Genomic DNA, 72089 nt, shown 5'->3' with positions numbered 1-72089 from the left:
ATTATTCACAGTACCTTATTATATTTCTCCTCACTAAAAGTCGGAGAACGTTTGATCAGTAGATCTTTTTTCTTCAAGTTAAACCCTAAGTTTCAGCCGCACACATGCAATGCAAAACACGATAAAATTGCAATGTATTCTTGGTAGTCGGCTATCCAGAGATTCCTTGGTTTGTAGTAGCAACGTGCATTGAACTAACAATCCTACCATTCCAAGTAGATCTGTATTCGGACGTGGCCGGGGTAGCAGCACACGGGCGGTCTTTAATGCTAATGCTAATTACATAAGTTATTCTTAAGTTTCTTACAAGACGCCGGTTATCGCGAACCAGCTCTCGCATGTTCGATTCTTGATGTCAATAGGATCACAATACTAACCATGCAATTTATTTGTGCACTTTAAAGTTGGATGTAAAGTCTGACATGATCGGTCCTGTTCCGCATTTCATCAGTTATCATTCGAACAGCGCCGTGCAACAACCTTTAAATCATCGGCATGTGTTTTCTCTCAATAGCAGTTCAGATCTGCCCAGGCGGTCTCCAGTTAATTGCGACGTTTTTGTTTGATTTCCGAGACATAATCAAATAAAAATTAAAATAAAATGATTTTTTATGATTATCTCAATTTTTTTAACGTCATCTGCGAGCTTGATACCTCGTTGTGGAATAGTACAAAGTGTGTGTTTGTGTGTACACCTGATACTCTTGTCGTAATCGAGGATCGTGGGATAGTAATAATAAAAACAAAATGACTACTTCTGCGTACTTTTGCCTCAAGCTTCTCGTTATTGATTTCAATAGATCATAACGTGCTATGTCTACCTTTTCTACTTTTCCTTCGAGCAAGTCATGAAATTGAAAGCACCCATTCAGGAAGACGTAAAATGATGTTAAATAGAAACCCTCGAAACGGAACGTAAACGAAACACTTCCAGGAATAATTTTCTCACTGCTATGTGAGTTGGACATGATTTTCTTATTGCTGCCGAGGCAGAATCTTTGTATGAGTCTTTCTTCGAGATCATAAACACAGCCAACACAGTATCAAAAGATCATTTAATCGGTTCTCCAGTATGTGTGTATGTTTTTTTCCTGAGCAGGACCCCAAATCAAACAAGCCTAATGATATAAAAATAACAATAAAATAAATCAAATAAAACACACATTTTCGGTATCATTTAACCGTGATTTGCTGTGGTCTCGAAAAAAGCGCGGGCAAGGAAAAACCATACCACCTTTTAAGATGCTCATCATGGGAGTAGCCTGTGTGTACCACCTAAATAAATTTATTTATTTCCTCATGATTCTCTGTGATGGCTAGCATTTTATCATCCATAATTGAAAACATAGTCGGAATCGGCTCCGTACGTCTTCCGGCTGCGTTGGGAACAAGTGACTGATATTCCGTCGTTAAATTCATGCTCGCTTCTGATAGAGCGGAGATCCACGCTTTTATTGCGTCAAGGGCTCGCTAGAGGAGCTTCATTTTTCAGTAACTGAAAGATGCGTTCTCTCACGGCTGTCGTTTCCCCCGATGCTGAGTGTGTAATGCTTTTTTTGGATAATTATCGAGCTTCTTTTGGATGGTAACACTCGTTGTATGACGTAAAATGTAGATTATAAAGATTATTTTATTATTAGTTCAGCGAATCAGTCTCTCAGATTCGGTGAAAATGCGACGGACTGTGAACAGAAGTAATGATATTTTTTGTTATATGTTCAAGATCGTTTTATTTCCAAGATATATTTTTGTTTCCGTTCAAACAACATATTAACAAATAACATTCTCACTATTAAATATCATTTTCATGATGTGTGACCCTTTGCAGGACAATCAATTAGGTAATAGATTTGCACATCTATACGGACTATCTTTATTATGAAATTTGTCTACACCAAAAATGAACCATGAGTTTACAAAAACATGTCAAACTTATTTGCTAATACAGTAGTTCCACATTTGTTTTTCAAAAGAACTGATCGCCACATAAACATATATCATTAGATTTGTTCTACATATGTGCAAATGATATTTTAAATATTGTAGAATATCGACCAGTATTTTCGGTGTGCTATTTGTAACTTTCTTCAGTATATCTGTTCTAAGTTAGTTGGAAGAAAAGCGCGGTGCTGTTTCTTTTGTACTAGTTCAGGTAAATCATTTACTGTTCTATTACAGGACAGGTAGTAACTTGGGATGTTAAAAAGCCAGGAGAATATATTTATTTTTATATATTACTAAATTTTCAGCTACGTCTGGTTTCCATGGGTTAGACATTTGTTTTATAATTTTTATGTTATTCAACGTAAGTTTATGATCTTCAACAATTGTCACTTTGGACTTGAATGTCAATCCCTTTCCCAATTATTTAGAAGTTTTCAAAATTTCTGCTAAGTGTTCTTTGAAATGCATGTCGCAATGTGAACACAAAAGTTTGTATATTCTGGATTTTCTCAAATTATCAGGTGTACAACTTTGCTTTCGCCGTTTTCCGATAGGTGGCTGTACCGGCTGAGGCTGGCCAAAATACATACATGATAATGCCTTTAAAGTGAGTGTGTACAGTGGCTAACGAATTGTCATCGCCATTTCAGTGACAGTTGTTCTTGTTTTCGTATTATTCACGCTCGAAAATGTCTGTTTATGTTCCCAGTTCTCGCCATTTGCGGGAATTTTTACTTTGCTGTTACAATTCGAAAAAAATGCAGCTAAAGCGCATCGAATGCTCTCAGAAACTTGCGTGTTTCTTCTGGAAGAATGATTCGGGTTCACAGTGTGTACTCGACGAAACGGGTGATGATCAATGACAGCAGGCAGTGATCCACGACGAAATGTACTGTGATCAGCGACTGGTTCCATATCAAAACTGGGTATTTATCTCGGCAGCCATGCCGAATAACGAAGAAGGGAATTCCCAAGCTGTAACTCTGGCATGTGGCTTATCGCACGGCTTAAAGTTGATGGTCTTATAATCTTCAGCGATTGGAGTAGAACTGTCAGCATCTGAGTTAGAATCTCCTGATTCGCTTACTACGGGCGTGCGTTATGACTCCGCCCGATTTATCCGAGTTCAGCAGCTGGGAACGAGAATGGTTTCGGACAAAGTCTTCAGCCAGAAACAAAAAGGCCGCTGGGGCCTACCCAGTAGACATTAGCTAATTGATCACGTGTTTGCTGAACCCTAACCAAACCCACTTTCCAGGATTTTATTTAATTATTTTACCTTTTGCTAAATTTTATAATGTGTTTCGTGCTTTCCGTGGTTTTTAAGCATGGTTTTGACACTGTTCAATCTAAATATAAATATACATTATTTTTCCCAATTAGTGCTGAGCACAGCCAACCTCATACCGACTCGGAAATTGTTCATATTTTTGGTTGTTTTAGACCATAAGGGTTGACGTTTATGACTGTCAATCATTGGTAGCCCTGCCGATAGCAACAATTACAGTGAATAGGAATTTGCGCGAAAAGGAGTTCCAACCGTTGCATTGAGCACTGTAAAGTGCATATCTGCTACACTTACGGCAGTGAGTGACCCTTCCGTCTCATATGTAAACAAGGACGTTGAAGGCTATTACTCACACTGGTGATGGTGTTGTCATGGTAGGAGATGGTGAATTAGCAGAGGGGAAGGGAATCTGAGCAGGTCGCGTTTAGCAATCCTTTATGGCGGAGACCATTACCAATGAATGTGACCACTGGTTACATCGTAAGGAGTTTTTACATCGAATCGTAACCGGTAACGAAAGTGGGTTCGATACGGTAATCCTAAACGCAGAAAATCATAGGGAAAGCTTGGGCATGCAACTTCGTCGAAGGCAAAACCGAATATTCACGGCTCCAAGGTTATGAATTGTATTTGGTGGGATTAGCTCGGTTTGATTTACTACGAGTTCTTAAAACCGGGTGAAACCGTCACAGGAGATCGCTACCGAACACAACTGATGCGCCTTAGTCGCGTGCTAAAAGAAAAGCGGCCACAATATCAAGAGCGACATGACAAAGTCATCCTCCAACACGACAATGCTCGGCCTCAAGTCGCAAAAGTGGTCAAAAAATACCTGGAAACGCTGAAATGGGAAGTCTAGCCCCACCCGCCGTATTCCCGAGATGTCGCCCCTTCTGACTTCCACCTATTCCGTTCGATGGCACACGGCCTGGCAGATCAACGTTTTCAATCCTTAGAAGAGTTGGAAAAATTTGATTGCTTCATTGATAGCGTCAAAAGAGGACTCCTTTTTTCGAGCCGGGATCCGAAAATTGCCGGAAAGATGGGAGAAAGTAGCGACGGACAATACTTTGAATAATAAATCTGTAAGCACTTTTTCGCAATAAAGCTTTTAATTTTGGAAAAAAAACGGCGGAAGCAAAGTTGTACACCTGATATCTGTCTGATCTTTCGTAGATCCTAGTAAAGTTTTAAATAATAGTTCTTACTGCTGAATACTAAATCCAGACCAAACCTTCTTAGTTTGATGGCACCATATAAGAATCGAATTCTACTGATAATCTTTTTTAAATTTTTTGGTGGTTGGGTTAAAGCAGTAGTTGATTGTTTCTTAAACAGTCTTACTTTTTTTTTATCGAAGATGAATTTTTGCTCTTTTAATGCAGCGTTAGCATTCCATAAATCATATGGTGAAAAGCAGCCAGGAGAATGATTAAAATCTTAAGGTATAATTCTCTCCGTATTGGTTGGTTTCCTGTGGATTTCAGAAATTAGTTTCGCCGAGGGAGGCCTCATGATGAGATTGTAGATTTTTAGCTGAAGCGTGAATAACATTTTCCACTATGATATTTCGAATTTTGTGGCGAATAAAGTGGTTTTGCGTGTCATCGTATTTTTAGAGATATACGTACTTAGTGGTGTCCAGATTTCATCACGAACAAGCCTTATTGATGTAATTTGCTTCGATGACTTCACTGTTCCACATTTGCAGTAATATGTAATATTTTGAATCACTTACATTAAAATGGTTTCGTTTTCACCTGTGTATATTTTAAATATAAGTTCAAAGAATATCATAGTCAGAGCCTTAGTCATCTTTGTGATATGAATGAATTTAGGCAAAAAACTTTAGGAATATCGTTAATAGAGGAAAATTTGTCTTATTCCCGCATCCTGAACTAAGTAGCGTTTATTGTTAGAAGTACTCTTGAAAGTATTATAGGAAGGGAAGAGGAAAAAGATTAACAGGTGTTGAAATTAATTTGTAGTGTTTTACGAAAAGTGGTGTCAGCCAACTATTCACAGTCAAACATACAAAAGTAAATATTCCAGTGGAAGCTTGTTATGCAGTATCTCCCTTACCGAAGTTTGTGTTTGAAAAATCGTTACGCAACATAGAGAAAAATACCGCGTGAAGTCATCTTAATTAGAGAAACTAAAAATTATTTTAAAAAAATCAGCAGGGAAAACAATAGAATGCTTGTGGTCAATAGTATATTTGACAATTGAAGCAGTGCATTTAGTAATCTCAACTGGGCGTTTTTCGAACCATTAGTCTTGACCATCATTATTCGTTATTGGTCTATACGAAAATTCTGTCATCATTTTATTTCAGCTTCATCTATTTTTTTCTATTAACAGTCAAGTCGATCAGATGTATTTTGTGCTCTTCACGATAGTGAAATAATTTTTGAGAGTACACAAGTTATTTTGAGATTCCAAGACTTCATTGGTTTTCTAATACTTTTGCGTTACATCAGGCCGGTAAATATCCTTAAAATCATTAAATGTGAGTACGATTTGCAATCTAAGATAATAGTTCTCTGATTCACAGACGAATATTTTGTAAAGCATAAATTGTGGGGACGGTCGAAGAACTAAGTATTTGTATGCCGAATTTATTTTCTAAGCTACTAAATAATTTTGCACGCGAAACAACAATCAATGTTCGACAAAAAATAGTTGCGTTGCCAAAATGTCTAGTTCGGTTTACATGAATATTTGATCAAATTGTCTCAGTAAGCGGAAAGGTTCGAAATTCCCCACAATTTTTCAAAACGACAAAATTGAATGTCTATTCTACATGGAATGAGAAATCCCCCTTACAAAGAAAAAGTCGTTCTATTCATCGTGAAAACATTTTTTTTCTTCAGTATAATATTCATCTAGAACGATACAGTTGACCCATTGGTCATCCAACATTTTGATGCCCTTGATGGAGAAAATCAAGAAAACTGTTTTGTATGGAATTTGAAATTTACCACTCAATACATGCTAGATCTTCGATGATTGTTTGGTGCGTATCGAGTTGTAGAATAGTTGCCCGCTGGAGAGCAAAATATTAATACTAGATTTTTAATAAAATCGTTCGGCGCACAACAAGCTGTTTTGTGAGGAAATTTCACTGAACCAACTTGACCCCTTTTACATATTTTTATTTTTCGGTTTATAAACTAACGGTACCCCCATTCATCTACACAGTTAAAAAATTTCGCAGAATTCGGTAATTTTTTACCGAATTTTCAACAGCTGAACGTTCGGTAATTAAATTGATTACCGATCGTTCGGTAATTGCTGAACTGTCAAACAACTACCGTGAACTGTAAACCATATCAATCTAACTGATTGTTCGGTAATTTTTTGTTTCTTTGTTTTCCTTTGGTTAAAATTCTTGATTTTCGGATTTTAAAAAAACAACACAAATTCACAAAAACGAATGACGAAAATTCCAACCTGTTGTGGCGATGGTTTTATTCCACGAAAAAAAGGGTCAAATGTTCCGGCTGACCGGAATTATGAGCGCCTTCCAAAACACTGCACAATCCGTCTAGTCCACCAGAAATTACCCTCGAACGATTTGTGTAGGCAGCAAGTGGACAATTGATCCAATTTTTTTCTGCCTATAAGTGAACAAAATGTCTTTAGTGGTTCAAATGTTTTAAAAATTTTAGCACCTGTATCTCAATCCATTCGATGAACTCTTCAAGATTTTTTTCGTTTGGTTAATAAAAAGACACTGAAAATTTTAATAACTGTTTGACACTTAGTTTCACGATAATCAGTTTTCACAGAAGTTCGGTAATTGGAAGATAATTTTACCATACGGACGGTATGATTTTTACCGTACTCGGCGACTATTCAGATTTACCGTATGAATTGTATATCTATTAACATAATTCTGTAATGAAAACTTGCGAAAAACTGATCGTCCGGTAAAAATTTGCATAATTGTTGTAAAATGAAGTTCATGTACCGAAATATCGGTAATTTCTATTGATTACCGAAAGTTTTCGTCAAAAAAATTACCGAACAACGGAATCGAATCTTAGTGAGTAAGCTCAAGAAGAAAATTTGCTTCGAGTTTCCGCATCGTTATAACCGGTCCGAAGCAAAGATGTTGTATCATTTTTCTCATAATTCGTTGATTGAAAGTCGAATAATCGCAAAATAACATGGCGACTCTATTGATGAGATGATTATTGGTATAGTAGCCCTATATTGTGTTTAGTGCCGTTAAGTAAAATTATGGAAGCATTAATGGAAAAAGGGAATAAAGCGGGCAGGTTGTTTAATGATTCGTGGTTTTCTTAAAATTACAGAAATGTGAACTCACGATTAATGCAATTATTGCTGTCACAATACGCTGAAGTCGATTCAACAGAATTGACCAGGCTCTTCTGATGCCGACTTCTACATAGGTCATTTGATTATTCTGATGTGCTTGAAATAATTTTCATCCAAAAATAATTTTTGGTCGTGTGAACAAGTGTAGAAGGTGTTCATGTACCTAGAATAGAAAGTGCGGATACTACAGGAACAAATACAGAGTGCTGGGATAGGTACAGAAAGTACAGGAACTAGTACATAAAATTCAGAAATAAGTAAAGGAACAAAAATAGAAAGTACTGGAACAAGCACACAAAGTACAAGAACAAATGCAGAACAGGTGCAAAAAGTACAGCAATCAGTACAGGAAAGAGAAAAGCAAGTGAAAACACAGAAACAAGTAAAAAAAGTTTTAAGTTTAAGGTGACCATGGAAGCGAGCCACAAATGGCAACCAAGAAACCACCTACCCTTCCACTCCACCTTCCGATATTTTGCCCTGCTCTTGATGTAAACAAATCATGGAACACTTTTTTTCTACGCGTAGGGGTAAATATGTTGCGTAGAATTGCTACTGCAATTTGGTTACATAATCACTCATCGTATTGATATATGTTTACGATAAACTATCAACTCTAAAGAATGATTTGTGCAAAAGTTTTTCGGACCTTCATTAGAAGGTTTCTTCTTAGAATGTTATTATTTTTCACTCACCTCAAGATTTCAACTGCTGTTTATAGTTCTGTGACATAAGTAAGCTTTATGAAACACTTTTGAATTGTTCTTCACCAGTAAACTTATCCTCTGATCTAAACATTTTATTATGAAACCATTGAATAACTCACAGTTCTGGTTTTGAAAATTTTCCAAAAATCCACGATAATAAGTTTGCCGGCCTGCTTTAGTATTGGTAATACCACCCTTTTATATTAGCAGTGATGCCATACATACTTAGAGAAAAAAACCTTGCAATTCACTAAAAATGGCATTATTTTCAATTAGTCGCACATTGATATAGTTAAAATTACGGATCAAAATTACTTTCGTATGTCACAGTCTAAAATTTCAAAATTTAAAAAAAAATACTATAACATTTCCCTTATTTCCATTTCAAACATTGCATCCCCTCCAAGTTATCCGCAACGCTGTTGTCTTATTTACCGTCGCTATGGAATGCAAAAAATAAACAAACAGTTCAAGTATTGCAATTTTTTCAAAATGTCTCGTCGAAGAGAAAGAGCAGCGCTCATCCGAGAAAATCAATAGAAAAATAGACGGAATACGTTGATAGAGTGTGTTTTGGGTAGTGAGTATGTGCGGGATGCATCAGTTCAAACAGTGGAAGAACTGTCTACGGGCACCTTAAAAGTTACTGTTATCGGGGCAACCATTTTAACTGACAAATTCAAAGGTGAAAATGTTTTTATTTCACGCGTTCTAATGATACTCACTATATAAATATATTTGAATTTGAAATGAGTTCAAATTAATTAATTTGGCAAATCCTAAAACGTGTTATTTTGCTTGTAGTTTAACCTTTATTTCTCCAATTTCCGGTGAGTTGTTCGTCAGAATCAAAATCAATGCTCGAACCAGGTGAAACCACTAGTTGATTCGGTTTAAAAACTTATGTGTAAACACTGAAATAGGAAGTTCGTCCCACCCGCTATGTTCATCGGACATTGCTCCATCCGATTGTTATTTATTCTCCATGGCTTGTCAGAGCAACACTCCGGAATCTACGAAATGACCTTAAATTGGATCGTAATGCTAGATATTCTCACAATTAATCACGAAACTTCCTAAATAAACGCTACGAATTAATTTCATCACGTTTTATTATGTTCGAAACAAAGGACAACTCACGAATAACTACATACACCCAAAGAAAATTCGAGGATTTTGGTTATTTTATATAAAACTGTCAACAGCCGACCGTTTGATAACCGATTTGGCAGTTGAAATGACTACAGAGTGCTCGATAATGAGTAATGGCAAATTGATGTTTCATTTCGAATTAAATCTGCGAGTTTAAAAGTGTTCGGTTTATTCAAACAATAAATAACGTATGAAAAGGAAAGTTTAAGGAAACTGAATTGTTAATCGGCTTTCCAATCTCAATCAAAGTTTGTAGTCGTGTATCTGCAAATGTTTAATGCTATCGATTTAGACAAGTGCTCTGAGCATATTTTTCTTTTTTTCTATATCTAATGATCGCTAAATATTTTCCGTTTTGCACCCTAGTAATTTCACCGATTACCAATGTTTAACTTTCGCGCCACCAGCCACCCCGACGCCGGTCATTGACAGCGTTATGACGTACACAAAACACCCCTTTTCAACAATATCATCATGCTATCTCCGGGCGGTGAGCAGAAATCTCAACGCACAAAAGATAACATAAATTTATTATTAGAAAATTATTATGCTGCACGTGGCATTAATCATCGATCTAGTGTTATGCGTTGTCAACGCCCTCGCCGTTTGCTACTGTTGCCCATTTCGGCCGGTCGTTTGGACTCGGGACAATGGGCGCGTCGCTAAACTGCAGGGCACAGTGAAATAATATTATGTTAAACTAAATGCTTACATATGCTTGTGTCACAGTCACGTGATTATCATATTAGAAATAAATAAAATGCTTTCGATGCTGGTGCGCCCCTCGCATAGTTCGCTTCTCCTTGATAGCAATAGTTCAATATTTGTTTAATGTTATGATCATTCATATTGTCACAAGATCCGTTGCTATGAGATATCAACTAAAATTTGCGTAGTTCAAGCGAAAAAAAATAGAACATTTCAACAAATAAACGACACTGTTTTAACCTGCCGTACTAAAGAATACGTGGAATAGGAACATTGAAACAAGATTTTATCGTGTAATCCTTCGCGGCTCTGATTCTGGTCTCCTAAATGACACCAAACGAAATCCGGGCGCGTGTCGTCTATCACAATCATGTTCAATATTTATGGGATAAAAACTAAACAAAGTAAATCCCAACATCGATATCACTTGGCATAAATCCAGTGTGATCCATATTGTGACATGCGATCGATTGTAAGCAGATCGCCATTTTCGGTCCTTCCGAACACAAAACCTATTTTCAGCGCGGTGGAAGAGTTTTAATCCTGAAGGGTGCACGTGGCCCACCAGTCGGGTGTTAAATTGTCACATTGTCTTTTCTCTTATTCAGAGATTAATATCCATTTTACCGTCATAGCATGATGTGAGCTGACGGTACGGCTCGGGAAATTTACGGCTCAACGATAAAAATATTCATCTGCAATGGTGGGTGAAATTTTCTTATCTCGCAAAATTTACATCTTACTGACGGTAAAATTCAAATCCCTGGAAATATTTTAAATTCCGCAGTCGTCGCTGAAGGTATGAACCTTTACCTCAGGAGGAAGGGGGGCGCTATTTACATATTTAAGATCGTTGTGTCGTTTCCCGTGGGGAAGTAGAATTGTATCTCAATGCTGCTAGGAATGTGAAACCAGCATTTTGACACAACACATTAAACATCATAAATGTCACCTTTATAAAATATGCAAGCATTGCGCAGTAAGGACAATCTTCTTTCCACCAACCCTGGACTGGTAATGGACAGCTTTCTTGTAAGAACAGACACAAGACAAAAAAAAGGAAATAAGATATAATTTCTTTTAATTTTACCTTCCTTTTTGCGAAAAAATTTCGTAAACCGTAAAATGAAAAGCTCTCTTTCCGGCCGGGATAGATTTCCATCTTTATTTAGGCAGCGAAACGTTATTTTTCGCTTCCCCATTATTGCGCCGGGCATGAAATGTCCCCCCGAATATAATCTAATTTGATGCATATAATCTTTTTGTCTGTTATGAATTTCAATAAGTTTCCTTTCTTTGATATAAAATTTAAACGTGTTGCAAATACTTAAACTGGAACGTAAACGTCCGTTTTCCATTGCGGAACGGCGTTGGTGGCGGCAGTGAAGCAAGAAGATATGAGATCCGTTCGTAGAATTTACAACACCGTGGGAGGAGGACAAGCAGATAATGAGAATTCGCAACGTGGAGCCAGTCGGATTGCTCTAGTGGAAAATATAGGAAAAGCAAAAGAAGTAAATCGATAAGGGATGGAAATCTATTTGATTAATTTATTTTCCTGATGTGAAAATTAAATTTAGAATTTATGTGTAGCAGTTTTGTAAACTGATATTAATTCCTTGCTCACCCTAGGTTTTGGCTCCGTGTGACGAAATAATGTCACAGGATAATGGCGTTTTGGGTGCCTTCCACCCAGTGGGTGATCGGACAAAATGGGAGAAGTACTGCACCACCCACCGACGTGGAGGATTTCCGCTGTGTTGTGGTGCTCCTATTTTTTTTATTCCATTCCTTATTTGTGTGGGGAAGCTGGATGAAGGAATGGTCTGGTTTGCCTGTTACAAAGTGATAAAATCCTATTAATGGCCGCCAGTGATAGCAATGCGTCTTCGGTATATCAATATATTGAATATAATTGAAATTTCATTACGAATCTTCTTCACAGCAGGGCTGCTGCGCTCCGCATAAATAAAAATGAGCGTACTTGCATTGATTTTAAATTATGTCAATCATTATTGGAAATGAAATTACTTTTTTTTTTATTCAAGTGCGCGATTCAGGATATTTGTGCTTGTTGGATTAATGTTTGCAATTCAAATCAAAAGATAAAATCTGTTATTTTATATGCTTGAAAATATAATACGATTTTCGTGAATTTGATGTGGAAGTTTTGGTTTGATTAGTGACTGTTGTTGATAAATTACACATTATCGTTTTAGTTTATATTCGTTCTCGATTCATTAATGCATTCCAGTTTAAATTGATGTGATAGTATCAGAAAGCGGTCCCAACAACTAAGAAATCGCAAAGCTAGACATTTAATCATAAGAGAGTATAATGGTTGATAAGAATAGCACTGCTTGTATTTCTTATTTTGATATTTGTTTTCAATTGAATCAATTTTTTTGTTTCACAATAAAAACAAATTAATACTATTTTCGTTTGTTTATCGCAGGTTTTTATTTATGAGTGTAATGTGCAAAGTGCGATACAATAAACCAATGAAAAATTAAGATTGGAGGAGGAGACATGTCCGCGAAATTGACGTAGGACTGCATTCGAGATGTGTATAGATATTAACTGATGTTATACCATTTGACCGCTTAAGATTTTGTAGTGCTGAAAAGGACCATTCGGTTTCGGAAGGTTGCGTTTGTATTCTAAGAGTTAGAGCGGCAGTTTGAAACAGTTTTCTAAATAAATTCTCTACTTTACTATTGGGGTCCTGAAAAGGACCGTTAGTGGCTTTGGAGTCTTGGAAATTACTAATTGGATACGAATGATTACGTTTGTACTCCAATAAGTAGGGCATTTGTCATTTGTAAGTTAGAACCTTGACATAAATATCATCGTAACACAAGTCGTACAATTGCTGACATATTTCAATGTTTCATACTTTTCAGTATTTAAGTGAAAAAACTCTACGATATTAATCACTTTTCGAACATTTTTCTAGAACGCGAAGCAGCCAAATGCTAGCTTTATTTTTGCTCGTTTGGTGCGATTTTCGCACTGCAAAAAAGGAACAAATCTAATTAATCTATACTAGATTTGCACTAAACTGATGATTTGTACCTCCGATTTGCAAAGAAGTTATCTTAATAGTTCTTCAGATAACATTTAGAGCCATTAGAGCGGCTGACTTTGTATAATATTCCCCATCGTTGTCCACTTTTCTTTTTCCTCTTGTTTTAAGCGAATCGCAATCGCTCTTGTTTTTAACGAAACTCAATATTTAGATTCAAACAAATCTCAACTCAAAGAAAACTAAATTCGTTTTGTATTTGTGATTGTACTTGTGAAATGCTACAAAAATTGGACATAGTATTTTCAAACCAAGATGCCAATATTTGCAAAGGATGAATTACTGAATTAGTCGTTATTCTAGCGTTAATTATCAAAAAAAGTGAAATTCCAATTCTATTCCAAAAACTAAAAGTAGAAAAAGTGGCAAAATCACAATCGACTTTTTTCAATTTAATCGAAACTTGGCACACAATCTTTAGAATGGTCAAATCATTTGTTTTGCACGGGTAGAGAGACTGATTAAACATAGGACTAATTTTTAACAAGGGCGTATATATTTTTTGTATTATTATTTATATTCTTCAAATCGTGACAACTCGAAAACTGTAAATTGTACAAAAATAATGTTTGAAGTAGAATTTGTAGGAAATCGATTGAGCAGTCTTAAAAACGATATATTCTGTGAACAAAAGTGAACAAACTCTTTTTAGGTGCGGAAAAACGGAAAAACAAAAATTGTAATTCACAGCTCTTATTCGCTTATTCTTAGCTCTTATTATTATTATCACGTAAAGAATAAAAACTTCCCTTTTTTAGAAATGAATTTAGACAAAATAGTTGATTCATTGCATTGACATATTCTAAACAGTTGTTATAAAATCATTTTTAAGCACCCAATAAAGGTCAACAGATTTCACGCGCGTCTTCAATCTGTTTTATTTCCACTTTATTATTTTAATTATTTATTAAAATTATTAATTGGTTATACTGGTTGATCTGGGCAGCCGGCTATCGAGAAAAATTTTAATTTATTTTTTGAAATATTAATATCAACTGTTTTTTACTATGTATTCAATATACCGATATATGTTATCTTTGTTATTTACTTTGTAATATCAATAGATTTGCGCAATAGTTGATTTTTATCATTTAATTTATAATCCTAAAAGACAATCAATAACATGGAAGAAGAAAACATTCCAAATAAAACATTTCTCCGAAGTTAGACGGAAATTGATAGGTTGATGTAATGATAAGTAAAGTAATAGTAGGTAATAGTAAAATAGAGTAATCAGAAGTGAAACATTGAAAATATCTGATAACTGAAAGGAAAAAGAAACTCCTGCAATTGTCGCCTTTTACGACATGGAAGCAGGAACCCAGTGGATCTATTCTTGGTTTATTTTTTTCCGCCGGATTCCACACGGCATCCAACGGAAAAACAAAAATTGAGAAAAAAACTCTCTATAATTTATTTTTTAAACCTTAACTTAAAGCCCACATTTTGGTGCAAATGTGGTTTGTAAGAATTAAAAATTGACGAAGTTACAGCTGAATAATTTTAAAACAGTTTAGAATAAAGTAATTAAGACACCAGAATATAATTCTACCGATTTTATTTCTCGCAACCGTTCTCGAGATATTAAGTCGTGAAACCCAAAAAGCAAGTCAAATGTAGCTTTGGAAGAAAGCAAATTTTATTTAATATTAAAAAATTCTTTACTATTTCGTCATTGTCAGGCGCACCGTAAAATCAATACCCATACGTTACCAAAATATCCAAATGAGTAAATTGTGTTTTGAGCCTCTTTCTTGTACGCAGTGTACTAAAGTATTGTCCAGTCGGACCTTTTCAAACTTCCTATGATCTAGAAAAAGATCATGTTAGTCAATTTCGATGAATAGGATCGCACTTAATTTTTTACTCATGCATGCTGCTCAGAACTACTTTTGAAGCAACGGTAAGCCAACACTTCGTCCGCTTGAAATGTTTTATAGAGAATCAAACAAAAACAAAATAGCTAAGCTATTGCGGCTCAAGAATTTATTTCACACTTTTTAAAACACAGAATTGAAAACCAGAAAACAGTACGAGGTCTGTTCAAAAAGTTCCCGGAATTTTTCAATTGCGCGCGTCTGGAGAGTCCGGTGGTCAAATTTTTTTTTATTGTGTTGGTACATATGTCCCTAATGTATGGTGAAATTTTCAGCTGTATTCATTGTTTACATTCTGTCTTGTAGCGGCTGGTGTAGACGTGTTTTTTTGAGCTCGGCGATTTTTGTTAGTTTAAACAATGGAAGAATTGAAGAGTCAAAGAATTTGTATTAAATTTTGCGTGAAAAATGAAATAAAGTGTAACCAAGTGTGCGAAATGTTACAGAGAGCCTACGGTGAGTCTGCTATGAAAAAAACAAGTGTTTACGAGTGGTATAAGCGTTTCCATGATGGCCGCGAAGACGTTGAAGACGACGAACGCTCCGGTCGACCCAGCACGTCATTAAAATGAAAATGTAGGAAAAGTGGAAAAAATGATTATGGATGATCGCCGAATCACTATTAGAGAAGTTGCTGATGAAGTTGGCATATCAGTTGGATCATGCCATCATATTTTTTCAAATGTTTTGGGCATGAAACGAGTGGCAGCAAAATTCGTTCCAAAACTTCGTGATTTTTTGCTAAAAACAAGACTTTAACCATGCCACAACCTCTTTATTCACCAGATATCGCTCCGTGTGATTTTTTCCTGTTCCCAAAGTTGAAGAGACCCATGAAAGGACAGCGTTTTTCATCGATTGAAGAGATAAAGGCAGAATCGCTGAGAGTGCTACAGAGCATTACAAAAAGTGACTATCAGGGGTGTTTAGAAGACTGGAAAAAACGCTGGCATAAGTGTATTATATCTAGGGGGGATTACTTTGAAGTGGACCACATAGATGTAGACGAATAAATAAATATTTTTTTAGAAAAATGAGAATTCCGGGTACTTTTTGAACAGACCTCGTATTTATGTCAAATGGAGTACTAGAACAGGGAAAATTTTACTAGTCTTTGTGAATTTAAATGTATAACATTGTTTCTGAGCGGGAGTTTTTTGTTGTTAAGGACCATGGAAGAATTTTGCGAAACAAAAAGGCGAACTGAATAGGTCGAGCCATCACTAAGAAGTTCGATTTTAGAGTTTGTGAACAATATTCCCGGCGCTTCTGGAACCGGAAGCTGGGGACTGGTATAGCCGAAGTCGATTCGTTTAGCCGTCAACTGACAAGAGCTAACGACTGGAATTGATTTGAGCTCTGTTTTGAAATATATTTTCGGGTTTTGCATCACCGTTCTGAATAACTGCATGAAATTTTCAACACTCTTCATTCTGTAATTCCGGAACGGGAAGTCGGATCCAAATGAAATTTAGGAGTTGAACCTTTCATTGGAAGTTTGTTAAAATCGATCACGCCATCTCTGACAAAAGTGATGAAGTCATTTGAAATTGGAATTTTTAAACTAATCATCCTGCAATTCCGGATCCAAATAACATTCAGGAACTTTGTATTAGACAATTATACCTTTCATTTGAATCTAAGTTCTGAAAACATGGTTAGAGCCTCTATAGTAGAAATAGAAACCTGTTTTAATCCACCTATTGATGTAATAATACTGTAATATTCTTAAAAATAATTTTCTTTGATTCCTGAAAGGGTAACCGTAGACGGTTTGTTTGACCTGATAATGATTACCAATTGGAGTAGTTTTGAGGCCGATTTAGAATTTTTTTTTGCGTTTTCTATTTCGCCCCTTTGAGTGATGGTATACAATTTTTTATCACACTTTACTCTATAATTCCGGAACCGGATGTCGCATCCGGATAAAGTTCAGAAGTTCCGTATGAGACCACAGGACCTTTCATTTGAACCTGATTAGTTCCGGAACTGGAAATCGAATAAAAATGAAATCCAGGAATTTTTAATGGGACCGTAAGGCCTCTCATTTTTTTATTCAATAATGTAATATAATTTTAGGGACATTGCTTAAGCTCTAAGATGCCAAGGGGATATTCTAATCTTAATTAACTTAAAACTAGAATAGTATCATTAGACTATGTCATCTCGGGTTCTCGTAAATCCAGCTTTCAGCTGTCGAAGGCCTCTCATTTGAATCTGTTTTTGTGAAAATCGGATCAGTTTTCTCCGAGAAAAGTTAGTACATATATTTTCATGTTTTTATTCATTTTATCCCATAATTCCGGATCCGGAAGTCACATCCAAACCAAATTTAGAAATTTTGAATGTGACCACAAGACCTTTCCTTTGCATTAAAGTTTTTGAATATCGGTCCAGCGATCTCCGAGAAGAGTTTGTTCACTTATTTTCGCACGGTGTTGCACAGTTTAGCGGAAGTCGGATCCAAATAATATTAAGGAATTTAAAAGGGACCACAAGACCTTTCATTCAAAATTAAGTTTGTGAACATCGTTCTATTAATCGCTGACAAAAGTTAGTGCTACTGTACCCAATGCGCTTCAGAGGAAAGGCGGTTTCCAGAACGTTGTATAAGTTTTGTAACAATCCCATTTCATGTGAACATTGCTTCAGAATGGTTCTCTCAAAACACAAATTTGTTGCCATGAAACATTAAGTTTGATTTAGAGAAAAATTAATTACTCTCGCCATTAAGTATGTAAATTATTTCGTTTTCAATTACCGAGGCAATATCGCGATGAAATCAATGTTGACACAACTTGCCTCAGCACAGTTATAGGAAAAACCTGTTTTAACACCTAGTGGTGTAATGATGCCTTTCTCCTATTTCTCATATTCTCATATATGTAAATGTATGGAATTTCACAAAATAATTTTGGTTGAATCTTGAAAAAAAAGGTTTGTTCATCAACTAGTATAACCTACAGATTGAAACAGTTCTCAGGTTGGTAAGACCATATCTGAGAAAACGAAGTGAGTTCCACTATTACAGGTACTTTCGAAACCGGAATCCGGGAGCCGGCATAATCGAAGTCGGTTCGAGAAAATGACTGGGATCCATTTTTGAGTCGTTAGTTACAACCTCCGGTCGTAAATCGAGAACTGGGAATCAGAAAAGCCGTCATTAATTTGTTTTGCCGTCTACTGACAATGACAATGGAATAGTTTTGAGGCAAGCGCTAAGTGACGGTATAATTATTTTAATAATCTTCACCCTTTAACAACGGATGAAAATGTCAATTTTTTTTCCTCTGGTGCTTTTGAGCATTACTTCTAGTTGCTTTTACTATGGCTACTATGTAGCATTGAAAATTTTCGCGTTACGCATCGCATCGCTTCGCGTCGCTTGTCGCTCCCACTCTGGCTTCACCCTAAAACTTTTGACATAAAAGCTTTTTTTTCGATTTCGAACTGGAAGTCGGATTTGAATAAAATTCAGGAACCTGGTATGGAGCTGCAAGACCTTTCATTTGAATCTAAGGTTATGAAAATCGGTTCAGCCATCTCCGAGAAAAGTGAGTGAAAAAAAGTTACATACATACATACATACACACATACAGACATGCCACGGTTCAAACGTCGATTTTCGCCAAATTCTTCTAAGGCACTTATTTCTTCGAATTTAAAACAAAAAACAGGTACGCCTTCCAATTCATCTTCTAACGAAAACAATTTATTGACAGGTACATCGACCTCGTCATCATCTTATTCTAATGTCAGTTATGCTAGTATAACAGGTAGAAATCTACCACTTCTTCTAATGGCAGTCTACCTACAAATATTCCTTCAATGCCATTCGCTTCTTTAAATGAAGTTGATTTAGGCGATATAACTGAAAATAAAATGATCTACCTACAAGATCAACTTTTTCAAATAATCATCCGAATGGATTCGACTTCATCACTTCTTGAAGCATTTCAAATCGGATGGCAATTTGCAAATAATATTATAATAAATTTAACAGTGATGTTAAATAACTATTTGAATATTTTAAATTGGAATGCTCGATCTTTAAATTCGAGTGAAGATGAATCTTATAATTTTCTCAAAGTTCACAAAATTCATATTGCCATTGTGACAGAAACTTTTCTTAAACTAAATGTCAAATTGAAAAGTAATCAACATTATGTGGTTCATCGATATGACAGGTTTACTGGAATGGGTGATGGAGTTACCATTTTTGTCCAACGGCAAATTAAACATCGAATTTTACCTTCTTTCAATACTAAAGTTATTGAAAGCTTGGGAATCGAAGTTGAAACCATCCATGGAATTTATTTCATCGCTGGAGCATATTTGCCATTCCAATGCACCGGCGAACAATTAAATTTCTTTAAAGGCGATTTGCAAAAACTCACAAGATATCGACCGAAATTTTTCGTAATAGGGGACTTAAATGTTAAGCATGTCCAGTGGAATTGTAGGCAAAATAACAGTAATGGTAAAATACTTCATAATCAACTCTCAGCTGGTTACTTCACAGTTCTTGATCCCAGTAATCATACTTGTTTCTCTTCCGTGAAAAACCCGTCTACAATTGATCTGGTTCTAACAGATCAAAGTCACATTTGTAGTGAACCGATGACACATGCTGACTTTGACTCAGATCATCTTCCTGTAACATTCAGACTTTCCAACGAAGCTTTAATTAATCCAATTAGTTCTATATTTAACTATCATAGAGCTATTAGGAAACTTAAAAACATGAAGGCTCCTGGTAATGATGGAATTTTTAATATTCTTATTAAACATCTTCCCGGCGTTGCCTTGAGACTCCTGGTTAAAATTTTCAACAAGTGTTTTTCATTAGCTTACTTCCCAAAAAGATGGAAAAACGCTTAAGTAATTCCTATCCTGAAACCTGATAAAAATCCAGCAGAAACATCAAGTTATCGACCAATTAGCTTACTTTCTTCTATCAGTAAACTTTTTGAAAAAATTATCTTGTTGAGAATGATATCTCATATAAATGAGAAGCAGCTCCAGGTAGCCATAAATTTTTTCAAGAGCCTAGAGCCTGTCCTGCTCCGATTGATTGCGATTTTTTCGCCGTCAATATCACAAGCTACAAATTTATCGATTACATTGAAAAACATAAAAAGCATTTGTTCTCAACGAACTTTGCAAATTCCTATTCCTGCCGGTATGTTTCCTAGTAGAGCAAAGCGAACATGTCTGACAACAAAGATTCAATCAAACCATTTGACTTTACGTAATCCGTGATTGATTGATTGGTTTATTAAAACTTCAGACTGTACATTGTACGTATCAGGTACCACCTCGCTCTACATCATGGCAGACTAAATTACGATAGTAATACTGGACAAAGGCTACCTCCAATCAAGGCGGTATCAATCAATGATTCCGTGCCGGCGAACGTTTCCTGGGGTAGATTTTTCATCAACTTTCGATGCTATTGCTATTCCACCCAAACGCCATCAGTGACTGATTCATCAATGTGCATCGAATGGATTTAATTTCAACATCCCTGTCTTTGACTTTTTTTCGGTCGGCTTCCTTCAAAATTCATGGTACGAGACAAGCAATAAGTCGTACCAAATGCCACTATCAAGCCATTGTTGGCTTGCTACCAATCCTATGAGTCGGTGCAAAACACAGGGCTACAGGGCTGATCAGGAGTGACCAGCAGGATGTCGAATTAAAAATTAAAAAATCACGTTTTATAATGCCACCGTCAACAAACTGAGCGATGCTCCGAATCACCATCGGCACCGCATGCGATCGTTTTTCATATCCTGCTGTTCACTATTGTGTCAAATTAAAACTAATTTGTTGATTAATTTATAAAACAAATCCTTCCCTGCCAGTAACAACAGGGGAAACGAGAAAAATGTCACAGTTTATTGAAAAAATGTAAATCACGTCAAGTCGAGAAGTGGTAGCAACGCTCTGATATTGGACGGGTCCTGTTCGGGGTACTCCGGGAGCAGTCAGTACTAAGCGGTTCAACAAGTTTGTCCGCAACATGCACACACGATGGGCAACAGATTGGAACGAGTGTCGAAAATCAAAAAGTCATTTTTTTTCTCTGCCACAATGGTGCTCAATCTGAACCGAGCAGTGCATCAAGCTTCAATATCCGCCATCATCGTGTGAAAAGCTAACGGTCAGTTTCTACATGATGTTTCGGGGCAGCCGCTTAATTCCAACTTCTGCGTCGGAGTAATTTATTCAATGAAATTTATTTACTCATAGATTGATTAACAAGTCTCGAGAAGTTCTTTGTTTATTTACACTAAATATGTACCGGAGCGTGCAAGCAGCATCTTGTGGGGCAATAATGAGGGCGCCACGGGAATCGATCTTGAAACGTATCATGAGATATAAGGAGTGCGATATACTGCCATAGTATTTATAGATAATGTACTTGAGGATTGTGGTTCACAAACCGTTGGATTTTTTTAATGAAAACTTACAGTACGTTCAGATGAAACCGAAATTTAATCGATCGGAGCTCACATTCTTTTTCAAAATGTCTTGAAATTCGGATGCGCATCAGGGCAGAAGAGAACGGAACAATGTTCGAAGAGGAAAAACAAACCTCATTCGAGTTTTGGAATTATATTTCAAAAAACCTATTAAAAATAGATATACATCACCATAAATCGTATGTTCGACGGTATAACTATTGTTTTGAATCGTTCTAGCTATGGCTCGTTAAATTCATTCTCACATTCGGAGCAAGATTTTTAGATCGACTGTAATTATTAAACATTTTGAGAAATTTTATTATGTAAACAAAAATCAGCTAACTTACTCGGTTGGTTGGTGTTGCTGTTTCGGACGGTTCGTTCTGGACTACTAACGGCTAATTTCGGGAATAAAAGTAAGTTAGTCAACTAGCAGCGTCGATGAAAATACAATGAGAAAGTTGAAATTATAATTCAAAATTATCCTAGCAATTGATCATAAATCTCACTGTTAGTTCACTACCAATAACAGTTGCTCATAAAGTCAGACAAGCCGAGAGAAGAGAACAGCCAGGTTCAAATTTCCGATGCTATTTATTTTCTTTCGCAGTAGGCACAGTTGTTTTGTTATCACTGTACAACAATGTAATAAGGAAATAAACATGATTTCGGCTCGAGTGTAAACAAATCATAGTTGCTCTTTTGGGAATTTCGAGCATACATCGAGAACACCGTTAGTGGGGAAAACGAAACAGACAAACCACACACTGCAGGCCGCTCATTGCTTGATTTATGACCGTACTGATCGGTGTTATAGTTCATAAAGCTTTCATAAGCATGTCATTTTTCTCTCGTTGGTGTTTTCTGCTTCTGGTTTTATTCCGTCGTGGATGATTTTCTCTCCATCCAATGTTAAAACCACAACGTATGCACAGACTACCATCGTCGTCATCATCGAAGCTTCCCTTCGTTTCGGTGATCCGCGTTTAACAGTTTGCTGTAACACGAGTCGATCGAACAGACAAACGTTAATAATGTCAATTACCGTGGAAAATTAATTTATTATTTATTTGTTTCATAAACACGAACGCGTGTCTACAATTACACCGGAAAAAAATGTTGGATAAAAAACACTCTCACGGGGACGCGACCAACAAGGCAATATACACCCTCGGCCGTCGGTTCTGCATGGAGTGGTGGAAAAAAAAGTATGGAATTCATGCAACTTTTCCACACGAAACAAACGGAAATCGACGAACGATGATGAGTGGTTAAAAAGTGTTCCGTTGCAGCTCGTTACCGAGGCCCTTGAGCTCCCTTCTTTTGACGTTGATGATAGTGAATAAATATTTGAGTTTATGAAATTACCCTCGATTGCCGATGATTGTTGGCGTTCGTTCGTTCGTTCGCTCGTTGTTCCTTGATTTAATTTCTGCGGTTTTGTTATTCAAAAAGTTGGAAAATCATACTAGCATGCATTATTGACGTAGGGTGAAGAATCAAATTAGGACCGGTGAAGTTGTTTACTAGTATCCGAACGAGTTGGCAGGTGATTTGCATGTGGATGGAAATGTCAAAGAAAGGGGAAACTTTTGCATCAAATATGCATTGCATGATCAATTTGTGGCTTTGTGGTTAATTATTAGTTGATGCTTATTTTTTCGAAACAGTGAATTGATTTGAAGTATTTCATTTATTATCGAATTTTAGCTTTTTATTAACAGTCTCAAAACGAAAGCAAAATCTTTTCTCGCTGCTTTCTAAATGATTTCAATTTATTTAACTTTTTGACATAATTCATGTTGAACTGCTATTGTGACTTAGCGGTTCAACATAAACCGCTGAGCAGACACGTTAAGGTTCTACTCTACTTGCACTCAAGTTTTTAATATCCACTTGATTACGCTGGTACTCTAGTACATTCACAGTTCAAGTTTTCTTCACAGAATAGAATTTTCGCATTCAATCGTGATAATACGATAAATAATCGTTTGTTTTTGTTTTTACTGTAGAAGTTTTGATCCTGTGGTGTCCTGAATTTACTTTAGTTAATTAAACAACTTTGAAATTTTTAATCTAAACCATTGCATAATTTAGAAAATTCGCATGAAAAATTCGAATAATTTTTAATAGTCGCTTAAAAAGAAACCGCATGAAAAGAGACTTGTAATTCATTCTACGCTTTTCCCAAATTTTCATATTCCTAAGTTGAGAAACATCCTCCAAGTGGAAGTCATTATATATGACTTTAAAGTCTCTTAAAAGATCAATTTTAGATTAGAACAACCTTAATATACCTGACGAAGTGAAACGATTGAATATTATACCAATAATAGATTTCGATAAATATTCGTCGAGAAACACATATTCCCAAGTAGCAAATATAACTCATTGAACTTCCTAGATGTTTTGCAATTGATTTAGAAATGTTATTTATGTTAGATATGTTCAGAAAGGTTTTTAAATATTTTAAAATTGGTTGTGCAACTTATCACTGTTAAGTTTCACAATACTACCGAAAAAATCATTGTAGAACAACTTTAAGTACATCTAAAATAATTGTGCAGTAAATCACCAATTTGTTTATGTTTCACTAAAGCTCTGCAAAAAAAAATCATATCGTCATGTCAAACGGGAGTAACTATAACAATTGTGCAACTTATCAAAAACTTTCCAAACGGCTGTCATAATTGTACCGGACACAATATACGTCGAAATTGCTATAAATCTCTTGTGGAAAAAAAATTAGTGAAATGATTGATGCTCTTCGCAAGGCAAAAATGATAAGCCGAATTGATAACCTTGCTGTTAAAAATATGTTTCTGCTGAGTTCGCATAGTTTTGGCTGCCTCATGAAATTTTAGCTCAGTGTGTGCAGTTTTCTTTAGCTTTAGAAAAAACAATGATATAAAATTCAAAACTTGCAAAAAAGTTGTGTAAGATTTATCTGTTTGAATTGAACGCAAAACTTGCAGACATGACATTATTATCGTAGAAGTTGCAGGAATACAGCATTACATACGCAATGAAAATAAAAATCAATCAGATAAATTGTATTCGGTTTTCTTCTCGCGAAAAAAATAAGCAGACCTAACATCACTTTTCAAAGATATTGAACGAAAAGGTAATGTCATCATAGTCCCATAGTTATATATTACCGCTTGTGCAACTTGTTTTTGCAACTCCAGCACACGGACTTACCAAAATAATACGCCTACAGTGCGTATCACAAAAGTCGGATCCGCTAAGATGAATGATATACTGTATTGTTGTTTAATTCAACTAGAAGATTGAAACTGATAAAAAAAGAAAACGTGGAGCATTTCTTTTCGAAATATTAACATGTTAATGTTTCCTGTTATTATAATATATGTCATTACGTTGGGTGAACTATTTTCTATTCAACTCACTGTTACCATCGATGCCATATTGGAAAATATTCAAGCAAAATTCGAGACTTTTCAGGTTTAATTACACATTAGTTTGATCAAAATCGTCTGAAAATTTTTTTGAATGTTTGAATACACGTATTTTAAACACCACTCCGATGATTCTAATTAAAAATAATAGACTGTTATTTTCACAGTAATTGGTGCACAATCATTGAAAACGCCGTAATTCAAAGGCGCATCCCCCTTTCTCCGTTTATCCACCATCTCGATGTCAACTAATTAGATCTTTATCGTTTTTAGTCATTCGTTCTCATACCCCCTTTTTCACCCCGTTTTCCACAAAATTACTTCTCTGTACTTCTTTCATTCTCTTAAGAAACATCATCGCCCACGGGAAAACTGCTCCAGTCGATGGCCAACATGCGGGCCACCCGCTGGGTCTCTGTGACCTGGCGGTGTTTCCCGCGGACCTATTGAAACGTATAATCGTCATCTGGAAGACACTAGTGTCATATTTAATCCACCGACCATTGCCGATCGCCAGCTGCAGACTGAATCTGCCAGAATCGATCATTGCGACCGGAATTCGCCACTACCCTAATGATAATACCCTAGTTTCAAGTTAATTATTAATTAAAATAAGAAAATGCCCTTGGCATCTTAGAGCTTAAGCAGTGTGCCTTCAAATATGTTACTATTGAATAAAAAAAATTCAAAGGCGCTTGAAAATTTCGGCCGTACGAATACATGTTTCACCATAAAAATGCATTTCGTTGTCGATTTTTCAATTACAAAAACACAAAAGATCAATTCTACAATATGTAGCATTATCATTTTTCATGTGCAGATTATTTTACAAGATTCATGTTTGTGTTAAGAGCAGTTGTATTGAAAATCAAATGTGAAACTTATTCATTAGACATTGAGTTTGCATGTTTTTGTAAACGTCATTCCATTTCTTGTTTACATTACGTAGTAGTTCTCACGAGTTTCACAATTGTTTTTTCACTGATTTTATTACTGCCTTGGTGATAAGATCGAGGCATGAGTTTTTGTATCAGTTGCACAATCGTTGTGAATAAATGTTCGTAATAACGGATGAACTTGAAGATATGTTGCACAACACAGAAAAATTGCGCTTTTTCCATAACACAACAGTTATCAGAATAGTAATATAAACTAACTTGATAAATTCCACAATCGGTAGAAAAATACAGGACAGCAACTTAACATGCTACTTGGGTTGTTAGAAAACATCATAGGGTTTTCAAATTTGTTATTTATTTGATTTAGTTATGGTCATTCAGAAACCATTTGCTTTCGCAATACTGCTCGAGAATAAGATATCGCAGACAATTTCAAATTAACCAGCTAGCCTCCGGCAAACCAAAATTAATATTGCGAACGTTATGAATTTTAAGACTCTAGCGCAACCCGCCTGGGTTCGATTCCCAACCTCGCACATAGAGTCAGAAAGTTTTTGTCGCTCGAAGAGGTGAATAACCTTAAGGTTAAGACCTCTATAATCGGAACAAACAACAAACAAGACTCTAGCGCTATAAATTTTCACAGGAACTTTTTCCTCGCACACTAATATTAATATAAATGCAGCTTTGTAGCAAGAAAGAATTAATGTCAAATGCTCGAAATATGTAAATTAAAAAATGTCGATTTAACATTCGATAATGAGTAAAATCTTTGAACATCCGAGGGTCCATTAATATCTGTAGCGTTAATTAGAAATTCAACTGGTTTTCAAGTACTGGGCTTATTTGTATGTGTATTGCGAGAAATGGACTGTGCAAATAATTTTCTTTCAGGAGACTACTCAAGTATAAAATGCGCAATAGCTAATTGGTAATTAATATAGTCAAGCGAACCCGGTGTGCCTCAGACGGGGCATAGCATTCACACACACAAAAGTACAAAAGTGACTATCCAGCGAGCAAATGGATGTAATTTCTTATTTTGTCATCCCACACTAGCAGAGATGGCATTTCACCAGAGTTATACACGCTAGAGTCAGATTTTTGCCACACCGAGGATGCAAAAAACGAAGCACCGCACAAAGAGGAAAGCGCACGTCTTCTCAGTATCGAATAGAAAGCATTTGAGTGTGTGCTTGTGGTTAAAGCAGCTGGCGCGAGTGAAACACATTCTCTTCGCATGAATCGCTCACACGCGCTCTCGTCTAAATACACCCAAGTGACCACTGGCGCGTGATGGTGAGCGAACACTTCTGTGAACTTCAATTAATAGAGAGTAGATCTGGCCTTGCTATGAAAAATTTGCAAGGAAAACCGAAAATTTTACGATAAATCGTTTTATTTTGCTGATTTTGCGTGTCCACGCTTCATCTACGAAAACCATACAGCAAAAGTATCTGTGAAAGTATCTTCATCCACCTCAGAGAATTTATTAGCTAATGCTCTAGCACTTTGGTGCGATTCAGTGGAAGAGGTAAAAGGAAATAAACAAACGCACTCATGATGCGTGCACACTTTATACAACAGTGGTGTATAAATGTGAAAGAGAAGAGCTCTCGTTGAAGTTGTCAGTGCGAGGGGAGAAATTTTGCTTGCTCTTCGTCACACAGAGGAGATAGACATCTCTGCACACTAGACAAGCTACCTGTTTCAAGTGAGCTGGAAATTGTGAAAGAGCATATATTTATAGATTCCGTTTTGAGGAAAGGTTCATACAACCGATCGGAGCAGACGAGATGTGCAGCTACGTTCAAAACCGTCCGCGGTACTAGAGAAATCTGGGATAACATTATTATGACATGCTGCGATTGGTTCGTGAAAACATAAGTCGATTCAAACCAATTTTTCAATTGTATGCTATTGAAACACTGAATAGACGTTGCTATACATGCTTTTTTTATAAGAGCAGTACATGTCTAAGTTAAACGTTTCCAAATCGATTGATTGTTAAATTCCATCAACAAACGACTGAGTTATTATCTTTGGAAAATAAGACAGAAAAAAGTTACGCGCCTAGTTTTGAATTTTTGCCTTTCTCATATAGAAAGGCTATGCAATTGCTGTGAAAACCGACTTTACCGGACCGGAAGGCCGAATGTTAAATGCCATTCGACCCCGGTTTCCGCTTCCGAAAGCACCGATAATAGTAAAGAAAATCTCCAAAAACGGAACTCCCGTCGATTTCTCATCAACGGTTAAGCCGATTTTCACGATTCATGATACAAATTGAAGCTGCAATTTTATCCTGATCCGACTTCCGGTTCCGAAATTATAGGGCGATGAGTGTCAAAACATTTAAATTCAAAATGACGATGCAAAACTGGTACGCAACGGTACGTGCGGCTTTGCTCCATTCACAGCGTGCTTTGTTCAAATTCGTATGGTGTGCAGGGTTGTCAAATTAAAATTAATATTTTTCAGGTGAAAAAGGCATTTTAAAGGCATTTTAAAGCCATTAAATTTGTTTATTAGTTACTCACTAAACGAACCGAAGGGTTCGCTATACTGGTTCCAGAAGAACCAGAAGTAGTGGTCAAAAAGTTTAAAACGAGACTTACTCAATTTTCTCAGAGATGATTTGATCGATTTCCACAAACAGGCACAAATAAAAGTTCCTGCAGTCTCATAAGTTGCTGTTTATTTTATCCGGGTTCGATTTCCGGTTCCAGAACTATAGGGTAAAGTGTGTTTAATCATTTAGTGCGACGATGCAAAATAAATAAAAATTCTTATCAACTTGACATTACTGTTTACAATTTGAAAAGGTTATGTTAGTTTATACCCAAAGAAAGTTCCTTATTTTATTCAAGATTGAAAAAAAAAATCGTCACAAAATCTGCTGGTGATATTTTTGAAAATATAAGTAGAAAGGCATAATTATACCACTAGGTGGATTAAAACAGGTTTTAATTGACATCCGGTGCCCCATATAGTGAAGAGTAAGGCATTTTAAAACCAAAGTCGGTTTGAATTGACCTATGCTTTCACGACTCAATCACAGCATTTCATAATGATGTCATTTCAATTTTTTTTACCAGAGCAGTTTGGATTTCGTCATGAACATTCAACTACTTATCAACTTGTAAGAGTTACGAACATGATAAAAGCAAATAAATCTTCTGGGTTATCCACTAGAGTTGCTCTTCTAGACATAGAAAAAGCATTCGACAGTGGTTTAATAGCAAAAATGTCTGTTTCCAGTTTCCTATTTATTTGATCAAAATGATTCAAAATTATTTAATTGATCGTACTCTTCAGGTTAGGTATCAGAATTGTAAATCTGAATTGCTACCCGTACGAGCCGGTGTTCCGCAGAGTTCGAGCGTGGCTCCAATCTTGTATAATATTCTCACTTCTGATCTTCCAAATCTACCCGTTGGTTGTCAGAAATCGCTATTCTGTGACGACACAAGTCTGTTAGCCACAGGTAGGAATCTAAGAGTGATCTGCAGTCGCCTACAAAGAAGTTTAAATATTTTCAGTGATTATCTGTCAAAATGGAAAATTAAACCAAATGCAGCAAAAACGCAGATAATTATCTTTCCTCATAAGCCAAGAGCTTCTTTTCTTAAACCAAACAATAATCAAATTCTCAAATTGAATGGCTTGGAATTGACATGGTCTGATCAAGCTAAATACTTAGGTTTAACGTATGACAAAAAACTCACTTTTAAATATCACATTTAAGGAATCCAGGCAAAGTGTAATAAATATATTAAATGTTTATATCCTCTTATAAACAGAAATTCTAAGCTCTGTCTAAAAAACAAATTGTTAATTTATAAACAAATTTTCAGACCAGCCATGCTTTATGCAGTATCAATTTGGTCGAGATGGAAGAAAACGCTTTAAAGGATTCAGAATAAAATTTATTACAAATGAGTTACACAGACTCACAAATATAGAACCATTAGATGTAATGTCACATAATATTATAAGCAAATTGCGACAAAAATCGATGCAATCTCCAATTGAATCGATTCGCTCTCTGTATTAATTAGTAAGTTGGTATATAAGTTCCTTTTCCCCATTACACAATACAAGTAGGTTCAGAATTTTCCCTACACAAAAATCTCAGAATTGCGGAAGCAAATGATGTCCTCATGGTAATAACCAAATCATATATATAATAGGGCTGAAAAGTCACCACTTGTGGCTGAAAACCCAATTTAAATCTTAATAATTTAATTTTAACTCATATTCCAATAAATAGTTATTAAAAAAAATGATGTCATCATTTTGATTTCTCCAACACGGTCGACGGTTTTGATCGTTGCTTCACTCCTCGCATTTTATTCAGTAGCAGTTCTGCTTGGGTCAGTATAGGGATGGTTTGCGTCAAGCTAGGGAACAAAAATAACAACCTTTCCATTCGGAAAAGTCAAAAACTATAATTTACTAAATTTCGCACACAGCTTTTTTTTACCCATTGCCATATAAATAGAGCTGGAATGAAAAGAGTAAAAAGAAACGAATGAACGCCATATTGCTTGCTGTGGATATCGTTATTATTTATGTTGAGCGGATTTATTATGAATTTTATAGTACTTGAATGGCAATAACTTCTGGTTCCGGAGATATGATGGTTTAATTGACGTAACCGATAAAACGCGTTGTTTTTTTTCGATAGTCTCTTTTAATCTTCGGGTATTTTTGGTCTTGCTTTTTTTCACATCGATTGATAATCACAGTGAGATTGTCATAATTTTTTTTTTGTGTGTGAAAGCACCTTTCTGTACATCATAAAATAACGCCATAGCCGATAAAATTTTATAAAATTTTGAAATGATTTCTGCCCAAGTATCAATTGATACTTACAGATATCGATACTTTATAGCCTTTTGAAACCTTGAACATACTTAACATTTCGGTATCCCGGTACCCTAGGTATTGATACTTTACCTTCCGAGTACCTTCTCTAAACTGAGCCGAGTGTTGCCAAAAAAAAGTATCTTCATCGGTTGCTACATACAGTAGAAATGATGTTAGTTGTTATGTGCAACGTGTTAAATTGATCACCACTAAATTGACCATATCCGAGGAGCACCCAATTACTCAGAAACACATTAGCAGTTTCGAAACAAGACAAACTGAGATAGGTACGTCGAGTATCACTGGGGATGGACATAAGCGAATACTGGTTCGAGTCACCGCACATCCATCGCGTCACTGCTCTCAATGCGTTAGATACATATAAATGGCAGCGAACATCCATGCATACATTTTCCGTTTAGTACAAACAAAAACTCAACGTAAGCAAATGCAAGAGCGCTCGAAAATGCATTCTTCATTGCGACTTCCTGCAATTATGAACGAATATATAATGCGATTCTCACAGACTTGCATATAAATAAAATATAAATCGATCGATTAACATGGTTATTATTATTTACACCATTTAAATTTCCGAAGTATTCTGTTGCTCTTTGCCAGTTTGTGTATTCAATGCCGTTGTTTACCCGTTCATGGTTGCAACAGCTCTCTGAACGGGTGTCACAGTTCGAATGGAATTCCGCTGTACCTTCGGCCGTGCCCATGATGCCGGGGGAACCTCTTGGAATCTGCTGGACACAACTGGAAAATAAAATTAATAATAATAAGCTATTAAATCAATTTTCGTTTCATTATATTGATATGCAAATCGATCCACTGGGCGATATTTGCGCTGACCGGATTCGAGTCATTCATACCGTATGGGATCGGCGGAATTTTTGTCGTATATTTTTATTTATTTTCAATGTGTTCATTCGCAATGATTACTTACTGTGGATACTACAGTTTGGAAACAACAATCAATGAACGAACCTTTTCCATTGTGCATTATGTTGGGGTTTTGAAACCGGATTGAATTGAACATAACTTATTTGAGTTTCAAGCAGGTTTACTATTATGAATGGGAATAATAGCTGCATAATATTTCATCAAGCAGAAAAATACAATTATACTGTTGGATATTAGATTGAGACCTTGCATGGTACGACATTTCAAGTATCATGAATTGTGTTCAATGTCTTCACAGTACGAGGAGTACATAAAAACTACCGGTTTTCTAGATATGCTTCTGAAGCAAGTCTCGTTTTCGGATCATGATCAAACAAAATATAGAATTTTAGAGTACATTTTTAGTTACATTCCGGGAGTCCAAGGTCTATTCCACTCTCGTGATATCTTTCTGGTTCTTTACTTAATATCACCTTGGTATTTTGACATTTGTGCTACATGTCCAGTCCACTGTTACATGCTAGTCAACATATCGTTCCAGCAGGATATCGTCCGCCGAACTAGAAATGTTCAGAGAATTATTGAGGATTACTCTACTGGACGAATCTTTCTGTTTGGTAGTTAATCGGCTAATATGGCTAATATTCACTACTCGGTTTCAACAGACTTTTCGGCCAAACCGTTGCATAGCTAGTGATACGATTGTATTGACATTAAGTATCCTTGGCCTCGAACATACGACAACTAATTTGCAAGATGAGCGCTCTACGTATTAAACTATGGAGGTACACGTCGGTATTTGGCCAATGAGTGTTGTTTGCAGAAACCGCTCACGCGTATTGAACTCTAATACGAAAGCTATACATAGTTCAGTGAGTTTGTTATCTGTCTTACAAAATATAATTTTACTCAAATATATCCCTTGGTCACACAGAATGACAGCTAGTCATGTACTGAAACCGATATCAAGCTGCCAAACTCGAGTTGGATGTCATAGCAAACTGGATCAGGGTTATTCAGCCAAATGGGTTATTTTACCCAAAACAATTTCTTTGGTTGGGTTTCGGTATTTCGACGAAAGGGTAATTCCAACCGGGCAAATTCTTACCATTAGAACTCGGTGCTATTCGTTTGAACTGAACTTTGTCAAGGAAACTAGTGTTGGGCAAACCAGACAAAACTAATAAACTCAGACAGATGTGATTTCGATAGGGTATCTATTCTTCTCGAAGTAGCCGACGCTTCCAGCGATGGATCGCCAGCGCATTCGTGATCGTTAACCGTCTTAGCCTGGTTCATCTATCTGGAATACTTTTAATAAAGATCTCTAGTCTTTCACCTTGGCGGCTTTGCACCGAAGAGGTTTACTTGTTCTCGTAATGAAATCAAAATTTCGATGTAAATAATGCAGTTTCGCCACAACGGGTGGTTGTCAGGATTGTGGGTCATCGACCAATTCAGTCACACTGAAACCTCAATGTGTCTGGATTCGTTTCACTTGCAGACCGCTCAACCGATTTTCTTCAGCTTAGAATCAAATTAAAGAACTTATACACTAAAACCTCAATTTACGCGAATTTCAATTACGCGTCTATTTTAACGCGTTTTACTTGAAATAATGCGATTTTTTCTATTCAATTTACGCTATGATCGCTATGATTTTATTCAATTTACGCTATGATCGCGAACAAGTTTTTGCATGATGAAGGAAATTTTTATATATACGTATGCAAAACAATCCAACATGCTTCAGTGAATTGAATTATATAAAATGTACATTACGGAATTTTTCGGTTTCGTAGAATCTATTGAAGATCGAAGGCATCCAAGAATTCTTTGGAAAAAAAGAAATCAATATATGAACGCGTGATTGGTAACTTTTGCACAACTTTTCAGTGCGGTATGCTATCGTGGTACTATATGCAGCAAATTGACATGGTATTGACGGATCAGGGTCATTTCGCCGAAAGCCATTTCGCCGAAAGCCGTTTCGCCGAAAGCCATTTCGCCGAAAGTCATTTCGCCGAATGACATTTCGCCGAATGACTTTTCGCCGAATGACTTTTCGCCGAATGACTTTTCGCCGAATGACATTTCGCCGAAAGGGTCATTTCACCGAATCCTGCAATCGTCTTGAAATCGTAATTAGAATTGATTTAAATTAAAGACAAACGAAAGATGATAGCGTTAACGACCGTTTTGTTTACTTACCATTGTACTTCTTGAATAATGATTGATTGTTGTACTCTTGAATAAAGATTGATTCATGAACCTCAGAAAGTAGTTCCCAAGAAAACTTGTTGACTATTAGCTAGTAAGCATCAAAGCAATTGCATAGGTGTATCTACCAGGCCAATGTAGGTGGTATTTTCCGTTTATTAAGTGAAAATGAAAAAATACTAATGCGACTACGCCACATCGTTTTAGTTCATGTGCTGCCCGACCTCGCTACCGCTCGTTCGGACCTAACTAAAGCAAAGAAACCTAGCTTTGAGTAGACCGGGCAAACGAGGCGGTTACAGATTTGTATGCCATCTTGGCTTCGGTTATGTGGCTGCGCCACATCAGTTATACAGGAGACAAAACATGCAGGAGATATTACCCTTACGGCGAGATGACCCTTTCGGCAAAACGACTTTCGGCGAAACGACTTTCGGCGAAATGACTTATTCGGCGAAACGATTTTCGGCGAAATGGCATTCGGCGAAACGACTTTCGGCGATATGACCCGCTCCCGTATTGACTGTGGTAATATCTGTGGAAGTTCTTTTCCATCCAAAACCTCCTTGGAATCTATGCTATGAGGTCTATCAACGAAACCGATTACATTAGTGAGTTTCTTTCTGTGCTTCTAACTCGTTATATCATATTCAATTAATTGGATCATTGTGATGAGCTATGAAGTAGTTCTTGTTCATCCAACAACTACTTGGAGTACAGGCCTTAAGATCTACAGTGTACTCAAGTGAACTATCAAGATCCTTGCAAATAGTTCATGTTTGTGATACTACAAGCAAATCATTTGCTAATCGTGAATATTCTAGGTCATCAAAAAACTACCTGGAGCTCAGGTCTGAAGATCTACCAGCATAACCGCAATAAAGAACTTATTGATCAGGGACTATACTCGTGATTTCACTTACTACGTCAATGAACTTTTTGTACTCGGCCCATACTCGTGATACCACATGCAATTAAGAAGCCTATTATGAATGAACTATACCATCCAAAACCTATCTGCAGTTCAAAAACTTAATCTTCACACTCCATACTCGTGATTCACTGAATTCCTTGGATGACTGAAAATATTCCTGAAACAGATCAGAATAGACAAGCAAGCAATATGTAGCTTAGGGTGGGACAAGGTTGTATGGGAAAAAGATGAAAAGGTTCACTTTCTCGCTCCACCAAACTTTTCGTTTTCCTTTTGGGTCCCAAAAGAACAGCTCGATCGAAGAAACTATATTTTTGCGCCCGAGGTTCAAAATTTGTATGGGATTTAGTATGAAGAAATTCACTTTTAACCAAAAAAATCAGCTGGAGATCAATCTATGAACTCCTAAATTCAGTGCGTGTGATATTTTCGTAAGAATTTTAACGAGGAAAGAAGCTTTAGAAGACAGCAAAACAATCCGACATTTGTAGAAAAAGTTATCAAAGGAAAACCGAGTCATGGTCCGAACAATGACTCACTTCTTAATATATCTAGCACCACTGCTGCTAGTGGTCGTAATATGATTTGACTTTCTTTTATTATGCTATAACGATTGATCTGAGTTGTTTGATGTCTTCACGATAGTTACTCAGCAGAGTATGAAGATTATTTTTAAGTGACAAACTATGCTCCAAACCTTACTGAAAAGACACCAAAAGTCATGTAAATTGTGTTTTTGTTTGCATAAAATAGTACCATCTATATCTTCTAAACTATAAGAGATAGAAAGTTTATTTATTCGGCAAAGTTATTGGATTTGAGTTTATCTATAATATTGTAGAAGATTCCAAAAACCTATTTCTTCAAATTAAAAAGTTAGACTTTTTTGTGTCTTTATAGTGAGTTTTGGAACATGGCTTGTCACTTAAAAATAATTTTAAACCTCGGCTAAGCTGATATCAATATTTTGTCCCATCCTAATGTAGCTCTAACATTATGAGCAGCATTGGAAAACTATACAAAAGCTGCGAATTGTTTGTATAGAACAAACAGCAAACAAAAAATAGATACTGCCGTTGTAGTTCTTGCTGTGGCACAGTATCTAAGGATAATATTCTAAGTAATTCTTGGTTCTTGGAATATCTCTTACGAATTTCCGTGGTCTCGGAATATACTCAGATGGTCCTAGATGCTTTTGCGTATGAACGTAGTTAGATTTTTTGTGTTATTTAAACTAAAATCGAATGGACTTGAAAAAACCTTCTTTTTACGCGAAAAATTCGAAATAACGCGTTGTTTCAACATACTTAATTTGTGCACCCCCGACTTTGCGTGTAAATCGAGGGTCCAGTGTAGTCCCATAGCCTGCTATTGAATTTCATCTGGATCCAACTCCCGGTTTCTGAGTTACGGAGTAAAATGAGCAGAGTTAACTCGATTTTCTCAGAGACCGCTAATCCATGTTTTACAAGCTTAGATTCAAATGAAAAGTGTGACAATTCCATATACCGAAATTCATTTGGATACGACTTCCGGTTGCGGAATTGCAAAGCGTTTTTCTATACAAATAATCTAACTACCTCCATTAGCAAAAGCATCTAAAACCATCCGAGTATATACTGCGACTATGGACATCCGTAAGAGATGTGCCAAGATCCAAGAACTAGTTGGAATATTGATCTTAGAGACAATACTGTGCCACAACAAAATCTACAACGGCTTTTGTCTATTTTTATTTACTGTTCATATTTTTAGAGCTACACGTTGTTTACTTATCCATACTTATAGCTGTTCCAGGTATGTTATCAGTCATCCAAGAACTTCAGTGTAAATAGGTCCTAAGATCTGCACGAGCAATCCGCAGCTTATGTACAATTTTTCTAAGCGGTTCATTCCAGATCAACCCTCCAATATGTGCCCATTATCAGATTCAGACTTGACTGCATTGATAAGTCCTTTTTTATTCACATTACCAAGTTTTTTTTTCTATGAGAGCGATTAACTCTTTTGATTTTGAATGTTCCAACGTGTTAAGCTTCACACTATTATTAAAAAACTAAAAAAGCTACGTTTCTCAACATACTCACACATCCTTAAATTCCCCCGCAAAGTATTCTAAAAAATGTAGTTAAAACTCCAATGTACGTTTTACTTTAACTACTGATTTTTTACTACTTTCTACTGCATAACGCTATTATTCTAATCTTCACTGAAAGAATCACTCGATGTCCAAGAACTACTAATTAATCTTTTTAACAGATACGCAAATAAGTTAAAAATGTTTTCTTCAGTTCAAATATACCAAAGAGTAAAACAATGATGATAATGGTATTATTATACTGTACCAGTTTTTCGGCTCTGTTGCGTCATCATAATTAAGTCGAAATTTCAAACATCCTCACCCGGTATTAATTTCATTGAAACCCTCTGGCCTTCCAGTCGAGGTGACACCGACACGGATTTTGCCTCCACCGACGCATTCAGGAACTCAGGATGTGAAACTGTCGTACGGTGCCGTGACTGCAGGAAAGATAGTGTCCGGTGTAATCGATGCCGTGTGAAAAACGGATATAATTTTGTAAACTAGCATATAAATTCTTCTCGTCCACCACCCACATGTCGTTGGTGCAATGCCACAGTCACTCATAGTGGAAAGGAAGCAGACAAGGCAAATGAATGAGGTTCCCCATTTCCTCGCTTCGTTTTAACCTGCGATTGACAAATAATACCAGCACCGAAGACCTGCTCTCTGAAACTTGAAAATTTGTGGAAGAATGAAAACGGTATCATATTTTGCTTTATAATGTTGTGCGAAAAATTATACGCTTATGGGAACGACACTGGGGCCTCTAGTAATGAGCTGTGGCTCGCAACAAAAACTCGTCACAACAAGCAACGTGCTTCGTTGCGCACCATCACAGTCGCGGTTCGTCGGTCAAAGAGATATATGTTTGTTATGATTTCATATACCATTGCCGCGCTCTTTATGATTGTAATTATGGGCTGAATTAATGAGCATATAAACTTGTCCTTTCGCCTTTGTTTTGTAAATTTTGAGACAGTTTGCATGCAACCTGAACCGTTGTTAGTGGCAGGTCTAATTTCAATGATAAAGTCGGCACGGCATTGTTTCGGTTATGAAACGGAACGGAAGCGACTACATCGAGGTGGGTTTTGCATGCACTAGATTATCTTTAGAACGAGCTGTTCGAATGATTATTAATCTAACGAACCGAGACCTAGAGTTTTGAAATATCATGCTAATTTCTATTCACACTATTGGTATGGTATAGGAATTCATTTGTTTCCTTTTTCCTATATGGTATAATTTCTTCAATGTATATCTTTTGATTACCCAGATCTGAAATTAGGTTGGCTATAGGATCCGAAGTGTTGTTAACTCAACAATCATTGTCACTAGAGGCCTTATATATTGCTGCGCTACAAATGTCTCGGGGGTGGAACACTTGTTACGCGAACTTAATTTACGTTGTTTTAAAATAATACGATTGAATTTACGCATAATGTAGGGAAATGCTTCAGTGAATTGAATATTATGAATGGAATACAAATGCAAAAGTATCCGTAGTATTTCATTACTGCACGGAACCACCAGCGATCCCATTTCAACCAGAATATTAGTTGATTTTCTGAATTCGATTGGTTAAAATTTGGTACAACTAATCGAATGTTGTTTCAACTAAACTGTCATTTTTGTTTTTCGATTAGCAGAAACGATGGTTGAAACAAGTAATTTAACTGTTTGAAAATAAAATGCTGTCAATTAGTGAGGACACATACCTTTCAATTTCAACAAAATATTTTAGTTAAGATGACTGGTGTTGTTATTGAAACATAATTCTGTTAGTTGAAAAATAAATAGGTTTTATTTGTTTTATATATTGCAAATAGTTGAATCAACTCGAAAAATGTTATTGATTTGCGAAAATAATCAAAATATACTTACTGATATACGTCATGATCTATTCGAAAAAAGTTCGGTATGTTGAGATTCATGAAATAAATATCGTTGTTAAAATTTAAACAGTATTTTATATTGATATGTGATATCATATTAGTCAATTTATATGAGCTTGGGTGCATCAACCGAAGGGAATTGGAATTTTGCGACGGCAATTCAAACGCGCCATTCAATCGCAGCGCGTTCTTTGTGTTTGAAACCCTTCGCTCCTGTTACTTTTATAAATTAAATTCATGTCAAAAAGCGTTTTATTGCTAATGCATGAACATCATCATCGGTATCAAACAGCTGGAAGTAAAACAGTCTGCTGGAAGTAAATCAATGATCGAATTTGAAGCATAAAATTTTTGCGCATACCTGAAAGATTACGAGATTATCATTCATTAACATTTTCTAATTTGACACAAAATCTTTTTCATCTTAAACAAGGTTAACTTTATCACAACACCGCTGTTAGATAAACACTTGTTATGGAATCATAAATTTCTCAAATCAAATGAACACAATTTCACTAAACGCTTTAACCATCGATGTTGTTTTCATTGACATTTTGAAGCGACGCGAACAGATTTCAACTAAGAAAGTTGTTGATTTTGAATTCCGATTATTGTTTTGCTTTCAACTGTCTCCGGCATTTGACGGCATTCAAAACAACATGTTTTTCAACTACTTGAATATATGCAAATCAAAAACCATATTGGTTAAATCAAAAAGAAATTAGTTAAATCAACTATCGTAAAAATCAAAAACTGCGATATCGCAATTTTATGTTCGAAGGGTTCTCCGTGTAGTTTTTCATTTCGCGTTGTTTACAGCAATGCGAATGGGAGAAGTCTACTCGTAAAATCATTCCTTAGAGATATTTCACAGTTATCTTATTTACAAAGTCTTATTATATTTCTCCTTACTAAAAATCCGGCTAGACTAAACTACGTCGATTATTCGGGGAATGTTTGATCAATGGATCTATTTATTCCCGGATTAAACGCTGTGTTTACGGGGCTACCACGTTTGGCATAAAGTCGTTTGGCATAATGCCGTTTGGCATAACGCCGTTTGGCATAATGGTTATTTGGCATAATGGTTATTTGGCATAATGGTCATTTGGCATAATGGTCATTTGGCATAACAGTCATTTGGCATAACAGATGAACATGCTGCTTAATAGAAATTGTTTTAATTTAGTGCAATTTTGAAAGGTCTAATGCGGCTACGCCGCATCGTTTTTAATGACCTGGTGTCCGACCTCGCTGCCGCTCGTTCGGACTTAACTGAGGGATAGCTCCTAGCTTTGGGTAATCCGGGCAAACGCCCGCAACTAGACAGAGGTGATTTCTGCGGGGGCGCTGCCCCCCCGCAGTGGCCGGCGCTTCCGACGGCGGGTCGCCGGCGCACTCGCGGCCTTCGGCCGTCTCGACCTGAATCATCTATGACGAACAGAATATTGTGCTGGCACTAAGTGAGTTGCTTATATAAAAAGTTTTCTCATATTTCGTTCGAGTGTTCCTTGCACAACATCAATCGATCGAAACACATACGAAAATTTTCATTAGATTAAAATATTGCAAATCCCATTATTATTATGCCAAATGGCATTATGCCAAATGACCATTATGCCAAAAGACCATTATGCCAAATAACTGTTATGCCAAATAACCATTATGCCAAACAGCGTTATGCCAAACGGTATTATGCCAAATGACCTTATGCCAAACGGGCCGCCCCCGTGTTTACGACACGCGCGTGAGACTTATTACCGTGCAGATATTTCTTGCGACCCTGCTTAACTAGAACGTATGTAAATAGAGCCTAGACTGCGATGAGGATTTATTTGGTATGTTATTATTTTCTTTACGGAGTAGATATCGACAATACTTCGTATTGCGTTAGGTGTCGTTGTTCGATTGATGGTGATCGAGTGATATCTTGCCAGAATTCGGTTGTCTTTTGAAAAAAAAAAAACAGGGCACAATGAATTAATTGTAAGAATTAATAGCGAATTCCACGACAGCCGGCTGTTGAGAGGTTTACAGTTTTACATTTACAAGCACCTACCCAGAGCAAAAGACTCATGATAATATTTTCGAAAATTTCTAACAAACAACTCCTTTCTGTGATGCATGTGGAAATGCAGAGGATTCCTCGGTACCTAGTAGTAATATGCATTGAACTAATAATTCTTCCTTCCCCAGTAGATCTGCATTCGGATTTGCCGGCGTCGGTATTGATGAGCAATCAGGAATCAATGCTTCGAGTCATGACCTGGAAGGGTTGTTAGTGTCAGTAGGATCGTAGTGCTAGCCATGCAATGATTCTGTACGCTATAAATAGGCTGTGAAGTCTGTTGAAACAGAAAGGCCAAATTCCAGAAAAGGAATGTAATGCCAAGAATTTTTTAAGGGATCAATGCAGTTTACACAATGTGAAACTAAGTGCTATTCCCAACCAAATTGTTGAAAAACATTTTGCAAGCTTAATTGATTCTGATCAATCACGGAGTAGCAACACGCGGGCGGTCTCTAATGCTAATGCTAAATAACCTTTGTGCTAAAGAACGTTTGAATCTTCGAATCTTTAGGAAACAAAAACAGCCAAGATGCAGTATGAAACAAGTAGCATCGATTTCAGCTTGATGGGAATTCAAACTGTATAATTCGAGTATTTATCGTGAAATTAATAAAAAGTATTAATCTTTTTCAGGGCCACAATATTATTCGATGCGAGAAGGGCGTGTTTCGAAGTAGTCCGGGATATGAATTAAAGTCGAAAAGTCTAGTAAGAAAGCTTGCCAGACCATGGCAAGCTATTTGTAGCTGCGGTAAGATTTCGCAACTCTTCATCACAACTGCTTCGATGTACCGCAAAAAATATATTATGTTTGTGAATCTAATAGTAAACTGATTTTAAATTTAAAAATATTGTGCTTCGAATTAAAAGTTTTTTTCTTTTGAATTAGCGCCTATTTTCATTTTCCTTCGATTCAAATGTATTTGACATTTACCTCAAAGCAAGAGTCAATTTGTCTCTACTAGCAAAGAAATAAGTAAAATGAATGTTAAGTTTTAATATTTTGCGCTTCGAATTCAAAAGTAAATTTTATTTGAATATGTTAATTTCACTTCGAAATAAATACATTTGTTTTTTTATTCATAGCAAATGGATTGTGTTTCTTCAATCAGGATTCCGTGTGTATAGATTTCTTTGCTAGATTTTATAGAATATTGAATCGAATTGTTGACGGATTATTATAAAAATATAACTAAGTCGAATATTCAGTCAAACCTTCGATTGAAAAACAATATTATATAGAATTTATCATACAAATCTACACACTCGGAAGCCTGAAACTACAATCTATTCAGTTTTTGACTGATTATTAAAAATTTATTTTGGAGGAAGGATATAAAATATTACATATTATTTTAATAAAATAACACTTATAACTTAGGTTAACTTCGGGGTAAACTGGAATTTTCAGGGATTACTCTTTGGCTGGTATCCAGTATGGCATTTGACTCGATATATTTTCAAGTACGAAATCGCAGAGAGATCAAAACTGCTAGAAATTTCAATGAAATACGATCATTTAGGTAGTTTACTTATATTTTTATAGTACCTGTCAGTATATTTGAGTCAGTTGAGTTCAAGAGCTTATATATTTAGTTCTAATAAATCATATTACTCTGTATACGAATTAGAATAAAACAAATTCTTAGCTATTTCACAATAACTTTGAATAAATATCAAAACATATTTGATACGAATATATCCAATGTACTGAAACAGAAATTCGTAGAAAAATGTGTTTTTTATTTGAATCAATGAAATTTTCAAATTTGAATCTAAGTCTCAATATATTTGATTCTATCATGCATTACTGCACCCAATTTAATTCAAGGATTTATTTGAATTTCATTCAAATTTTAATTCAAAACTAATTTTATTTATTTCAAACAAATGTTTGAAGTTGGCTTAAAGACTAAATATATTGTCATCTACTATATGGAATGAAAAGTCCCGGGTCTCTCACGGAAATGAAGTGAATAGTTTCGAATCATGTATATTTTTGTTGAATAACAGATGATACTTTGTTGCTTAAATAACAGCTGCTCGAGTAAGACGAGTTTTAGTTTTCATCAAGCTACGGAAAAAGACGCAACAGCGAATTCATGCAACGGTAAAATTGAAAAATTTGCAATATGAGTTGGTCCACCATCCCCTGTATTGTCCAGACCTGGCCCCCAGTGACTAACATCTATTTCCAAACCTGAAAAGGTTTTCCAGGGAAAGAAATTTTCGTCGAACGTTGAGATCATTGTAGAAACGGAAGCCTATTTTGAAAGCCTAAACAAATCTTTTTTTTCAAAGGGCATCAGAATGTTGGAGGTCCGATGGGTCAAGTGTATCGCTCTAGAAGGGGAAAACTACAGAAAAATAAAAAAATTTACGTTAAAAAATCGATTTTTTTTTCTGTTAGACCCTCTCATTCCATGTAGGGATGCCGCATTTTTCGAATAACTCGTTTATTCAATAATCGAGTATGATTTTAAAACTATTCGATTAAATTTTGATCGAATCACTGGATTATCAATCGATTACTCGATTAATTATTCGATGGCAGTTATTGAATTCTTAAATTATTCGATTATTAGTTTCAAACTAATCGGCTCAAAAATTATTCGATTATCTAGATTATTAAGCGATCGATATTACGACATCCCCAATTCCATGTAGTAGTATGATCTATTTCTTTGCGTGTAACAGAATTATCAATGAAAGGTAAATATCCAACTTTTTTGAAATATTTACACTGAAAACTGGATGCGACATTCCGAAAAAGTTTTGAAGTGTATAAATTTTTTGTTTATCGACCATGTTTATTCTAGCCAAGATTTTGTTATGGAATATTGATTCATTGTTTAGTAAGCTACTATACGCGGTTTTTGTTTATTCTGTAATAAAGTATCAAAAATATCTTTAAAGTTCTCCGTCGAACATTCTTCAACCGACATGTGCAAAAATCCTACAAATATCAATTTTATGAGTTGTAGGCAGCCAATAAAAACAGAGGTTGAGATTCCTTACTTAACGCAATTCGTTTTACTTACAAGACCAGTGCTGAGAGTGCCATTTTATAGTCAGTATTACAAAACGCAGTTGTATTCGGAACGAATTTGCAAACAGATATTTATTTAGTGATTGCTCCTAGGAGATATTGCCATCCAAGTGCAAAATCAAGCAGCAACTAACTGAATGAGTAATTAGAGTAATAATAACTAGATGCATTCCATTTCCTTTTCTCGTCGCATTGTCACAATTTTTCAGTGCATGCATTGCACAGTGACACAGGTAGGATAGGCAGCATCATAACTAAGTTAATCGAAGTTGAAGTGTCCGAAGGCAAAAACGGCGTTTGAAGCGCGTCTCGCGCGCTGCATTGCGTTTACCTACATGGTCGTCGGTGACGATTCGTATGGATATTCGCCTCCAGCTGCCAGCCTGTTGTGGCCTGCTGGCGATCACGTGCGAGCTATAAGCGGTAAAATAGCTGTTGATAGCTATATGCCCCATCAAAAACGCATTATGCAGACTTGGGAGCAAGCGTGGTACCGATTATGATGCTGCTTTTCGAAATGATGAGGAGGATGCTGAGCCCGATCGAATGCGGCTTTTGATACGAAGTTGCCCATTCTGGGTGATTAGCCATAAGTGATTTTCTAGGTAATAAAATGTGTTTTACATAATTTATTATACCATATCCAGTAACGTTGTGTGCCCCAGAAATGTGTCATAATGGCAATATATGTGCGGGCAGAAAGTACCCGTGTATGGATTTGGAAACCGTGTCCGTGACGTATTCCTCCGAGGAGATTGCGAGACAATGGTACAGAAGGTTGAGCACAAATCATCTGACAAGTAGTTCAATCATTGGAATTTTGTACTACACACTTGCTCCCTTAATTTCTATGTCGTTGCGTCGAAGTGCACAGATTTGAGCTAAATCCGTAATTGGTTAGTGATGAACAGCGGTGATCAAAGTTTAAAAATTTTCAATCTTGAAATTTCACCCTCGAGGGGGTTGGGAGAGGTCTCAAAAAATTTTGTTTTTAACTCTTTGGAACTTGAAATAAAACTGTAGACTGTAGATGTGGTTTTTCAATAAAAAAAAAACAAATCTAACTTTTACCTTTTGGTGGCACCTCATACTCATTTCTGATAGAGGTCGAATTTTGCATAGAGACTCTTTTGAAATGATAAATTTTAGCAACTATCGCTTTTCCCACACATCCTATTCTGAATGCGTGCTGGAATATGTACTTTCGATTTCAAATTTCTAGGACCCACCAAAAATTCCAAGACCTACGAAAATTCAAATTAGACCTTTTTTATAGACATTTGAACCAGGACAATATAGGATAATTTAAAAAGCATTGCAGTTCTACAAAATGAATATATGATAATAGATTTGATAAATTGCATAATTGTATAAAAAGAAGCCAGTTTAGACGATACTCATTAGAACCGGATCCCTGACTAAGTATATTTGATTATTTTTCAGAAAGTTGCATTGCACAGCTTTTGAAGTGAAAAGCTAGTTATCCGGTTTTTGTGATTCTATCTTTTTCAATTTGCCGCCTTCATGTAACAATCATAAACCTCTGTGTGAAGCTTCCGAATAAATAAAAACAATGTCACTTGGAGTCCAGGGTAATTCGTATGACCCGCAAGGCCTCATTGAACATGACGAGTAGAACGCTAGGCCTAGGAACGATATGTAAATGAAACCTGAATGATCATCGATTGCTCTACACGGTGTAATAAAAAGAAATGATTTGACCGGCATAACAAATACATTTCCAATAGGTTTCCATCATACATAAATTAACTCCATGCATAATTAATCACAGGCATATATTAATTGATATAATTAGTCACGATTTATGGCAAACATTTTATTACAGATATGCCAATGATATCGCTCCCTCCTCGTCATTCGCGAACAGTATCGGTTGCGATTCTTGCTCTAGAGCTCTTCTTTGTCCTACCTCCAAGCACCTCGAATCGTTCGTCGAGTACACCGGCCCTAGTTATCTTTGCGTACCTATATTCTGCGCACAAAGTTTGAATCTATGGTCTATATAAAAGTTGTACCTGAAAAAAATCAGACAAACAAGTCAGATTTATCGAAGTGGCGCGAACAGCGATGGAGTCCTTCCTTCTCCGTGTGCATTCAACATATTATTCCAACTGCCGCCACATCCAGTTCGTATCGGAACGCTACTCGCTACTCCGACCGCGTTGGTTGAAGGAGTTTAGCCATCAGATTGCAAACATACTCAGCCGCAGCTTAGCTTCAGTGCCTATTTATATTGGCTGTTGGTACCTCCCAATCGAAAACCAGTCAGTGAGACGTGAGTTTGAAGAAGAAGCGAGGAAAATGGATAATGTAATGCACATATTTGCACAATATCATTGACTTGCCATCTAAATATTTTTGTCTAAATACGAATTAGTTACAAATCTGTTTTCTGTTTAATTATCATAAAATCCGAATTTACCATACATACATAAGCAGCTACCGATCGTAAGGTTGAAAGCGAAAAAGTCGATGACGCCATGTTTAAGTTGAGGGTAAGCAAGTTTATCAATTTTGATCGATGTGAATCGTGAGTGCTCCGTCGTTGTCGTTTAAACTGCAATGGTAAGGTATTTTGCATACACTTCGGCGAGACGTGACACCGTATTATTGGTGCTGCAACTGTGAATACACGGAATTTTGCTCGCAGCACTTATTTTCTGCTATCTTTCAAAATTGAAATCCATCGATCGTGGAAAGAATTTGCTGAAATCTAACACTGAAAACAAAGGATCATGTGTAACATGATTTTGACGAATTATAGAACAATGTTGAATCTATTAATTTTATATTGTCAATAGATATGCCGGCATTTTCGTGACGTAGGGTAACAATCACGAAGCCAGTATTTTAAAACGATTTTGTTTCTATTGCAGCACAAAAAAAGTGAAACGAATAAGCCCAAATTTAAGACACTGTAAGTTAGGTAACGTAGGAAGCTCTCTTGGACTACTACTTTTTGAGCTATTCGTGAATGACCTATGCAGAGAATTGAGGTCATCAAATTTAAAGAATACAGATGATCGTTATACCGAACAATTATCTTTATTTACTGGAAAAGTTTATGCAGTTTAGGGACTCATCAAACGCAACATCAGGGACTTTAGTATTGGATAAAGACAGGTTTGCGTCGCCTTAGTAAGCAATATTTTGGAATATGGAGTGATAATTCACATATCAGATTGAACGTGTAAAAAATAGATTTTTTCCGATTCGCACTACGACGACCGTCTTAGCAAAATCGTTTTCAACCCCCGTCGATATTTGTCACATATTTTCCAAACATTTGAACTGTGTTTTCACCGCTGAAACTTTGACGAATCAACAAATCCACATTGCAGCCAACAATGTTCCTCGCCGTTCTACGATTGTGTCTCATCCTACAATTACGGCAGACATCGTCGAAAACGCTTGTCTTAACCATCTACTAACGCTAGACCTGATGATATACCGTCTTCCGTTCTGAAGAAATGTTCAAGAAGTCTTCTGATGCCATTGACTCTAATGTTCAATATCTCTCTTAAACGCGGATTTTTTCCTGCTTCATGGAAGAACTCTTACATTTATATACATAAGAAAGGTGACAAAAATATTATTTCAAATTATCGAGGAATTGCTGCCCTATGTGCTGTATCGAAACTATTTGAAATAATAATACTGAACTTCATCACTCATCACTGCTCTAGCTATATATCTGATACACAACATGGTTTCATACCTAAACGGTCTACGTCCACGAATCTTTTGTGTCGTACACATCATACATCATTCGATCTATGCAAGCGCATCATCAAGTCGACGCCATTTACACTGATTTCTCGGCAGCTTTTGACAAAATTAATCACCAGATTGCAGTTGCCAAACTCGAAAGCCTTGGGTTCAGCGGTTGCTTCCTCAAATGGCTTGAATCATATCTGACAGGTCGAAATATGACTGTGAAAATAGGAGACAACGTCACTTCACCATTCATTACGAGCTCCGGAGTTCCACAAGGAAGCCATCTGGGACCGTTCATATTCTTATTGTAGCTCAACGACTTGAATTTTTCGCTGGAATGCGTGAAGCTATCATTTGCGATGATTTCAAATTGTTCCATCTCATCAAGGATTCTGAAGATCCCGCTTTCTTACAAACTCAGTTAGATGTAACAGTTCGGCTGAAAAGTTCGTATCGTTTAATAGAAACACACATTTTTTTGCCAAAATTCGATTTTATTATTCAACATAATTACCATCAGGAAGGTCTTGTCGGCTGCTCGGCCATCCATGGAAGTTGACCATCAATGTCAATTTCCCTCTCTGAGCAGCCTAGATAGCCGTGTAGTGTCGGTAGCGGTTTCCCAACTGGCTAAGAATAACGCTACGGTCCACCTGTACCGGTGGTATAAGTCCACCAAACAGGTAAGCCGTGTGGCATCCGGCGGAATTATTTTTTACCAAGAATTGATCCACTGGTTTCCTGTTCCATGTCGTAAAAGGCCACAAAAATAGGAACTCCTAAGTCAAGGTGTATTTCCGTGCCGATGGCTGAATGGCTGCAGGAGGTTAAACAATGCAGTCGTGAACGGAATATCTTGGGATTTTCCCCTACTGTGTTAAGCGAAGCTCTGGCACAGTGGACGACTTCTTTCTTCGCAACTCGTGGGATTTAAATGATTAAAACATTTAAAAAAATCCTTACATGGTTCGCTATAGGCGATTATAAGCCAATATATTTGGTTTCTTGTAGTTGTTGTACGGTAAGTGCTGGAGGTGGAGTGTTCGTTACTTTAATTGATAATGGTTAGAGTAGCACAAATCAATCTCCAGCATAAACGTACAGCAACTATGAATCTATCCAGACTTCTGCAAGAAGGTAAAGCTTCTTTAGCTTTGGTTCAAGAACCATATTTCCAAAAGGGAAACTTCTACGTTGGAAAATTGTTAAACCCAGTCTTTGTTGCCTTTAACAAGACCGGAATGACTAATCCACGTGAAATGCCTCGAGCATGCATACTTGCAAATAGTGCTCTCGATGTCTCTCTCATATCGGAGCTCACAACTCGGGATATTTGTGCTGTCACAGTTGGTATGACTACTGATGGCATAGACAGGAAATATGTCTATTGTTCGGCATATTTGCCGCATAACCAACCTTCGCCAAGCGATGACTTCAAAAAGGTTGTATCATACTGCTGCAAAAGTGATTTACCGCTTGTAATCGGCAGTGACATAAATGCTCACCATATCATTTGGGGCAGCACAGATATTAATTCGAGAGGCTCTGATATGATGGAATTTGTGAGCAGTACAAACCTGCACATAGTCAATGCAGGAAACCGTCCAACTTTTGCGAGATCTGGCAGAGAGGAGGTTTTGGACGTAACTCTCTGCTCTGATAGAATTGCGCATGAGTTGGTGAATTGGCTCGTCTCCGATGAGCTCGAACCTTCGTTGTCTGATCATAAGTACATATTCTTTGATCATTCAAACGTTAAATTTGATATTATCACATATCGTAATCCCAAATCTACAAACTGGGACCTCTATGAAGAGGGCTTGGCGACTAGATTTTACGGGTACCAACCAACAATTGAAACCCCAATTGATTTGGAAAATGTTGTCGACGAGACAAACTCACTCATAGTTGCAGCATATGAAGAGGCTTGTCCACTTCGGATTGTGCGAGCTACTAGAGGAACTCCTTGGTGGAATGCTGAACTTGCTAGACTAAGGAAACTATGCAGAAGAGCTTGGAACCACCGTCGCAGAAATGGGTCGGAGGCATTCGTGTTGGCTCGAAGGGCTTACAAAAATGCTCTTCGATCGTCTGAGCGAAGTGGTTGGAAAAGCCTCTGCACAAATGTCTCTAGTCTCAACGAGGCTAGCAGATTAAATAAGTTACTTTCGAAGTCTAAGGACTTTAATGTCAGTTTCTTAAGAACTTCAGATGGTGAACACCTGTCTGATGAAGGTGATGTACTTCACTATCTTTTTAACACTCACTTTCCAGGATGTATGGATCCATCACCGACAGCTCTTCCCGAGACTTTTTCAGGTAGTTACGATTCTTGGGCCCTTGCTCGAAGCGTTGTGACGATTGAATCGGTCAAATGGGCAGTTGAGAGTTTTGCTTCGTACAAGTCTCCTGGAAAGGATGGAGTTTTCCCAGTGTTACTGCAGAAAGGGTATGAACATTTCAAACATGTTTTGAAGAAAATACTTACTTTTAGTCTTGCGACAGGATATATTCCAAGAGCCTGGCAGGAAATAATTGTCAAATTTATTCCCAAAGGCGGTCGCGACACTTATGAGGAAGCGAAGAGTTTCAGGCCTATCAGTCTAAGCTCATTTCTTCTTAAAACAGTGGAACGCATAGTCGATCACTATATCAGAAATGTTAGTTTGGGCCTGCATCCGCTACATGGAATGCAACATGCTTACCAGCGTGGAAAGTCCACTACAACCCTGTTACATGATGTTGTGTACAACATTGAAAAAGCTTTCTCACAAAAGCAATCTTGCTTGGGAGTTTTTCTAGATATTGAAGGTGCCTTTGATAACGTGTCTTTCAATTCAATTCTGGAAGCAGCCCGTGGTCATGGCATACCTTCAAGTATCACAAATTGGATACACGCAATGCTTAGCAATCGACTTCTTTGTTCATCGCTTCGGCAAGCAGAGATTAGAAAGCTAAGTGTCTGTGGGTGTCCTCAAGGTGGTGTACTATCCCCACTTTTATGGAACCTTGTCGCTGATGGTTTGTTAAGAAAACTTAATAACCTTGGATTTCCGACTTATGGTTTTGCCGACGATTATCATATATTGATGACCGGTATAAGCATTAACACTCTCTTTGATTTAATGCAGCAAGCCCTGCGATCTGTTGAACAATGGTGTTGTCAGGTTGGATTATCTGTAAATCCGGGCAAAACATCAATGGTGCTTTTCACTCATCGTAGGATAATTACAGGAGCTCGTCCGTTGCAGTTCTTTGGTTCAGAGGTCACTGTGGTCGAACAAGTTAAATACGTCGGGGTTATTCTTGACTCAAAACTGAATTGGTCTGCTCACATTGACTTCAGAATTAAAAGAGCTTGCATGGCTTTCGGCCAATGTAGACGAGCTTTTGGAAAATCATGGGGACTCAAACCCAGATATATTCATTGGATCTACACAACTATTGTTAGACCAATTTTAGCATATGGATGTCTTGTATGGTGGCAGAAAGGAGAAGTCGCGACAGTTCAGTCAAAGCTAAATCATCTCCAAAGGATGGTCCTAATGGCGATGACAGGAGCATTCACGACAACTCCTACTGCTGCTCTAGAGGCGCTACTGTGCATTAAACCACTACATGTGTTCCTAAAACAAGAAGCATTATCTTGTGCATATCGTCTTAAGGTTACAGGGCTTTGGAACAGTAACCCATTAGATTATGCTACCAGCCACACTCGCTTGTGGTCTCAAATGGTTACGTGGGATGAGTATTTACTCGCTCCTAGTGACCTAACTCTCATATGCAGTTTTCCTTTCAAAACATTCAATGTGAGCTATCCTTTTCGTGAGGAATGGTTGTCTGGTTGTCTGGAACGACAACTTGATGAACACATAGTTTGTTATACGGACGGTTCTCTGTTGAATGGTCGTGCTGGTGCTGGTGTCTACTGTCGTGAAATGAGGCTGGAGCAGTCTCATTCACTTGGTAGATACTGTACTGTGTTTCAAGCAGAAATCTACGAGTACAATCGGCACTTCAGCAGAGGATCTGTGGTAAGCGAATTTATTTTTGTTCCGACAGTCAGGCAGCCTTAAAAGCACTCAGTTCGAATGACTCACGGTCGAATCTAGTGATCGCATGTCGAACTCAAATTGAAGACCTCAGCATTTCAAATGCTGTTTACTTCTTATGGGTACCCGGCCATTCTGGTATTACTGGAAATGAATGGGCTGATGAGTTGGCTAGAGCTGGTGCAACGAATGATTTCGTTGGTCCTGAACCAGCTTTACCACTTTCAACTAGTTGGATAAAGCACAAGATTCGTTCTTGGGCTGTATCCAAACATGCCAGCTACTGGCGCAGCTTGCAAACTTGCGCTCAGACAAAAGCATTTCTACCAGATTTAAATCTGAAAATGTCAAAGTGTCTACTGCATTTCTCCAAGCATCATTGCAGTATTCTGGTCAGAGCTCTGACTGGACATTGCAAACTCAATTATCACATGGCCACTATTCAACGTGCTGAGTATTATTCGTGTGATTTGTGTGAATGCGATTATGGTACTTCATATCATCTGATATGTAACTGTCCCGCATTGACGCAGCTACGTATCCGGGTTTTTGGTTCTCCATACATGGTTGAGTCTGTGTATGCGGAGCTAAAATTGAAGGATATTCTCTCGTTTCTTACCCAATGTGGTAAGGAGCTATAGTCAGAAGGGTTCATCGTTCTTCCTGGAGTGAATGAATCCCTTCTGTATTTACCTTAAATAGGGTTTAGCAGATTGTTTGGCATCTTTTAGGGGGTGCCGAATTTACTTCTGCTCGTACATACTGCGAATCGTTCTGCATTCTTCCGGGAGTGCAGAATGGTGTCGCTTTTGTAAGATCTTCAAATCCTCTCGGGGGTTGGAGGTTTTATTAACAGCGGACTGTTCGGGACCTAGAGGTTCAGAATTTACTTCTGCTTCCACTAAATGTGATCCTCAGCAGATTGTTCGGCATCCCTTAGGGGTGCAGAATTTACTTCTGCTTTTATGTGTTTTTGTGTCGTCAATTTTTCCCATCCTCCTAGTCCAACCCTTACCATTTCCTTTCAATCCTTCCCTATTATATATCGGGAAAATGATGCTAAAAACAAATTGATGGCAAGGCACAAATCTCCAAATATCAAGGGGAACGTGCCATTTGAGCCAATTTGTTCTGATTCCTGATAGATGTAACAGTTCGGCTGAAAAGTTCGTATCGTTTAATAGAAACACACATTTTTTTGCCAAAATTCGATTTTATTATTCAACATAATTACCATCAGAGGCGATACAGCGATTATAGCGATCTTCCAACTTTTCGATACCATTTTTGTAGTACAATTTGTCCTTTGCCTCAAAATAGGCCTCAGTTTCAGCGATTACCTCTTCATTGCTGCTAAATTTTTTACCAGCGAGCATTCTCTTAAGGTCTGAGAACAGGAAAAAGTCACTGGGGGCCAAATCTGGAGAATACGGTGGATGAGGGAGCAATTCGAAGCCCAATTCGTTCAATTTCAGGATGGTTTTCATCGACTTGTGACACGGTGCATTGTCTTGATGAAACAAAACTTTTTTCTTCTTCAAATGAGGCCGTTTTTTGAAATTTCGTCCTTCAAACGCTCTAATAGCGCTATATAATAGTCACTGTTGATGGTTTTTCCCTTTTCAAGGTAGTCGATGAAAATTATACCATGCGAATCCCAAAATACAGACGCCATAACCTTACCGGCCGATTGTTGAGTCTTTCCACGCTTTGGGTTCGGTTCATCGCGTGCAGTCCACTCAGCTGACTGTCGATTGGACTCCGGAGTGAAGTGATGGAGCCATGTTTCGTCCATTGTTATATATCGACGAAAAAAATCGGTTTTATTTCGATATAACAGCTCCTAACACTGATCAGAATCATCAATTCGTTGTTGTTTTTAATCGATTATGAGCTCACGCGGCATCCATTTTGCACAAAGCTTTCTCATATACAAATATTCGTGAATAATATGTCCAACACGTTCCTTTGATATCTTTAGGGTGTCAGCTATCTCGATCAACTTCACTTTACGGTCATTGAAAATCATTTTGTGGATTTTTTTCACGTTTTCATCGGTAACAGCCTCTTTTGGACGTCCACTGCGTTCATCGTCTTCGGTGCTCATATGACCATTGTTGCTTCGCCCGGTGCAGAGTCTGGATAACACTCATCAAGCCATTTTTTGGTATCGGCGGCACTTTTTTTCATCAAAAAGTAGTGTTTCATCAACACACGAAATTCCTTTTTTTCCATTTTTTTCACAACAACAAAAGTAGCTTCACTCAAAATGCAATATCTCACAAACTAATAATCAGACAGCTGTCAAATTTATACACCTATCTTTTGAAGGTTGGTACTAACTGAAAACGGTATGGATTTAATTCTAGTGGCGCCCTCTCATAGAAACGATACGAACTTTTCAGCCGATCTGTTATTCTATAACTGGTGCAATGTTAACAGGATGGTACTAAACGCCTCAAAATGTTCCGTCATCTCATTCTCTCGCAAACGAAACACGATCACGTATGACTACTCTATTTCGATAGCGGTCTTGGAACGAGTTTCATCAATCAAGGATTTAAGAGTGTTGTTAGATTCTAAGCTCAATTTCAAAAATCATATTGAGTATACTATATCTAAAGCTTCTAAGATGCTAGGACTTATGTTCCGCACTTCAAAAAACTTCAACAACGTATATTGCCTGAAATCGCTTTATTGCGCTTTAGTCCGCTCTACCCTTGAGTACGCTGTTGTTGTTTGGGCACCATATTATCAAACCGATAAGCTGCGAATAGAAGCTGTTCAGCGGAAATTCGTCCGTTTTGCTTTGCGTCGTCTGCCATGGAGAGATGCATCTAACCTTCCAAGCTACGAAAACCGTTGTATACTCATCAACCTTGATTTGTTATCAGCTCGTCGGGATACTTCCAAAACCATTTTTATTGCGGATTTGATCCAATCCCAAATTGATTGTGTGGATCTTCTTCCACAGCTAAGCTTCAATATCCATCGTCGTACCTTGCGATTAAACTCTTTCTTCAGAATCCCTCGTGCTAGAACAAACTATGGATTTAATGAACCATTTGCTAGTATGTGTCGATCATTCAACGTTTGTTCAAATGTTTTCGATTTTCATTTGTCCCGCAGCACTGTAAAAAACTTATTTTCAAGATTTTTCGCCAGCCAGCTTTCCTTATGAATTGAGGGTTGAATTATAGATATTTACAGAAGATAGCATGATATATTAGTTCACGATAACGTGCAATATGTATCATTTGGATAAATGTAATCTGCTGGTACAAAAAATAAATAAATAAATAAATAAATAAATTACTCAGTAACGAAAATCGCTTTATTTTGGTTGGCATCACCATGGAGACAAATATTTTCTCAGCGACTACTTGTTTCCGACTTCCTTTCAGATAACATCGATGGGCTCCTTATTTTGAAAAGACTGCATTTAATTTTTCGACGTCAATCATGCTCAGTATAGTCAAAATAATCAAACAGAACCAATATTCCAAATGCAATAAACAAAGACACATATAAAACGAAATATTAAACGTTATTTTTTCAAGGGAAGCTTCTACCTTGTTAAAAAATCGATTTTTTGCCTTATTTTATGTTTCGAGCATCTACTTGTGAATTTTCATGGATGGATCTTTAGAATAACAAAAGTTTTTTCGAGCGTTTGCAAGCGAAAACGGTATTTAATTCAACTCATATAATTTAAATTTTCCAATGCAAGAGTCGCTTAAAAACATTCTTTTGACAAGAAGCGTTGTTTTGGACGAACAATTAACCTTCTTTTTACATATAAAGTACTTGTTAAGATGTTTTTAAAGGATTGCAAAATCCATGTCCAGTTTTTACTCTCAATGGTTTAATCCAGTATTTGCATTCAAAAATACTTAAACGGGCTTTCCAAACTAAGTTGCACTTATTCGACTTTTTTTTTAAATTTCGTGCACAGGTACAAGCGCACCGAAGTTCATAGGAAGACAGATAAATGACAATTAACTGTCAAACTACGATCGCAGTGTAAATTTGAAAAGCGTTGTGAAAGCCAGTTCAAATGTTTTTAATATCTGAAGCAAATCTTCATAATTTCGCATATTTTTTTGCATTGAAATGAAGTCAATGAGGTGACATTTATTTAAAAAACCTGTTTTAATCCACCTAGTGGTTTGATGATGCCTTTCTTAAATTACTAAAAAAGGCAAAAATATCACTACAAGATTCTGTGGAGAATTTTTTTAAAATCTTGAATAAAATAAGAAACTTTTCTTTATGTATAAACTAACATAACCTTTTCAATAAGGATTTTTCTTTATTTTGAATCGTCGCACTAAATGATTAAACACACTTTACCCTATAGTACTGGAACCGGAAGTCGGATCCGGATGAAATTAAACAGCAGCCTATGAGACTATATGAACTTTTGTTTGTGCCTGTTTGTGGAAATCGATCAAATCATCTCTGAGAAAATTGAGTGAGTCTCGTTTTAAACTTTTTGACCACTTTTTTTCTGGAACCGGGAACTTGGAACCAGCATAGCCGAAGTCGGTTCGTTTAGTAAGAAACTAATTGAAGTAGTTTTAAGCTAAATCTAGAATAATTTTACCCTTTCTTGTGTCGTCGCTCTATGATGACGGTGTGAAATTCGATAGCAACCTGTCGGACTGCGAGATTTTTTTATGTTATGATTGACAATATTTGACACATACTCACACACAGACATATACATTGCTCAGCTCGATGAACTGTGCCGAATGATATAGAACACTTAGCTCTCTGGGCTGGTAATAAGTGTACTTTCATAGAAAATCATCATTATCATGATCTTGTAATAACACTAACAAATACACAGAAAAATTTTTTAATTTTTCAGGTGACATAATTCTACAAACGATACAATTCATAACTACTTAATTTTTCAAATGACACAATATTCCACTCGCACAGAATTTTACACGTTCCTAGTGTAATTTGCACTTGGCTACCAAGTGCCGCTGTATGGATTTATATGCATCAATTATTCAACAAGCAGATATGTGCCTGTGTGGTCAAGTCGATTAACCGATATGCTTTGTGAACTAATGCTTCTCGGTTCAAGTCGCGCTGTTACTATCGATCTTTTGCTTTTGTTATTTCATTCTAATTCAAGCCATGTAATTTTCAAATCACACAATTTCACATGTTCTTGAATAGAAATTTGTGTGCAATACGACGCTCCATTTATGAGCATCTTATAATATATAAAATCATGAGATGTTTTCGAACTGTGTAGATACAAATTGAATAAAAGAAATAAAAATTTTAATGTGGTTTTAATTTGAAGAATGATTCGTAAGAATCGTCTTAACAGTTGCTGAGAAATCGAAGTGAGTTCCCTTTTTGGAATTTTCTTTACTATTACCAGTGCTCTCGGAAGGGGAAACCGGAGACTAGTAGTCCCAAAGTAGTTTTATATATACACTAACTAACAAGATCTGCCATCGTGATGAATTTAGCAGTAAGTTTTATAAAAATGTGCACCTCGTTTCGTCATCGCTTGTGAAAAAATACTCATGAAATTGTAAATTTTCACTAAGCGCACTGTAATACCGGAACCGTAAGTTGGATCTGGATCAACTTTTCGGGGACTTTTTAAAGCTTTTATTTGTTTCTCAGTCTATGAAAATCGGTTAAGAAATTTCCAAGAAAATTGAGTGCGCAATTTTTAATAAATTTGCACGCATTTTTTAATAAATTTGCACGTATTTTTTGTAATTCCGGAACCCGAAGTCGGATCCAATGGAAATTCAAGAAAATTATATGAAGCCAGACGACCTTCATTTGAATCTAAGTTTGTGAAAATCGGTCACGCCATCTCTGAGAAACGTGTGTGACTATTGTTCCTTTTTCGATGTATATCACCCTGCAATAGACCAACGCCATCTGGAAGACTCATGCAACACTCAATTAATCCACCACTGCCGATCGCCATTACGATTTACGAGAATCCGAGATGACATAGTCTAATGATACTATTATAGTTTTAAGTTAGTCGTTAATTAAGATTAGAAAATACCCTTGGCATCTAAGAGCTTAAGCGGTGTGCCTAAAACTATATTACATTTTTGAATAAAAAAAATCACCCTGTAATTCCGGAAGTCGGATCCAAATGAAATTCATCCCTCCGGGCCTCGGTTGTAATGTCGGTTTTCACAGCGATTGCATAGTATTTCTATATGAGAAAGGCAGAAATCGAATATTCATTAAATGTTTGATTCAAATAAATAATCTGAATCATCCGTTAAAGGTGAAATGTAGCGTCATAAAATGCGCGCAAAATTTTATCCGCTTCAGTTGAACGAACCGTCGCACAAAGCGTACCAAGAAAAACGGACACATAGAAAAAAGAACTTTTTTTATTGATTGAGCGCAGTGGGCTTACCTCTCGCTATATTGGCTTGTAAAAAAGACTGGACGTAATGGATTTTTGAATTCTTCACACTTTGAATATATGCTAATTAAATCATTATTGTTAGTGATTACTCTTACACTAGAGCTATAAATCATGAGTAATTATGAATGATTAACATGAGGTTATATGTATATGTATTGACTAACTTGCTAACCATGTATATGCCTGAGTTTAGTAGCAAGCATGGATTCTCCTTCAAAAGAACGATTGAAGACAAGAGAACATTCAAGTATTTTGGATATCTTTGCCAGTCGTTTACCAGGCCCTTCCCGCCGATGAGATAGAATTTACGTAAAAGTATTCACCATTAACTTTTTTCGGAAACGACTATAGCGGAATTATATAGCATGATGAGTCTAGAAATGTCTGTTTCAACGATAACAAACCGAAGACCAAACAGCCTCTGGCGTCCGGTGCCAGAAATCATCAATAGTTTAATAAATTCATAGATTACATTATTGGAATACATACTAATACAACTAATAGTTCATCATACCATGCAGTTCAAATTATTTAGTGAATCTTTTCTCAAGCACATATTTGGGGCACGAAATTGAATATAAAGTTATTTCGTAGTTCATGTAGCTTCAGCAACATCAATGCATTAAACTCAACAGAATTGGACATTATTAGCATTATAAATGACAGTTACTTAGAAAATAAACGATTAGTTACAATACCCATTTTATTGTATTCAACTCGTTTTTATTTCAACACAAAACCCAATACTGCAAAAGTTCGCGTCATTATTTGATATGCAATTTTTGCTCACGATATGATGCCACCATGCCCACCGTGCATTTCTCACACCACCTCAATACGAGACAGCAGCGCGCAAGCAATAAAAAAATGCAGAAAAGTTAATGTAATTTCTTTTAATTTTCGGTTGTTTTAGCTAAACTTTTATAATTTTGAGTTGCATTTCAGATTCTTTGTGAAATTCTGCTACAAACACTACTTTTCAGTTCTAAAATCATCCCCGTGGGACGGAACAGTGACCGTTTATACATTTCAAAAACCAATTACGGCTCGGCAAAGCAAAATTTCAAAATTCGAACGGATGATAATTTTTACGTCAAGCTTTTGACATTATCCGCGTGTATTAAGCAGATTTTGTTGTGGCTTCAATTATAAAGGGTTCAACCTTGTTTGGTTTTGCATAAGATCCCTCTGCTAAATACACTCCATACGTTAGAAATCATAATCACTTTCAAAGTTTCAAATACTAACTGTACCAAGTTTGATGGGCATCCGTTGGATTGTTCCGGAGTTATGCTTGATCAAATGAACGTTAATAATTTCAGACCAGGGAACCAGACTCTCTTAGGTCGGTTAGAAATTAATTTGTTTCATCAACCACAACTTTCGGGGAAATCAGTGTTACCTAACAGAGTTTGATTAGCATTCAAATTTCAAATCAGTAACTGATACCGGTTCTGTGTTTTGAGCCCCAAATACAGAGTAACCATCACGTATTGGCAAATGAGAATGTTTTTCCCAAAAAATTGTTATAACATCACATTTTCTCAATCATCGTTCGAATTGAACATTATCTTTAATATTCGTATGCACTGTTATTTCGGCAGAGTTTATAGATCTCTGGCGGAAAATGGTGTCACGTTCTCCAGCTGTTGGTCAGTAAGTGCAAAAATGGTAAAGGCATTGGTCGGGAGGGAAAATTTTGTTTGATGTTCCGTACAAGCAACAATGCTAGCACCAAAAACCATACTGCAAAAGTATTTTCATCACGGCATAAAATAAAAATAACCACCAACAGTCGTAAATGTAACAAGATTTTGTTTTACTCCTCCCTAGAGTATGCTTTTCCTATTTAGATGCCCTATACGTGCTATCCGAGCATTGACGCTATTTCTGGACTTCAGAATCGAGGATATGAACATGAATTTATTCTTTTCGAGGGTGTTTCTCACACCGCTCGAGTACGTTCGCTTTCGTAGATGAAATGTTGGAAATGGATGAAATTGAGATCACCTAAAAAAATGAGCAACTAACAATGAAGATAACCGTTTGAATACTAAGGCTTTAACCCTTCTCTTTTCGACATCCGTTATTACTATACGTAAATTGATTGCAAATATCCGAACAGATATTATGTCCCGTTGATTATAGGTTTCCACACTCGGTCTCATTTATCGTAGCAGCATAAATTTGCAACACAGTATAAAATATACTCCTCGAGGACAACCACTTATCCATTCAGTTTTATGATTCGGCCGAGATTGACCAATTGGGAAAAGTTGTGTTCGGCTGTCTCTTATTGCGAAGGGTAATGTTGAATTTGAATAAAAATTCTTTACTGAACCCTGTGCGGGATGCTGAAACGAATCCTAGTGGGCTAGAAACAATACCGCATTTTTCCAATTCTGCTCAGTCATCGTTTGGACTGACTTCTGCTGTTTATTTACAACTCGTTTGGAATGGATGTCCTTGCCCCTTTTCATAACAAATTTTTAATGATTATATTGTTTCAAAGGATTCCATCACAGCGCATGTTTCTCAATTCTACAGACAGTTATAAATCATATCCTGCGTTCTTCGGCCATTGATTGGTGCAAAACGCTTCACACAAAGGAGTGAAGGCTTTTATGATTTTTCTTTTCGTAGAAAGTCAATATTTCATTCCTTGTTCAGACCGTACCGCTTCTCGAGCTTGTGTTTTTTTTTTGCAAATCGGCATCAGCGAACGGGATACTCATAAGAAATCCCTTTTGCTTTTCCACTTTGCTTTTTGAAAGTAGCGGTAGAATTCTGTTACCTGTCACTCAAGGAACGATCTGCCGTCACCGTTGCTCCGGCTTCCTTTCTTTTTGCTCGTACAGCAACGAAGGTTAATGAGAAGGATGTGTAGAGCACTTTTGGGGTTAGGATAATTAGTTAATGTAGTATATAAATATTCCATTGTCAACTCGGCTGTACTCTTTGCCATGCTGTAGGTTTATCGCTGTATGAAGATAATTTTCCGTGAAACCAGTAGGAGTTAGATTTTACGAGCAGCCAACTGTGCGTAGAGAACAGTTTTCGGCAGTCAAGGTCATGTATGAGTTTTTACAGTTTGAAAATTTGCAATTTGCAAAAAGGGGACAACGATGTAAGAAAATATATAGGCAATGAGCAATAAACATTTGGAAGCCCGAAGCAATATGTTATCCGAGCTATTATTTCACAATTTGCACATGGCTCTGAAATCTAAATAAAAAAAAACGCCATTGGATTTAAGCTGATATTACCGTCTCATTCATTGAGCTATCACATTATGTGCTGATTGGTCGGTTTAAAATCAACCGAATGCGATGCTCGTACATCGTCAAAATCCGAAACACTCGCACGTGCGGTGAATGTTTCGAATGTGGCCAAGTCAACTGTCAACAACATAACAATAGTCTCTAGCCAAGTTTTACCTAAAATTTGTTTCCATGTAAAAAAAAGTTCGCTTGTCGTGAGCTTTTTCTAAGTATTATTTCTTATTATGTCAGCCTCCTTCCTCTTTCATAACTTCAATCAATAGCTAGCTGTCTTACTTTCAATAAAAGTGACGTACTGATACAATTAAATCTGAAAAAGATCATGAACAGTAATGTAATGTAACTCATAGTAATTAATATTTCAGGAAACTAGTTGTAATATGTTTCATGAAAATCAAATTGTTGTGACTGTCTTGAATTATAATAAGTTAAGAGTTCTATATAAAAGTGAAGAAAAATGAATGTGTATTAAATTTGATCCATATCTAACGAGTAAAACAGATTGGAAAAAGACAGGCGAATGCAATTATGTAATGAAAATCGCGAAAATGTTATTGCAGAGACTGGACACTCGAACATAACTAGCTCAAGGCGTCTTAGCAAAACCAAAACAAATCATTTCTAATGAATATTGCCTCAAGAAATAAACGAATTTATGAAAAGAAAAACAACGAGCTTAGTCTTAGCAGTGAGATGATACCTTTTATGTCAATCCGCATGTTCTTCGGTGGTTTTAGTTCACATGACATTATTTTAATGGCCGTCGTTTTAAGCGGCAGTTTGACATTTTAATCACAGGTTTCGGAACTGCAAATCGGATCGAATTTGAATCTAAACGTGTAACAATCGTTTGAACATTTCATAATATGTCGAAATAAGTTCTACCTTTGAATTTTTCGTCAATAATTACGGTACCTCCAGAGCCGGTATTCAGGAACCAGTATCACCCAAAACAATTCGTTTGGCCATAAAAAAATATGACGAATAAACTGCAATAGTTTTGACTCTTCAAAGTTGAGCTTTTGGTATTGTCATCTTCTTTACCGGATTCGAATTTTGAAAACTCATCACCCAGTAATTCTAAAATCGGAAATTTGAGAATCGGATAAAATTCATTATTTTAATTTGAATTTTTGTCAATTTGGCCTTTTTTGAGAAAACGATTGAAGTTTGAGAAAAGATTCGAGCTGTATAGCTTACATTTGACATTTTTATACTAATCACCCTGTATCTCATAAGTCGAAAGTCGGATCTGACATGAAATGTCATGAAAAAAGATGCTGTACATAGTGTTCTTGGTACTTCGAAACAATTGCATGTAACAGTATTAAAAAATATGTTCTGTTGGAAAGCTATTACCGTGTGAAATCTCAAATCAAAACATATTTTGTTTATAAGGGCAATTGTGACAGATATTGTCAAACAATTTAAAATTTTGACATAAATCTTCGTATAACTGAAAATGTAAACATCCGATCTCAAAAACATTCAATAGCGAAAATCTAAAGTTTGAACGAATTCTATACCTAACTTTTATATTTATAAAAAAAGCATTTCCCAATCTCAGCATAGTCAAATGCTGATATACATATCATCATCACAGAATTTTGCTGATTGTTCAGTTGTAAATTTACTGTTTTTCAAAAATCGTTTAGAGGATTTTCTGATTTTTGGGCAAAGTGCATCCTTTTGCCGAGATTCGGAATACTCTTTTACTGAGCTCATCAGTGAATAACGATTATGGCGGAATCAGCAAATGCGGTTGTCGAAATTTCGAAATATGTGTTAGTTTTACACAGATAAAATTGTTTTGTAAATTTTCATCTAATTTGAAGCACTTATTTGGAACAGTAAATCGAATATAAAGTTACATTACCGATTTTTATTTTTCAATATGCTTTGAAAGCAAGCGATATTTGAAGCCAAGAATCTTATTCATTGAAAAATTTATGTATTTCAATATAGTTTTACATCGATGATAGTTTTCAATCAATTTTTCGATTCAACTACTCTCTATTTAAAATGAGATTTATGTTGTATAAATTTCATTACTTTTTTCCATGTACGCTTTATACTTTCGTTTGACATTACGCAGTTATTTTCTGACGCAATATTCTGTATTGCAATTGTTTTCCAATAATCATTCAATGATGATGATGAATGATATTTTAAAGGTAGTGCTAAAGGAAGGTGTGAAAATCTAGATCGTCGATTCAGTACAATATGTAGCTACAAATTATATATTATCATATTCACAAATTGTGGTGGAAGAATTTATACTACTTATATTATCATGGCAATTTTCGACCGATTCAAATATGCCGAATTCAGAAACAACGCGACTGGCAGTGAGTTAAGCAGTTTCAATTTAAATCGCTAAGCAGGTTCAAATTGAATTGCTAGCCGGAGACGACAGTTAAATTTGAACTGATCTAAACACTGATAAGCCGAAAACGAAACATGAAGAAAATTTATTCAGGAAAGATTGTTTCGAACAGTCAGTAAACTTTTTACTGGCACTTTCGGTAATAACCAAGGATGACTTTTATCGTATCAGAAAACGCTCACCAGCAACTCTTCACACGATTGAATCAGTGCCATCGAAGAGAGACGGATATCATCGCAACAACGAAAACCCGGCATGGCTCATTCAACATAGAATAGACACCAGTGCGAGAGCGAATTTCTCTCGATGACATTTCTGAGAATCAAAGGTTAGCACGCTGCTGTGGGGATTAGTGATGTCTGATTTTCCGTATTAATCGATTATTAGGTATTCGATTAATAAAAGAGGAGTCGATTAGTGTAATCGATTACTAGATTTCATTAATCAATTAATGCATTTAATCGATCAAATTGTTCTAAACAGAATCAGAGCTGCCGAATGAAAATCTGTGTTGAATATCAAATCTTTACCACAGACTAACAGACAGGGCACTCAAATTTGATTTTTAATCATTTTAACGGTCATTTCGAATATTCCTTTAGTTGGAACAGTACTCGCATATGGCATGATGGCGCCACGTTACCCTATCAAAAACATCCTGTCTGACATCTAGACTGTGTTTATTTTTTTTCGTTTACCAACAGAGTTGCTATTAATACAGAATTACCTGTAATGTATTGATTTGTATACGTCCATGCGAATTTCATGCAGGATACAGATTCAATACATATTGCCAAAACTATATACAGAATTGTGCCTACTTCTCAACGCAATACAAAATCGAACCCGTTTTGTATAATACTTACTCAATTCTGGTCTGCCGCCACTTAATTTCGGGTGAAAATTACCAACAGAATCAAAAATAGTCTAGATGAACAACGTTGAGAAAAATAAATGGTTACCTTCAAACATCACTAAAAAAGTTAAATATATTATCAACGTAATCCAATAATTTATTATGAGGGAATATTCAGTAGTGTTCTGGTTCTAGATGCATAATTTATGTCAGTTACAAAATTTAAATCTGGATTTTATAACAAGAAAAACTGGCAGCCTCAGCAGTGTTTTACTCGTGTTTCAAATATAGAAAAAATAGAACGGCATCGTAGACCAGTTCTAAATTTGACAGAAGAACTGGTCGAATAAATAAAACTAGAACGGCTTGCTGGGGATACATTTGTTCCAGTTTCAGTTTCATTATAGATCTCCCATATAGAACTTCTAGCTGCTGAATTTGCTCTGACGATTCATTTTCAAATATTATGATGACATCAGGCATCCAAGCAAGCAGCTGATCGGTGTTGAAAAACGAGGGGGAACCAACTAGTAAAAAAAACTTTTACATAGCACAAGGAGTGTACCGATAGTAAATAGTTCGCGCAGTGCAATATAGGTGGAACTAGTGCATCACGAAAAATTTTTTTTATAAGATTTTACTCATACTGTCATGTCTGTTAGTCTGTGTCTTTACTATTAGTGTATCATAAAGTACAACAAATATGAGAAAATGTGGTTGAAATGTCTAGAAAATTCAATAATATCTATGATCAAACGGTTGGGAAAATGTATGAACATTGTAACCGTAGGCAGAATGGATCAAAAATCATTATTTAATTTGAAATTCGTACTTCCTTGAATTATGACAGATGAAACGGCAACTCTCACCATAGCAATGTTTAGACTTAGGCTGCAGACAGAGTGAGCGCTAGAAGCTGAGCCGAGCTTGGTGTTGATCATAGCAGGAAACGTACTTACAGCAAAACAGAGGGACCCATTCAGAGTGAAAGTTGAGCCGATTGCTCACTTGTACTCTAAAAGAGTCCTTTTGATTAACTAGTATCATTCTCGATTTTGATTTGACAATGTTAGTCACCAGCTCGGCTTCGCTTCTCGCGCCCACTATGCCTGCAGCCTAAGGCTAAACGTTATCTATTAAGGCTGTAAACCATTTCGGGGCTAGCTCGATTAATTGATTGCTATTAATCGATTAGCTCGATTAGTGGCACTGTCGTGAATCGATTACAAATACTCGATTATTTTAGCCTTTTAATCGATTATTTTGATTAATCGAGTAAAAAAATACATCACTAGTGGGGATCCTCTCTGAATCAACAAACGGTCGTTTATTCTCGTTTTTCGATCCGATTCTATACAGGCAGTTGATACTTGCGATAGAATCATTTTACTATTGCCGCTTATTCTAACTATGTGCATATAACCTTTGTATAAGTTGTTTTTATGAAAATGTATGTGAATGCTTCACACAAGGTTTTGAAATATTGCAACCTAGTATGAGAATCATCAAGTTGAATCATCGATTCGATTTTCTGCGATAATTGTCAACTTGCGATTCTCTCTTGGGAAATTCCACACAGCAACGATCATTAAATTTTTTTATGGGCCGTGAAATACTCAAAGCATGAAGTGGAGCGAAGAAATGTAGAAAAATTCTCTGCATTGAGAGACTCGAGTTCTTGTAGCATCTTCTACCGGATTGAAAATGTTGTATACAATATAGACAGCAATATAGCAGCTTCTATCAAATTTTCGGCAATCACCAACACTGGTAAAACCTGTCATTTGTATAGTACGAGCATACCAAGACTCCCAGCAATTTAACCTTTGCCGTGATGATTACCCAGTATTCGGCGGTGCAAATCTCGATAATTTTTTTCACCGAGATTCAGTGAAAAAGGTGAGTGGGCAATGTCAGAGACATAACACTAGAGGATGTGAATACGAATAAAGCTGGCATCCTTTTTTCACACCTACGAATTTCAATAATCGTTCGTATTAGTTGATTGAATGTGCACATTTTGCAACTTTTATTTTACAGAATTGTAACGTTGCATCTATACTAAAAATTATTCATACCCTATCATACAAATAACGCTAAACGAATGAGAGTAAAACAACATAACAAACAATGTTATAGATGTTTTTATTGAAGAACATACTCTGTGGAGGTAAACTAAGTAAATTTTTGTGGAAATATTTTAATGATTCTAAACAAAGCCGAGTAGTGAAATGTATGCTGTATTTACAACTGTTGAGTACTTTTTGAAAGAACCTAAGGTCCGAATCAGAATTCTGGAACTGAAACTGAATTGAAGAGCTAAATTTAGAATCTAGGACTGCCTCAGAATTCTGTTGAAAAATTCAGATTCGGGATCCAAACCGGGAATGCAGTTCATGAATCATTTTCTGTGTGTAGGTTCCTAATTCAATTTTGATCTGAACTTGAAGTCCAAACATAAATTAAAAAAACTGCATTCATTTCCAACATCTAGTTCCAGAACCCAAGTTCCGAATTCAATTTAAGCGTGCAGGTTTTGAGTTCTAGAAAATAATCCTGAAACTGAATTTTGGAATGAAATTTTGAAACTGAAATTAGAAAGTTAAAGACTGTCCCAGAAAGTATGGACGCACTTTGATTTCGATGTAATTATTTCACAAGTGTTAGATATTCAAAATTTATTCGATATACTGATAATATTAGACTACAATAACAGAATATTATTCTCAACATTTGCTACTTAGCCATTGTAGACTAGCTGACGCATCTTCTTGCAAACGTTCCTAATTAAATTCCTACAGACTTCTTGGCGACAAGTTTTGACACTTTTTTTCAATCTTTTTCGAACTGTTGAATGGTTTCGGCTGCCGAGACATGTTTCCTAAGATGTGCCTTCGTTAATGCCCAACATTCCTCAATTGGTCGAAGTTGTGGGCAATTTGGTGGATTCATGTCTTTTGTGATGAAAGTGACATTTTTGGTAGTATACCATTCTACCGTTGATATCAAGTAGTGGCAAGAAGCAAGATCTAGCTCGAAGACAACAGGATCCTTGTGGCTTCGAATCATGGGTTAAAGTCGTTTTTGTAAACAGTCCTTGATGTATATTTCGCTGTTCATTGAAGCAGTGGTAATGAAGGGCTTCGAAATCTTACCGCAGCTACAAATTGCTTGCCAGACCAAACATTCTTACCAAATTTTTCGACTTCAATCGATGTCTCGGACTGGTTTAACACTTGCCCTTCTCGCACCGTATAATATTGTGGTCCCGGCAAGGATTTGTAATCGAGTTTCACGTGGGTTTCGTCGTCCATGATTATGAAGTTCAAATTTCCAGCAAGAATCGTATTGTATAGTTTTCGAACCCTCGGCCTGATCGATGCTTCTTATTTCGGACTACGTTTTGGTTGTTTCTGCTTCCTATAGGTTCGAAGATTCAAACGTTCTTTAGCACGGAGAACATTTGACTTCGAAGTGCCCACTTTTTTGGCCACATCCCGAACTGAAACCTCCTTCTTTTGCTCCAACGCCTTCAGTAAACGTTTTTTCAACTGAGGGTTAGCAGGACCTTTTTTCGACCCGTTTTCGATTTATCCTTAAAGGTGTTATCCTCACCGAACTTCCTGATTGCATTTCGCACGGCTTTTTCACTTACTCTTTCCATTTCTGCTATCTTTCTCAGTGACAGTCCGCGTTCTGTGCACCATTTGTACACAATTTTTCGACGTTGTTCTGCTGAAAGTCCACGCAGTTCGAAACAAACTAATGAAAACGAATAAACAACTGCCCCAGTGGTGAAGTGTGTAGAAGAGTGTAAACAACAGGACGCAGCCATAAAAATTGACAGATTCTGAACCATTGCGAAATGGCAGCGGTTTTTGGTTGCGTCCATACTTACTGGGACATTCGTTAATTTGAAAACTCAAATTCGGAGCTCAGAACTTAAATTTTGTTCCAGAATCCAGATCTATAATTCTTATCTTGAGAATTGTTCCTGAATTCCTGAATCAGCAGAATTCAAACTCAACTTCAAACGCTAAATTCAGTTCCAAATTCTAGTCAAGAAATATGATCTAAATACCGAAAATAAATTTTAAACCCTAAATTTCAATTCAGAATTCAAGAAAACTTACATCCAGATCAATAATTCAGTTCCACGACTCAGTTTTAAAATTCAGTTTCAGAATTCATTCCACATCTTTCTACCATGCAGAAGATCTGTTTATGCTACTGTTGGTGGAAGGTATACCAACTTTAACGTCCAGTTCCGTGTAAAGTATTAGAAAAATGATCGATTATTGACCATAGTAAACATTTTATACTTGTCCAGTTGAACATCGGGACTGCCTGACTAAGCTCAAAATCGCGGGTTCGAGAAAGCCAAGCAAGCGTTATGGACGATTTATTAATTTTTAGTTTGACGTAAAGCCGCCATGACTAAGTTCAGTTTTTTGCAATGACTGAGCGGAAATATATATTGGAGAAGCCAAGTGAAAGAAAAACTAACAGAAAAGATGAATTTTTGGAAAAAGATATGCACGGAATGCATAAGAACGCAGGTTCGTGTCCTGTCTCTGAGCGTATCTTTTTCCAAAAATTCATCTTTTCTGTTAGTTTTTCTTTCACTTGGCTTCTCCAATATATATTTCCGCTCAGTCATTGCAAAAAACTGAAGCGTTATGGGTTTTCCTCATTGTTTACAAAAATTAAGAAAAAATAATTTTTAGTTACATACGGTTATCTCACACTGTTGAAAATATAATCATAAATTGCTGATCATTTTTCGAATGGCATAGACAAAGAGTGAGGTTGTTGTGTTTGGTACAGCTCAAGATATTAACGACTAAGTTCTACCTATTATTCTACAGGGCGAGCTGCTGTAGCTGCTAGCTGAGATGACTATGGTTGAAGCGATAAACCTTTTATCATTATCAATCGAGTTCATCTCATATTAATTAGAAATAATCTTAAGCACTTAAAATTTACCCTAGGGTAGTTGTCAATTTCTCAGGCGAAACGACATAAAATGAAATTTCATCCGAGCTTGCATGACACAAGATCAGAGCATACCAATTAAAGTTTCAAATCGTTTTATGGCACTTTTTGTCGTGCTGTCTAGTAACAACCTACCTCTAGCATGCTACGCGTAGGACTGAAACATTAGCTATAATTTCGCTTCACTTTTGCATCGATTGACCAATCAGAGCGATACTTTTCCTTTGATATGCGGCTTACTCCTTCAAAACCGTCGTCTTTGGAAGGGAAATCCGGTATGCCGGAGATTTTTAACAGACAAAAATCGGACATTGGCAGCTACTAATCAAAATTTCAATCATTTATAATTGAACATACGTGGCTTGATACATTCAAATCGAATCTTAGAAATATTTACAATCAATTAATGAAATAATATTAATAATTGATACCAAATATACTGAGCTGTAAGTGTTTAAAACCTGACCACATTTCTACGTGTATTTTTACTTGAGTTTCTGATTTGTACCCCTAAATAGAAAATAAATATGTGTTCCACATTAAAAACAGATAATAAGTTTATAAGATAAGCATTTCTTAGTACGAACATTGTATCATTCGTCATCACGGAACTACTCTGACAAATTTCTGCATTTTTAAACTTGGTGCTCAATATACCATCCCCTGTTTCTTTTTTGTGTCGATGTACATTACCTACTACAGGATCCTTCACCATCATCTCATACGCTCCCATCGAATTTCAACGACCGTGACTCGGTCATCTATAATATATAAAGTACAAATTGAAGACATTGTTTAATGAACACGAATCTATCGAACGTGTTCCGAAGGAGGTGGATAAGCGAGAAAACAAACTGAAATTAACTGAATCCGTCCAGTCAAGCTCTCCCCCTTTGATAAAAACTTCCCATCCGGAGTTTCTTTCACAAAAAAGGCCAAGCGAACGAGAGACCGTCTGGCTAATTCTGAAATTACAACAATTTTACTATCAATTCTCAACATCTTGATTTTCATATAAAAATAGAAATTTTCTTGTCAAGTCAAATCAAATTTGATTATGCTCTGCATCGCGTTGGGAAACAATGCTTCAAGCTTGAAAGAGTGCAGCCCGAGCAGATCAAAATGTCGGCAAACGAATGATGAATAATACACAAATTTAGCACGAACTGCTCAACTTTTACTCATGATTTCAACTGATTTTTGTGGGAAAAAATGAGGATAAATGTTCCGCTGCATTCCGGGGCATTTATGTTGAATTTTGCACTTGGAGAATCTGCACTCAATGGTCTCAATCTGCATCTGTGGCCATTGGTGGATGGATGTCTATCCACCCGTCCGTCCATCTGTCCGGTGAAGGTTCATTCATGGCATCACAAATTACTGGCGAACGGAGCGTCGTGGAAGGGTCGGTCGGTTGTTCAATGACTGAGATGGGTTTCGTTCGCTCCCTGACTGGCAAAGTAAGGAATTTCATTGGATCACCAATTGGTTTGTCGTTGATGGCGAGATAGACAGTTTCATGTAGTCGATGCAAGAAGTTCGTTCGCACGTATAGCAGCTATTCATAATAATTATGGGGGAATCTGGGTAACAGAAGGTTATTGGTTCGTTCGATCAAATAAACTGCTGTTAGTAATAGTAGATGTTTTAGTTGAGATGCTCAAAGGATGCGTGAAATCTTGCTAGTATAGTACATCGAATTCAGCAGAAATTGTAGAGATGTCTATTTTTTAAGATAAAGTTTAATACCCCTGTGCCTCCGAGATTGTGTTCAGCTATCTCGACATTCCCCATCCTTGATTCCACCAACACTGAAATAGAAAAAAAAGAATTGCATTTTCGGGTTGCAGTTTTTTTTTTGCTTCATCGGCGATTATTATTTGCTCACGTTCTGGCCAATGAATTGCCAACTCTTGATTGGCTAATGAACTTCGCTTTTGTGAGAAATACAAAAGCAATATACCCTCAGAGTGACTCGATTGCCGGTCTGTAGAACACAACGATACTGAACTGGCAAAGTCAAACGTAGGTAGTTATTTTTTATTTTTTTTCGTAGCATGCAACGATGGGAGGGGAATGCAGGCGAGTTACTTCAATCAATTATTTTGTCTGAATATGTGATATTTCGCCAAAGAGTATCTCACTCGCTCTTCTCTTACTCAATGCGATAATGATAGTTATTTTCATTTGTTCAATTGGTGTATTAAACGATTGTAAATAAATTTTCAATTGTGTAATTATTGTATTTAGAATATCATCCGATCGCGTAGCATAGCTACAGAGTGTGAAGAACAAAACGTAAGAGAAGAGGAAGTGAGGCTGACATCGCTGCAGCAGTCGGACATGGTGGATTGGTTAATTCGTAATCGGACCATCTGTGCAGCTTGGCTATCATTCGAGGCGAAGCTAACTGTGGCCACGT

Source organism: Malaya genurostris, chromosome 2, assembly GCF_030247185.1.
Source record: "Malaya genurostris strain Urasoe2022 chromosome 2, Malgen_1.1, whole genome shotgun sequence".
Lineage (NCBI taxonomy): Eukaryota > Metazoa > Arthropoda > Insecta > Diptera > Culicidae > Malaya > Malaya genurostris.
Note: the sequence above shows the minus strand (reverse complement) of the source record.